General features: G+C 42.6%; 1 protein-coding gene across 2 annotated transcripts; it reads right to left on the reverse strand.

The window, feature by feature from the left end:
- Positions 1–3700: 3700 nt before the first annotated feature.
- On the reverse strand, positions 3701–60327 carry ST6GAL2 (ST6 beta-galactoside alpha-2,6-sialyltransferase 2). Of its 2 annotated transcripts, XM_053589891.1 has the most exons (7): positions 60307–60327; positions 38077–39052; positions 29931–30028; positions 28364–28465; positions 25659–25833; positions 8352–8655; positions 3701–7751 (listed from the first exon to the last, which is right to left on the reverse strand). In XM_053589891.1, the coding sequence occupies exons 2-6, from the start codon at positions 38993–38995 to the stop codon at positions 8384–8386; spliced, it is 1566 nt and encodes a 521-aa protein (XP_053445866.1). In that variant the 5' UTR covers positions 38996–39052; positions 60307–60327; the 3' UTR covers positions 3701–7751; positions 8352–8383. The 2 variants fall into 2 exon arrangements, with proteins under 2 accessions (XP_053445866.1, XP_053445865.1); XM_053589890.1 differs by having other exon boundaries at positions 3701–8655.
- Positions 60328–72089: the final 11762 nt, after the last annotated feature.

The following is a 72089-nucleotide window of genomic DNA, read 5'->3' on the forward strand; positions in this document are numbered from 1 at the left end:
CCTTCGTTCCTCCTACAATTATCCAATTATCTATAAATTTGGTTCTCCAAGGTCTTCAGGTGTTCTTGTCAATTTCTTATTCATCATGGGTCACCCAAGTTATCAGATGCACGCATTTTTCTTTACCTGTTAGCAATATTTGCTACCTGGTGTTTTCCTGGCAATTGTTTCGTGGTGTCTATTCAGTCTGGTGACGTTTGTGACATTTGCTGTGTGCTCTGTTCTGTAACTATCATTATGGTGTCCTAAGCTAGAAACTTCATTTAGTGGAAAACAGGTCATATTCGATCAGCTGAGTCACAAGGTCCCCAGAACTCATTGCTGCAGGATTAACTCTCCTATCTTGGAGGCCAGACTTTTCTCCTACTTCCCTGTAATCCTCTCTTTATCCCTTATCGCATTTCACCAGTCTTGAAAATCCAGTGTGTACTTTCCGCTTCACATCTCAATTCAGGACCAGCCATGTTTCAACCGTTCAAAACCCACATGTTGGTCACGGCTACTTGTGTCACAGTGCAGTCCTAGGTGATGCCTAAGACTCATGCTCAAGTTTAATTACAACTCCCTTGGCCGGGGATGAAAAGAGTGGTGCAGCTCACACTTAATGATGTCTTAGATTAGGTGAAATATCATAGTTTTTAATTCATGTTGAGAAGGGTATGCAAGATAGAAATTAAGTTTAGTTTTAAGGAAAATTAGCTATTATTTTTCACATTTACCCACTTAGCAGTTTAGAAGAGAGTTTTCTGAGAATGCGATTGCTTCCACATTATTTCTAAAGGAGTCCTGGAAGTCACCACGGCCACCAGCTCTTCATCTACTGGGCCCAGCACAGCTGCCCGGGCCTCTCCTCCCTAATCTCTTCATGCCAGAATTATTTTTAAAACCCCACAGATCTGTTGCAGTTTCACTCTTGTTTTTTTTTTCTCCACTCTTGGGACAATAAGGAAGTCCACAAAGACAGGAAAAGCCGTATTTTCTGAAGGCATGGACTTCTTTTACTTGATTATGGATCCGTTTCCCAGCAGCCTCCTCATTCTTCAAGTTCGGTCCTGCTCAGGGCTCCCGGTGCTCTGATTGAGTTAGGACAGTGGTCGGGCTACTTTCCCTGTCACTGGGCTTCTCTGGGCTGTGACAACTAGAGAAGCTGCCTTCTCACAACAATGTAACAATTGTACTTTACAGACACAAGTGGATCAGACAGATTTCAGTGCCTTGGGGGTTCAAAGGGCTGAACAAGTCTCCAGAAAAGTTCCTTGTTAGTCTTGGTAAATTTCAAGGCACAACTTCCCACCTTATTCAAAGTACAATTATCCTCCAAAGTTGGGCCCCTGGATTATTTGAGAGTGTAGTGTTTCTGAGTATTAGGAAGGTATATCAGGGTGGGAACTACTTTTAGCTAGTTAGCTATTTACTTTAAACTTAATTTTTATTACATCATAACTGTATACATTTATGGGGTATATTGTGATGATTTGATATACAATGTGGAATGTTTAAATCAAACTAATTAACATAACCATCACCTTATTTACTTTGTGGTAAGACATTTATAATATACTCTTAGTTGTTCTGAAATGTACCCTTGCATTGTGTCCATCAGGTAAGATCCTGTCCAATACCCTCCCTCCCTTCTCCCTCCTCTCTTCTCTTTCTTTCTGGACTATCTTTGTGTTTTATGTAAGTGTTTGTACATTGGTTTCATAATGGTATTAAGTACATTGGAAACTCTTTTCTCCATTCTTGAGATACTTTACTAAGAAGAATATGTTCCATCTCCATCCAGGTAAACACAAAAGATGTAAAGTCTCCCCCTTTCTTTATGTCTGCATAGTATTCATGGGAGCTGCTTTTAAAGCACCATCATGGCTCTCAGCATGGGCTTTGGTCAGACTAGGATTACAAACCTGGCTATGTCATTTCCTGGCCGTGTGATTGCAGGAGCCTGTATCTGTTGATAGTGTATCTACTTGAGAAGGTGGTCTCACGAGGATTGCATGCACCCCATTTACCACAAGGCTGGCCTACACAGCTCTCCACAGGTCGTGGCTCTGACTAAGGTCAGCAAACTTCTTCTGTAAAGGGCCAGATAAGACTTACTTGAGGCGTGGCAGGCTGCAAGGTCACTGTCTGAACACAGCCACAGACATGTAAATGACTGAGCCTGGCTGTGCTCCAAGAAAGCTTTGTTTATCAAAGTAGGCGGTGGGGCTGCGGTCTGCCAGGCCTTGTGGCAGGAGAGGAGGGCTAGGAGAGAGCTGGTTCATGGACCTTCCTGGCAGGTGTCCTGTGCACCAAGGATTCTTGACCATAGGTGCTTCCAGCTGGGCCAGCTGGGCATGCCTTTGTCACAGGGTAGCTTGTTTCTGAATTGACTTTGACATGCAAATTGAGTCAGAGCCACAGGAATCTATTTCTGCTTAGCTCACTTTAGCCTTCCTTTCCCTACCCTCTGCTCCCTCCCACCTCCTTCACCTAGTTCTGCTTTATCTCTCTGAGTGTTCCTATATTAAGTAATTCCTTTTCTTTTCCTCTTAATCCACTGAGCAGCATCCAGATCTCAAAGGATGCGCCAAGTTCCCTGTCTGGGCCCCTCAGAATCTCTGGGGTTTGCTCACCCCAGGCTGTCCTGGAAGCCTGAAGCATCAGGCCTTGGCTGTCCCCCACCCCCACCCCATAAAGTCTCCCCCTTCTTTTATGTCTGCATAGTATTCATGGGAGCTGCTTTTAAAACACTATCATGGCTCTCAGCATGGGCTTTGGTCAGACTAGGATTACAAACCTGGCTATGTCATTTCCTGGCTGTTTGATTGCAGGAGCCTATATCTTTTGATAGTATATCTACTTGAGAAGGTGGTCTCACGAGGATTGCATGCACCCCATTTACCTCAAGGCTGGCCTACACAGCTCTCCACAGGTCGTGGCTCTGACTAAGGTCAGCAAACTTCTTCTGTAATGGGCCAGACTATGGAGCCAGGCCCATGTTTTAATTACCTGGAAGAAAGCAGCCATCTTGTTAGGAAAGCAAAATAACCATGGTGCAAAGGTGGTGGGAGCCCTTTCCAATTCAGTGCAACTGTCCGAGGTGATAGACATCTCCCAAATTCCCCACCTGCTCACATCGTCCTCACATCAGGCTCCCTGAAGCCTCCCCTAATTCGAGAATTCCTCCCCTAATTGAAGAATTCCTTCACATTCTAACTAAATGCTGAGAATTTCTTTCCAGGAGCCCAATAAACTGATTTTTATGGTTAAGTATGAAAATACCAAAGTTAATTTGACATTGCGGTGGGTTTTAGGTGACTCAGCTGTTCCTAGACTTTCCTCTAATAACTTATTTATGTTTTCTAAGACTTAAAGCCCTGTCAAGCTGGGGAAGAGTCTCCCAAGGCTGTATGTTAATCACAATGTTGGGTTAGTAAGTCAACGTCAAGATTGTTAGCCTTTTCTTCTTGATTTTGCCAATTTCATTCTCCTGTATGCGGCAATTAGTCCCTGAAACCAAAAACTCCATCCACCTATGGTTTCAGGCCCAGCTGTGTCCGTAATTCCTAGGCTGAAGGCCTGCTGCTGTTATTTCTGTTGCCACTCAGTCTTCTAATGAGATTTCGGCTTTGTGCCATCTCGTCCCAGGGATGGTTCATTATTTTGCCATTTGCCTGCCTGCACGTGTAACTTCAACAAATTCAAGCAGAGAAACTTCTAGACAAATGAAAACAGGTTTTATTTACAAGAGCAAAATCTGTACATTGTGTACACATAAAAATATACAAAACCAAAATAGAAAATATCAAAGTGTTAAAATGTGTACAAACACCTTTTAAATGCAACTCCTGGAAAACTTCAAGCCTTAATTAGTTGGAAGAGTACACATTTCCTTTTAAAAATTATTATACAAAAACATACTCAAAGTGGTTAAAAAAGTTCACTGGTGTCCACTGGAAGAATTTCCAAAGTATTTCACCCAGAGTAAAACAGGATGTGTATTATAAATGTTAGATTTTTAACACTTTCTTTTGTTTGAAACCTACCTAGTAAGAAGATGTTTTTCCATAGAACCCATAAGTGTTTCTTCTAATCTTTGAAAGCCATGAGCGATGGATAAACTTCTCTTCAAGGTTCAGCATTCAATCAGGCTTCTGATCAGAATAAAATATGAAGGTAATGCTCCACCTTCATAGTGCCTTTTAAATATCTCTGTTAGACCTTTTTAATGTAGCCAAGATATGCAGAGTAAGAGTGGGGAGGCAGGATAGAGGGTTAATTTTGTTTAATAGAAGGACATAGAACATTTGCTTCCTTCTCTTAAAAAATTAGGGTTTACATAATTAAAATAAAATTTAGTGTAAAGATTTCAGTCAAAAAATTGATGAAAAAAGGCAATATAAAATCCACCATGTGTGTAGATAAGTATATATACAATTATGTAACTACACGTACACCTTTTATACTAAGAGTAAGAACTCCATCAAGGACTTTAATTCTTTAAATTCCATTAGCCCAAGCATATAGGAATATGTTGGACTATTTTTTTCTCCCTAAAAGACTTCATTCAATTTTTAAAACAAGAATTTACATTTTATTTCCTTGAACTGACAGAGAAATACCTTTCATTTACCAAGTGTGTGAATAATGCCCAAGGGACAGAAACATGCATAATAATCTCACAATGAAAATATTCAGAGTATAAAACACAAGTGTAAACTCAGGCATGTTTTATCTAAGCAATTAATTTCTAAATGGAGCTGCCTTGGTCAGTCACAGAATCACTTGGTAAGAGTTCTAAACTATCAGAAAATCCTAAATTGAAACAGATGCTATGATAGAATACATTTTTTAGGCTATTTGGCCTATGTATTCATTCCCATCTCTCTGATAATTCTCCTGGTCCCACTCTATACCTTTTCTCTGTCTCTTTCCTTAGCTAAGCAGAAATGGGCCAAATGTACCTTTGGCCACATGCATTGTGCATTGATCTGTAAGAAAAGCTGGAGAGAGGACTTTAATCGTGTCTTCTGTGAGTACAAAATTCTTCTATCACATACCATTACTCATCCTAGACTGATCCCACGTAATGCACCTGAACAGGACCCAATTAATTCAGTAGATGTCAGCGTCCCTACTCAGAAGGGTCAGCCAACAATACAACCTATCATCTGTTCTAGCAGAATGAACTGGCGCATAAGCACATATGACAGACAATGACACAGTGACTGTAATTCCCAATTTTGAAAAACGTAAGGGTTATTTTAGCATTGGTTTCATCCAGATGCTATGGCTGCACTGGCCAAAGCCTACTGGAGAGTTCTGGATCAATTACGTTTCTGGCCAAAAGACTGACAGGATGAGACACTGGGACATACTGTCCCTGAGGCAGGGCCCTCTGGGCTTGTGTCCAGGCAGAGGAGGAAAGGCCATGTAATCCACAGGCTTATAAAAGCCCTTTCCTCACCCATTTTAGCACATACCTCTAACACAACCTCTAACTGACCACCTGTTGGTCCTGAACACAAAGTAGCCTTGTAAGGATGGAATGGGGAGGTCAGCTGCCGGGACTAGCACAGGAATTCCATGGAATGCTGTGGCCCTAAAGGGTATGCTCTTGCCTGGTGAGACCAGCTGGAGAAACAAGCCAAGGAGAATCTCGATATAGTGGGATTGTCTTTCTGGGTCACCATTTGCTTCCTTATGATAACAACCACAACAAAAGATAGAGTGAAATGACCTTGAAATGCCAAGTAATGCGAAGTTAGTCCTGTCAGTGAACAAAGGAATGCCTACCGGCTTCGTGTTGCACCATGAGGACTGTATCAGCTTCCCTTTCCCCCAAAGGATGGAAGACTCTGAAAGGGACAGAGCCAAGGAGGAGGAATCCAGTGGGGTGACCTTTATTGTTAACTACTTCACAGAAGGGCTGTGGGGTTACTGGAGTTCAGCAAATGGTGCACGTAAGGATTGAATCAATGTCTTGGCAAAATATTGCCACTTTGGACCCAGTTGGCTAATCCTGGAAGCAGTCATCACATTAACTAGAACTGCCCAACCATGTTTAGGAGCTAAACCATTTAAACTTTTAAATGAAAGAGTGTCCGGCCAACACTATATTAATATGTATACCACATTTTCTGAATGTTTTAACAGACCCTGATTCTTAAGAGTCTTTAAGGCCATAATAAATTCAAACATTTTAATTAAATTTCCTTTATGCACTTCAATCTTTCTTGGACCCTCAGTGAAACTGAAAGTATTCTTTTATTCTTTTAAAAGTACATGTGTTACAATGAAATGCCATTTAAAAATCTTTGAAGTGTTTTCTGGGGCTTTTAAATTTGAATATTTACGTTGACCTCAATATATTATTCCCTAACCAATTTCTTATGGCACCAGTGGGGGATTGTCCAGGATAATAAGGATGCCTGTACATAAATCCACTTGGAAGACAATGGAACTTTAATCCTTGGGGGCATTGAAAGGAAAAGCCTGGAAGATCCAGAAAGATGGAAGGATTGTAGGAGGACTATTTATCCCACATCAGAGCTACCTCATCTGCGTTCCAGAGTTACTGAGCTTACCATACACATGTAAACACGTGGATGAGACAAAGCTCTTTTAAGAAATTAGAAAGGTACATAACCATGTTTGGAGCTTAAAAAGAAGCTCGACCAGGTCAGGCATAAGTTAAGGTACAGGACAAAGTTATCATGTAGACTTACTAATGGAACTCTCAAAATGGGCTTTTATTGGATATTGCCATGATTGAAACATTTTAATTACTCCCAATTCACTATTATAATTAGGTACGAGAGATGTCTGTTATCTACTTTGATTTTTGCTTAGTAGACTAAACCAAGCAGAAGCTGTGAGTCTCTGCAAACCATTATTGCTCAAAAAAGTGGTCCAGAGAACACTCTGGAAAAACAAACAATCCTGCAACAAATACAACTTTTCCACTAAACCCTCCTGACAGTCACTCGATTTCCAAGACAGAAGATATTTAATTAAGCTGCTATTGTCGTTGTCAACAAGTCGTTACACCACTGAGATATGTTTGGCTTATATCATGAAGTGATACCAGGTTTAATTAAGTTATACAAATGTTTCAGTTGCATGACATTCACAGCCCCCAAAATTCCAGTGTGCCAGTGACAAAAGTAGAGATTTTGTTAAAAATCCAAATATAGCTAATTTCATCCATTGGGATGAAAATTTCCCTCCAGCTGTCTTTTCCTCTGAAGCATATACACATTTTCCTTGTTAAAAAGCAATGCTTTCACACAATTTATTTCATTATATGGCTTTGTCAGGCTGCTGACATAAAACATATCTGTGAAAACGAGGACTGGTTTCCTAAATGTTTGTCTGTAGGAAGAGTTAGTGAAAATTCAGTCACTGTTGAGTTCCCAATAGCTGATAAAAACCTGCAAGAAATCCATATAAAAGGGAGAGGTGTTCATCCCCAGCAGCACTGGGTGATGGCTCTGAAGTTCTTTTAGTGTAGAAGGAGCAAGGTGTCCCCTGCCTTCTCCTGCAGGGCGTGTGCTACAGCAAGAGCTGTGGGGCAGACCTGCAGGTGAAGGGGTACAAGGCAGCCCCAGGGCCCCTCTGCGGCACCGTGGTCTCGAATTAGTCGCCAGTGGTGTTCCTCTCCGTCTGAGTGACACATATGCTCCTGGATATGTCATAGAATATTGCAGGGAAACAAAGGGTCTCCTCTGTCATGCAGTAAGGGATCTCACTTTTCCTTGGAGCCCCTGAAAGATGGATGTTTTATGGGTTTAGAAATCTGTCTTGGTACACAGACAGCAATGCGTTCCACACAATGGGAAGTGGAGGTGGGGAATGCAACAGTGGGAAATACCTGATGGGCTACAGCAGGGATTTTTTGCTGTTAAAATGAACACATCTGAGTGATACTTCAAAGGTTGATCATAAACTCTAGACTATTCAATGATGAATGTACGTATCGGTGACACACTAAGTGCTCTAGATAATGCACTTCAAGATGGATGTTTCCAGATAGAAAGCATTTCACAAGACCAGGAGTATCACCAAAGCCTGTAATTGAAACCACTCTGCTGAGGGCACCCATGGCATATGAAAAGGCTAACATTTTTGGAGGTATCATACCCATGGTTATACAGTTGTTTTCTTTCTCACTATCTTTTCTTGGCATCTTTCTTGAGTTTTTTTAATGCCATTTCTATATTCAAAGCAGTAATAAATACTCAATGGCTTAAGAAGAGAAGAATTCTTGAGACCATCACTAAATTACAGTTCAAAGACTCAAAACTACATCGTCTAAAATCTATCTTCAAGTATTCTTTTGTGACTGTGAAGTACGACAGTCGTACCTTATTGCACATTGATTCCCAAGTGACCCTTTTTAAGAATGTGGACTAGTTGGGCTGGGTGCAGGGCAGCGCACAGCCTGGAAGCCCGGCAGGACCACCTTGCCCTTGCGATGCAGGTCACCCTGGGTACCCATGTTCAGGCGCTGCACCAGGAGCTTCTCGTAGAGCAGTGGATGGTAGGCCCCAAGGGTGCAGGCAGCGTCGTAGTACAGCTCGTGGTAGTGGCAAAGCTCTGTCTGCCGGATGGACGGGATGTATTCATACACATGCACCTCTCTGCACATAGACATCATGATGAGGATTCCTGGCATTAAGAAAATGATAATAATTGGAACCCAATGAACAACTCCAAAGGTAAATGATCATTTTTCTGGGGTAGTGGCCATGGGGAATGACTGTGGCTGGAGACACATTCATTTGCACTCACTTTCTTGTCACCTTTACATTTGCAATGTTAGAACTTCCTTCCACTAAATGGAATGCATGAAATCCATAGGGTGTGGGGGCCTATTGGGATGCAATGGTCTATATTTTCATTGGTTCAGTTGCTTAATGTGGGCCTGGGAACAAAAGAAAGAAAAAGCCATTGAACTCACATGGGGACACACTCATGGGGACAGATTTGCCATCCCAAATCAGACTATCCTGCATCACATTTGACATACATATCCCATTTGGTTTGTAGTGGTAGGATGTTGTGTTCCAAAGAAACATACTATAAAAAGTTGATTATACAACAGTTGCTCGATTATAAACTGACTATATAACAGTTGCTTGAAAAGTTGTAAAATGGAACTGTACAATGGAATAGCTATTATAAAAATACTTTCATTGTTTGAATGGAACGAAATGGAGTTAGGGAGACATAGAGTTTAAGAATATTATTAACAACATTATTTTTTTTCTCACTTGAATGTCAGGATTGAAGTTTTAAATTATTTTTTAATGTTTCAAATAGCCACAATAGCTAATCATCATTGTATGAATCTTATCCTTGATCTAAGCTAATAGACTTTCTTTCTTTGCCTACCATCACCATCACTAACTTGAATGTTTTTTTAAAAAACATGCTATTCTTCCATTTTTCTGAAAGGGATAGCCATGTTATGAAAAAAACAAAAAGCCACACAGTTAATTCCTGTTACAGCCAGTATTTGTCTCCAGAAGAGTCACATTCCCCAATTGATTAACCATGTTTGCATCACAAAAATCTCAAAGCAGAGAAGTCCTGTATAAGAGACACTGAGAGGCAATAAAGTTGATGGACAAATCAAATCTTTTGTTGATACACAAACACTAAGAAAGTTTTCCACAACAAGACCTTTTCTACACACTGACCATCACAATGGACTGCCAGCAAAGTAAGCACTCAGAAAGTACAATGACAAAACCTAGCTTCCACAATGATGCAAAAGCTAAAACTAAGCAATGGACTTTCACAGAATAAGATGACTGGAACATCACCACACTTATCAATTCTTTCAATAAATGTTAATGTCTTAAATTCCCCATTGAAGAGGCATAGACTGGCTGATTGGATAAAAAATCACAAGCCATTTATTTACTATCCTCTGGAAATACACTTAGCCTCAAAGGACAAATTAAAACTCAGAGTTAAGGAATGGAAGACAAGTTTTCAGGCAAATGGAATTCAGAAGAAAATAGGAGTTAAATCTTATTTTCACATACAAATGGATTTAAAGCAACTACAGTAAAAAAAGACAACGATGGACACTTCATATTGATCAAAGGAACAATACAACAAGAAGATGTTTCAATTCTAAATATTTATGCACCCAACTTAAATGCTCCCAGATTTCTGAAAACAGAACTTAATTAGTCTGAGCAAAATGATAACCCATAACACCGTAATAGCAGGGGACTTTAACACTTCTCTTACAAAACTGGACAGATCCTCTAAATAGAAACTGAACAAAGACACAAGGGACATAAATGTGACCCTAGAACAACTGTGCTTGACAGACCTATATAGAACACTCTATCCCAAAGCTAAAGAACACACGTTCTTCTCATGGGCCCATGGAACATTCTCCAAACCTATTATATCTTAGGACACAAAACAAACCTCAATGGAATCAAAATAATTGAAATCTTACCTTACCACAAGGCTTTAAATGTGGAACTCAACTCCAACAAAAATGTTCAACCCCACATAAAGGCATGGAAATTAAACAACCTTATGTAGGAAGAGAAAAAAAAAAGAGAGAGAGAGAGAGAGAGAGGAGGGAAGGTACCTAATTTGGCCTGGGGGATCTGGAAAGACTGCCCATAGGAGGTGAAGCCTAAAGCTCAAGGGGCTTCCTGGTGGACAAGGGGTAGAATGAAACAGGAGAAAAGACAGCAATGGTCTACTGTTTAGAAGACTTTAGAATATTGTGGCAGAGAGTAATATACACTGCTAACAAAGAGGAGATTATGCAGTTCAAATTGTAAGAAGTTAAACTTGTTCTCAAGGGCAACAGTCAAAACTTCAAATGGCTGGTCAGTTCCTGTTGCTTTCCACCCAGGTCAACCAGTTTCCTCCCCAATTCCATGTCCGATCTCACCACCTGGTTGTCATGTCTCCTTAGGGCCTGGACTAAATCCACTGTGGCTCAGGTGGCACCAAATGAGAACAAGGAGGCAGGGTCTCCTGGACACTGGTGTGTGGGACAGATACCAGTGTGTGGGACAGGCACCAGCAGGGAACATGCAACCTCCCTCCTCCTGATTAGCGACTACTGCTCCATGAACATGTTCCTCCCCTGTACAAAGGCATCTGCATGGAACCGACTCTGTGAATGAGAAAGCCATCTGTCCAGGAGAATGAAATTCTTTGATCTCCAGTAACTTTAAATCTTAATTCTCTGGTGTGTATGTTCTCTGGAGGTGAAGTTTTCCCACAGCCTGTGTGCAGCTGAGAATGGCTTCGTGTCTTCCAAGGAGGGGGTGTGGACCAAGTTCCTATGCATTGCCCAGCACTGCCAGCTCCCCAACCCCGGGCCCAGCATTTGCTGCACTGGCTGTGCACACAGAAGCCCCTTGGAAGGGGTGCCCTTCACATTGCAGACATGATAGATCAACATTATTTATTACATTTTCCCTACACATGGCAGTGAGGTAGCCTCAGGCTGTCCTTTGCACAAAGGCATCTTGTGACTTGGCAGTGGAACTACATACCCCAAAGCCACAGGTCCCTGCCACCCAGAGCCAATAATATATCAGCATCAGTGGACTGGAGTCAACTGTGTCTGAGTTGTGACCTTTGCAACTTTGGCTCTTACGCTGGACTGGCTTTCAAAAGCCAATCTTCTACCTAGGAAAAGTGTGCCACCACACAGTGGCCTTCCCCTTAAAGCCCAAGTTCTCAAATTTCAGCATGAAAAGAATGACCCCTGCAGCTTGTTCAAATGCAGGTTCTTGGGATTTGCCCTCCTTCCCAGAAATGTGGTTTCCATTGCATTGTGCTGAGATCCTGGAATCTGAATTTTTATCAAGAATGTCTAAACTGTCTGTGGTGAAGGGCCATTTAGAAAAAAATTTATAATCTATCATAGACCAATACTTCTGCAAAATACAGTAACAATAAACTATTAGAAAAACGATCACCTGGGGCGGCACCTGTGGCTCAGTCGGTAAGGCGCCGGCCCCATATACCGAGGGTGACGGGTTCAAACCCGGCCCCAGCCAAACTGCAACCAAAAAATAGCCGGGCGTTGTGGCCGGCGCCTGTAGTCCCAGCTACTCGGGAGGCTGAGGCAAGAGAATCGCTTAAGCCCAGGAGTTGGAGGTTGCTGTGAGCTGTGTGAGGCCACGGCACTCTACTGAGGGCCATAAAGTGAGACTCTGTCTCCACAAAAAAAAAAAAAAAAAAAGAAAAACGATCACCTATTTGGATGCCACAGCTCTGGGACACTGCTATAAAGCATCTAAATACTTTCAATTTCTACACTAATCTAGTGGTGGACCAATAATAAACATTGCTAGACCAAGGTTGGAGATAACACACATGTGCTTCAACAGTCCCTGGTGATGGACCACCAAGCTGTCTCAGAGGAAGTGAGACATTCTGCAAGTTGACAGCTAATCCAGAATTGAACTTCTCCCCAAACCAAAGAAAGAAGAACCCAGAGGTTGTTTCCCTTCACATTCTTTCAGTCTTCTTGGTCTCAAAAAGCTAGCGGATGCTTTGAATCTGATTAATTTTTCTAGAAATATTTCCATGGAAAATTTTTCCTCTTGCAGCTAGTTAATTGTTATATCTTAAATCATGTATCTGCTAAATGTACAATATAGATTGTATCATAAGATAAAAAATTATGCTCTCAATAAATGTATACTTTTAGCATTTTCTTATATGAGCACTTTATATTTTAAAATAACTTCTAGAGCTTCAGAAATAATTTGTCAGTTTGCAAGAGTCCAAAGTGAAAAGCAATAGACGTTAATGAGTGGGTGCCTGTCTGCACTATCTGCATAGCTTCTTCTGATGTTTGCCTAACAGACAGATTTAGCAACAACGATTTCTGTATCTTCTTTGTAGTCTCATGTGAGTACGTGGCTTCCTGTAACTATGAACCACAGTCTCCCTAGTGGACTCTAAAGTTTAAATAATAGCAAAATCTGCTCTGAGACAGCTGCTATAGTGTGGACATGAGATTTGGTATAGAGGCAACTTCAAGGGGAAAGGAAAAAATTAATTTACAGTTCATTGGGTACATGTGACAGGTGGACAGGAGATTTATGGTATGAAAGGAAGAGAATATTCTTGAACATTTTAAATCTTTCTTAAGGCAGCATGATCAATGCATTTGTCATATGCATACTTTGCATTTTATTTTAGTAAAAAATAAAAACTTGAGTTCAGACTCAGTATAATACTGTATAATAAACAAATCATTATCATTTAATATGGTTAAATCTACACATCAGTTATCCCAAGAGCTGTTAATAGTCCTTAACTATATATAAAAACTTGAAGGGTAAATTTGAGGTATATAACAGTTCTTACACAGCTCTTATGATTATGTGTGTTGGGGAAGAGGGTATGTGGGGAGCAGATACTTTAGGCAGCGGGTGGAACAAAACTGGGGAGGAAGAGAGTCTTTAAGTGCTGTTGGAGGTGACTGACTCTTCAACTAAATCCAACGTTCATAATGCTGAGCACAGTACTAATCATTAGGGACTTACAAAAGCTTTCTTCCAAAAAAAGCTAAATTAAGCAAAACTAAAAATCTCATCTTTAAATTTAAAAACAGACAGAAAGCCCATGACCAGATCATTCTTAGGATGACTTGAAGAACGTATTCTAAATGTTGAACTGAGAAATATACACACTACCATCAGATCTCTTTTGCAACCTTCTGACACTGAGCCTTGTCCTCCATAATGACACAAATACCAACAGCACATGGCTTTCAGATGTGCCCCAAATACTCACCAATCAGGTATTGTGTCAGAAGTACACCCCCAGGAGCACACTCCTAGGTGCAGAGCCTTGGGAGGAAGACCCACCAAATGCAGTATATAGTTGTACTCAATGTCTAGGATTCATGATGAAGGAGACACAAAGCAAAATTAGCACCAGGAACAAGTGCACAAAGAAAGCCTGGGAATACCAGGAGCAAGCTTCCAGAGTTCTCTCTTAGGGGAGGCACACAGAAACTTAATTCCCCTAGCAATGAGCTGTTAATGGACCAAATGTGTCTCTCTGCCCCCAGGCACATGTTGAGACCCCAATCTTTAATGTGATGGTACGGAAGGTGAGCCTTTGGGGACATCATTTGGTTATGAGATTGGAAACCTTGTGAATGGGATTAAGGACTTTATAAGAAAAGATGCTGCAGAGATGATTTTTCTCTATATCACCACCATGGAAGGACAGAGCAAGAAGGCCGCCAGCCAGTCCTGAACCAGGAAGAGAGCCCTCACCAGGAGCCAAACTGGCCAACTAGTCTTCCACTTCCCAGCCTCCAGAACTATGAGAGATACATTTCTGGTGATTAGGCCACCTGGTCTATGGTATGTGACAGCAGCCAGAAATGACTAAGGTAACAACATGCGAAATGTTGTCAAGCAGAGAAGCTTGTTAGAGACTCTAGTGACTCAGTGCTTAGAGTTTTTATTGAGAGCTAGTATTGTAAGCAGTCTGTGCCTCGCATGTACCAAAATTCTGGGCTCCCAGAAGGAAAGCAAGTGTCAAATATAAATCATGTTTCTTGTAGAAACAGTACAGACCACTGAGCCACTCTTATCAGTTAGAAGGGTGGGAAACTTCCCAAATCCAAGTTCCCAGCCACCACAACTAAGGGCTAACCTTGGAAGCAGCCTTCTCAGGGTAAGTACTCAAGCCTGCCAGGCTGTCTTTTCTGCACAGATACCATCCAGGCATGAACCCAGAATATCACATCACTTCACAATCATTTCTCCATGCCAGACTGACATGAGAACTCACATCTGGTTTGCTAAAAATGTTATTGATTTTTTTTTTTTTCATTTCATCTCATGTCTGCTTGGGATTACCTAAAATGCAAGAAGAATACAAATAATCCAATGCTATGCAATTCAGTAAAGGATAACTTTTTAAAAAAAAATCACCTATGGTACTTTTACATTAAGTAATTTTTGCATATGGACTACCAAAAATTAACTACTTTCATCACTAATAAAAGTTTTATGGCTTTCCCACAAGAAGCTGGACTTTTTGATAGGCACGTGAATATTTAGACACTTTTAAATATATTTTTCTAAGCTAATCAAATGGACATTTGATCAGCTGTTTAAAATCTTTAAATAGAATTCAATTAATGTCAAGTTTCTTACATTGCCAGTTTTTACAAATGAGTCCATGTGAGGAATTCATTTGAAGAAAAAAAGTGTTAGTATTTTCCAGGCAATTATGACTCAAGAGGCAATCTTTTGCCAAACTGCATATTTTTAAATACTATATAATGTAAGATAATTATGAAAGCAATTAAAAATTGGTCTTCATAAAATGTCATATGATATGAGTCAGTGTAACAGGCAGAATGGACACTTATTTATTTGCTCTAAAACCTGGATAAGATGCAAACTTTAATTTATGCTTAGATTATCACAAATTCTAAATCAATGAGGCTTCCTTTATAAATCTTTCTTTTGCATGTAGAGATATATTTGATGTGTTGTCAGAGTCTAGTATAGTGTAATCTTTTAGCATTTAGCTTAATTGTATTTACACCAAAACTAGCTTCCTTTTCACCTGACAGAATATTTAAAATAACATCCAAAATCAGTAGGAATAACAGAATATGCTCCTTGATGACAATATCCTCTCATTAAATAGCAAGATGAGCTATGGATATAAAATAGAACATTATGCAAGCCACAAGAAAAAACCCACTAGCTAAAATCAATCATAAACACTTGACCATAATTCATATGTGAGGTAAAGTAGGAATTTGAGAATAGAACAGTGTAATACATTTTTCTGAATGAGGGGAAAGGCTGAGTTTATTAGATATGCCAGGCTAAGGGAAATCTAGCAGCTGCTTTGTGGTTTCTCTATGAATTCACTGGTAAAATGGAAAATTAGGAGAGCTACTCTTAAGATTTCTTAAAAACAGAAAATGGCTTTTTAAGTGGCATTTCCAGAAAATATTTTTAATTAAAAGATGGTTCAGAAACCTGAACTTGATGCAATTTAAGAAGCCTCTACACATTAGATAAAATAATATAATCCAAGAATACTACTAGAAGGCCTATTTTTAGCTCCCTTACATTGCATTATTTGCTGCTAACACCCATTCACAATTCATTGTTTACAGGTAAATGCAAAAAGTCATTTCTAAAAATACAAAACTGTGACGCATTTCACACATTACAAATACGGATGTCAAGTGGCTTACTATTTTATGTTAATGTTCTGAGTCTGAATGATATGTTGGAAAATTAGATGCTGAAATGCAATATAAAATGGAAAAGAAATGAAGTTATGCCCTGTTTTCAAGCCTATCATTCTTGCACATATATTAAATAGCCTGAAATTATAGCATGTGCATCTCTGAATTTCAGAAATGATAGCTATAGTATTATCCACAGTGGCTGCTTTTAACAAAAGGGAGGGTGGAGGTGTTGGTAGTTCCAGCTGTTGAAAGAACTGGCAATGGACCATGATACACAAGTTCCATGTCTGTGTGTGTGTTGGACTGGGCCACCAGCTGGAAGGCCTGCCAGTGCCCAGGCTGGAGAGGCTGGTGCTCCAGGGTTGCCTGGCTGCCCTGCTGCATGTAGGTGGCAAAGCGGTCCAGGTGATGTCACTCACCTTCTGTAAAAATATCTGTTGCTACAAGGGCAAAATGGAAGCTGTGGGATTCCAAGTAAATTATTCCTCATCCTCAGTCAGGCCACGGCACAGTAAAAATGACTTCCCTGCACCAAATAACAAGATAAAATCTCTAGTAGCCAACTAGGGATAAAAGAGAGAAATTTTCCTCACATATGAACAAGTAGCTCCCTATGGGCTGAGCTCAGTAAGGAACCTAATGAAATGAAGCTGTTCCAAAGAAAGGAGTCCTTATGCATCTTCTAAATTACCCAGATCAATGTTACATCCTTTTAATTAAAAAAAAAAAATACATGTACAGCCCAATAACACATGTAAAAATCGTTTACTGCTTCTCTGAAGAAGAGGTAAAAGTAATCCATCTCCTACACATCTACTGGCGTGCCTCTTTCTGTGAACTGTGAGGACAAACGTGGAGTCTAACAAGAAACTCAACCAGGTAATCCTTGGGAAAGCACTACGTCAGCTCTTACCAAAACGCATCAAAACGTTGTACCCTCTGCACTGGCACTAACACTCCTAGGAATTCATGTGAAAGAAATAGTTTAAAGGAAAGAAAAGTCTATATAGTCACATACAGAACATACCACAGTTTGTATTAGTACATGAATATGGTAATGAGTCTTTAACACGATTGTATAACATCCAATACTCTAAAACAACCAAAATATTCAACTAAAGAAAGGCATAAATTATGGTAAACCTCTGTGAAGCAATTATATGACCTCTGTATCAAAGAAAACATAAGTCTACTTTCACTATGATTAAAGATCTTAATGAAAAAATAGTTCTTTTCTATTTGGGAGTATGGACTTACTTGATCTAGTGTAAAGTTTTAGCTAAGGCATGTCACAGTAACAATAAATAGTAAATATTAGTTAGTGTGCTTAGGCAAATGATAATTCCAAGTTACAGATACTATTAGCATCTTCATTTTAGAGAAGAAAGAACTGGGGTTTAGATATGTTGAGTAATTCGCTCAAGGTCATACAGTTAGTTGAGTGGTGAGGTCCAGATTGGATTACGATCTCTGCAGAGCCCAACCTCTCAACTACTGTGCAGATGTAACGTGAAGTGCCCTCATGTGAGACCAGTTAAGTCAAAGATGAAAGTCTGTAAGATGACACACATCACAGCCTCCTATTCATTCTCTGGCTCATTCATTCAGCATTGAGGGAGGTTCCTTCATTACAAAATGTTATGTTCTAGAGATGGTCTAGATTTGGAAGTGTACACACTAAAATAAAATCAGTACAACAGTACCAGGAAGCAGGGAAGGGGGAAATTATTTGGTGTTTTAAAAAATGTTTAAACATTTGGTTATTTACCTTCTTTTTATAAGCCCTTCAAAGTTCTAGGACACATCTCTTAAAAAAGTTACAAAAGACAGAATCTTTCTCTTCCTTTATTGGGTTGGCGAATGAAAGCTTTGGGCATGTGATCTATGTGAGGATGAATAATACCTCTAACCCTCCCTAGCTTTGCATTTATTAACAAAATGGGATTTCTTAAAAAGCTAGTCAAGCTCTTACTGATTTCCAAGTAATGACCTTATTACCAAAAGTCAAAACATATTTGCAGTTATTTTTAAATGTTTTGAAAATGATTATCAATAAGTAATAGGCAACTCTGAATAAGGTGTTCATATTTAATTGCAGTAAAGAGTCAACTCTTCAATAATGACTCCTCAGAATATTTTGTGAGGTGGAGTTACTCAGTCATAATAGGAATCTATGTTAAAAATGAAGAAAACATGATTTTAAAATATTCATTTAGAAATTTGAGAGGACTAACTTCATATACATTATAGGTATTAAAACTGTACTAGGAATCTTATCAATATTAAATTAAGCTTGTATTGAAAGTATAGTTTCATTTAATGTTAAAATGTATATATCAATGTATACTTCAGTTACTATAAGGAAAACATATTAAGTTACTGTCTTTGATAAATTCTCTATATACATGAACTGCAAACTTCTGAAATCAGATGTTTTTCCAACGATACAATGATTTTTCCTAAAGAGCTTCTTGAAGTTTGCTTTAATGTCAGGACAATGTGTTCCTCAAATACTAAAACTCACTGTTCTTTCTCTTTAAGCAGAAAAGGAAGCCTTATTATTTGCAGACAAAAGAAGAATGTATTTAGTTGCAAACTAAGTATTTCTGTCCAAATCTGATTTTACCAGGAAATCTGATTTCCTTCTCTGTAGGAAATGAAAATACACAGATCCTGCAGTGGGGAAGAAAAGGCTCAGGCCTGCCCACAGGGTACTGGAATCCATGAAATTTCTGATGCTGCAATATCTCCAAGCTCACTAACCAAGGAACATTCTGGTGCACTAAACAGAAATAGCATCTAGATGTTTCTTCCCTTCAATATTTCTTGCTTCCCTTTTCCCAGCAGAAAACACACGCGCACGCACACCTCCTAACCCAACAAGGCAAGACACGTGATTTGTGAGCAACCAAGGAGGTTGTTGGTACAGGGCTAGGGGTTGCTAATGAAGGTGCAGAAAGGGTGTATGTTTCTTCTTTTTCTTTTTTTTCTTGAGACAAAGTGTCACTCTGTTGCCTTGGGTAGAGTGTCCTGGAATCATAGCTCACAGCAACCTCAAACTCCTAAGCTCAAGTGATCCTCCTGCCTCAGCCTCCCAAGTAGTTGGGACTGAAGGTACCCTCCACAATGCCTAGCTAGTTTTTCTATTTTTAGTAGAGATGGGATCTCACTCTTGCTCAGGCTGGTCTTGAACTCCTGAGCTCAAGCAATCCACCTTCCTTGGCCTCCCAGAGTACTAGGATTATAGACAAGAGCCAATGTTATGCTTTTCTAGAGAAAGTGATTGGCTGAATGTCTTATTCCATTCTGGTTGCTGCAACAAAAACCATAAAGAGGGTTACTTATAAACAGCAGAAATTTATTTCTCACAGTTCTAGAGGCTGGAAAGTCCAAGGTCAAGGCATCAGCTGATTCAGCATCCAGTGAGGGACCACTTCCTGGTTCACTGATGGCTGTTTTTGGTTTGTCCTTGTGGTAGAAGAGGCAAATGGGCTGTCGGGGATCTCCTCTATAAGGGCTCTAATCCTATCCATGACCTTATCACCTCCCAGTGGTCCTCCTACCTCTGAATCACCTTTGGGGTTAGAATGTCAACTTACGAATTTGTGGAAAAGAAACCTCCAATTCATTGCACCGAATCATCTGCCCAAATGTTACAGAGATGATGGTTTTCGGAAAAGACCGAGAGTCGCAACTTGGTTTGTTGGTTTCCAAATGTATGCCTCACTCATCAGTATGCCTAAAAATCTGGGTCCCAACTTTATAGAAGCAAACAAAAATGAACTTTTAAGGCCAATGTTTTCAGTCAGCTATTGCATACGTCATTTCACAAGAAGCTTTAAGGACATAAAATGAGTTTATTAGTAACGGGAGCCAATTTTATAGCAATGTCTTCCAGAGAAACAAAAAAAATAATGGTATATGTAGTTAAAAATCCAATAATGCTGAAATACAGGATTTAATGTTACAATATTTCAAAAGATATAAATAACTTTTATTTTTAGTAATAAGTTAAATTGCTTTAACTAAACACAAATAAAACAGTTATTTCACTGTGCTTCAACCTCGCAACAAGTACCATATTTTGCCCTGTGTAATGTTCTCCCATGTATAATGTGCAGCCACATTTCTGGCCAAAAATTTCAGGGAACACCCTTAAGAATGTAGCTGGCTCTCTGCCAGGAGAGACATGTCTGTGAAGGGCTGATGCTCCCCTGGCAAACATTCCTGTCATCACTCCACCCTCCTGTGGCTGCCCGCTCTGTGAAGGCTGCCCTTTCCCTCTCTCCCAGGAGCCCTTCTCTTCCTGCCACATGAGGGGCCCAGCTGAAATGGTCACATGTGTGGCTGACAAGGGAGGAGCTTCTGAGGCCGTTCAGCCAGCAGGCAGCCAGGTGGGTCCCGGGGGCTGCACAAGGCCCCCAGTCCCCTGTGCATGACTGGGCCTCGAGCCTTGGTTCTTGCCCCAGGTGACAGCAGCCCACCTCAGCAGCCCTGCCACCACTCCACTCTCCCCTGGTTGCAGTGTTCAGTGGAGTCCACTCTGGCCTGCTCCCACCACAGTCCAGGTCCTCCTAGACTAGAATCCCGTATGCCTGGTGAATCCAGGTAATAGGGAGGGTGCAGTGGCCTCAGGAGGCCCACTTGGCTCCCCCACTCTCGGGCTGTACTACCCATGTACAATGCACATGCTTATTTTCCCCTCAAACACATGGGCAAAAAGTGTGCATTATACATGGCAAAATGCAGAAAGTGATAAGTAGTTATTAAAGAATCTTGTGGACTTCCACTGAGCCAAATGCATATCCCTGTGTCAGTATCAATACAATCTCTATCAGTACAGAATCTGTACTGATTCTACTGATCTGTACTAGATTTCAAAAATTCTAACTTTTAAGATTCTAAAAGGCTAAAAGACGGGTCTCAAAGTTTAGTTCCCAGGACCAGCACTATCCACATCACTTGAAAATTTGTTAGAAATGCAAAACAAACTCCGATCACCTCCACCTATTAAGGAACTTGGGGGTGGGCAGCCGCCCTCCAATTTGGGTCTCAGTGATTCCCACCTGTTACTCTTGCCTTTGTGCAATTCCCTCCCGTAACAACGGTGCTGACTTGTGTACCAAATAAAATGTAGAAAATGTGATAGTTCATGACACCATAGAAACATGGGGCTTCCTCCTTGTACTCTCTCAGATTCTTTGTTCTCAGGAAGCCAGCTTCCACGTTGTGAGGGTGCCCAAGCAGCTCTGTGGTGAGGCTCATATGGTGAGGGACTGAGGCTTCCTGCCCACAGCCATTCGAGGGAGCCCTTGCAGAAATAGATCATCTGGCCTGATCTAGACGGCTCAACTGTAACTTCACGAGAAACCATTAGCCAGAATCATCAGGCCAATCTGCTCCCAGATTGCTGACCCACAGAAATTGAGTGAAATAATTAAAGTTCACTGTTCTTTTTAGTATCTAAGTTTTGCTTTTCAGCAAAGGATTATTAATATAGAAATCTTTTGGGTGACTCTTAGGCATGCTAAACTTTGAGAACCACTAAGCTAGAACATTCATTCAATAATAATTGAATAATTTTTTTTGTTTGTTTGTATGTACTATGTGTTAGGATAAGAGGAGGAATACAATGATGGGCCAGACACAGCCCACCTTTTGATGTGGCCTGATCTTTTCCTTCATTGTATTTACTACACTTTATATTTTATCTATGTCTGGATCCCTGCCACCAGCATTTGAGGTGTGATCCTTGCCTGGTTTCCTCACAACCATGTCCTGGGACCAGCCCTGTGCCTTGCACATAGAAGTTTATCATTCAATGGATAAGCCTTCCCTTCCTCATTCACCGACTTTATCCTATGTGATGAATTCAGGCCCTAATAACATGGCCTCGGAATAGAACCCATGGCACCACATTTAAGGAAATCAGGAACATTTGTCTGAGATTCTAACTGCCACAGGATCCATTTCCAAACAAAGAAATGTCTTTTGTGCTTAAAATAGTAAACCCCTAGAGTCTGTCTATTTCACATGTGCAGATTCCTAAACACGTGTAAGGAAAATTTATGCAGTGGGTTTAGAAATATAAGTAATTGCATGGGAGGCTATTTTTCACATATGAATGAACACATCAGTAAAGGTTTCAGCCAAAAAGATTGCGGAAGAAAGGCAATATAAAACCAGCCATGTGTGTAGTTATGTGCACCTATCCACTGAGCACATCAGTAAAAGAAATGATTCCGGGCTGCCCCACCTCTGGTGTAGCCCTGTGCGGATCAGAACAACAGGGGGCTGGGATGCTGCCAGGGAGCTCTTTTCTAATGATGACCACCTCACTGACCCATGACCTGAGGCACAGGACAGAAGGTGCAAACTAAAATGCTCTAATCCCCGGTAACGGCTCGGCTCATCAATGGGCTCTTCCATGCCGGAGCTGACCTTAGAGGTTAGAGTGTTTGGAAACGATGAGGTACTAAGACAACAAGTCAATACCTTTCAGCATGACCTTGGAACATGAAGGTGCATTTGGAAAACCTTTTTGATAACAGAAAGAAATACATTCATTGATTTTTTTTTTTTAATTCTTACAGCAGAAAGATTGAGATGTGGGTGACATAATTTTACTGCTATTTAAGGATATCAGATAAATTATAAAACAGACACTGGCTCTCATCTGATTTCTGATCATGATAAAAGAGAAGGTGTAAAGCCTGTAGTAGTACCTATTGTAGTAGCTTTGGGGATAGTCAAAGGCCCTGGTGTTCTGCTGAGCAGAGCTCAGCCAGGATGTACTTGCTGCCCATCCTTGGTGAGGGGTCTCACACACTTGACGATAGCGAGACACCAGAGCCACCAATGAATTTGAAGATGTCAGACCATGGCTGTGTTGCATCTTCTGTCCCCACCCACAGCTTGCTCAATGGGAACTCAGGGATTCCCATCCACTTGCTGTTCTTCATTCTTTTTTGATTAGCAAAACTGAACAGTGCTGTCCTACACAGCATCCTGGGACCAGGAAACCTCTCTATCTGCACTGTCCAATATGGTAGCTGTCACTACTCAGAGCTTTACATGGGGCTGGTGGACTGAAAGATGGAAGTTTTCTTCTTCTTCAATTCTAATTAATTGAAACTTAAGTAGTCACATGTGGCTAATAGCCACCATATTGGCCAGGACAGCACTAGGAAATAATAATAACGATTGCAAATTGGCTGGCTACCTCATTCTTGGAAAGGTTTTATTATTATTTCCATTTCTCATCTGAGGCTATTGAGGGTCAGAAGATTAAGTAACTTGCCCAAGGTCAGAAAGCTGGGAAGGGGCAGAGGAAAATTCAAACGCAAACCTGTGTAACCTCAGCCCATACTCCAGCAATGGCATCAAACCACATCTCCTTGCCTCCTGTCAAAGAATCTTTAAACACAATCATCGGCCTCTGAAATCTTCAGATTCTCAGTAAATTGCTTCAAAAGAAAGCCGTACACATGTGGCATAATTTTTTTTTTTTCCAACAAAAACACATGGGAACATACTTTTTTTCAGCTATGACTCTCTAACTTGAATTTTTAAACCACATGTCAATATTAAGTCTATCTGACAGGGCCCCTCATTGTGCTTTAAAACTTTCGCTGAAATCAAATATTAGCCACATGAATTCATGAGAAGGTGACAATATGAAAAAGATTTTATTAAACTCCTGCCACATCCTATTGTGTTCTCTGGGCATTACTCTATCTTGTTTACTCTTTGCTGACAAAGTAGATTATACTTTCTTTCCTAAATCAACAGGAACCTATGAAACAATACAAAAGATAAAGAACTTAGGATTTCAAAAGAGTCATTTGGAAAGAAAGAGTCTTAAAAGCATGACATTAAAAGGGAGGAAAAAACTTATGGTTAAGGAAAACAATACACAGTCCTAATATGAATTTTTCATGAGTTCTATGTGAAATATTTCACATTGTTACAATATCATAAGCCCACTTTAAAATCTGCAAGCCTTAATTCAGGATATTTACTGTGTGCTATATCCATAATCAAACCAGTGTTATCTCTCCAAATCCATCCTTTATGCACTGGGACTCACTGTGCAGCCCAAGGAAGGTACAGGGTTGCAAATTCATTGAAATTGGGGCAGAGAACATTATCATTTTTACCGATAAAACCAATATCCCTGGTTCTGCTGTGGCCTCTCATATTACCAAGGGGATCTAGGATTTTCTTTAATACTACCCTACTCAGGTGAAAGCAAAGAAATAATGAGATGATAAGCTGAAACATAGTTGAAGAAATGGGATAAACCCACAAAACTCTGAGGATCAAATCCTGCCTGGAAAAAAAAAGTAAGCCAGATGTGATTATCTTGTTACGTAAAATCTATCTTTGGGTGAGAGCTAGTGGACTCTCTGGTTTAAAGAGCTGAACACGTCTCATCAAAGCCTGGCCTACCAATAATCTTGCAACACAATGCACTACTCCAGGGTCACAAATTCAGCTCCTGGACCTGGCCCCACATAAGCAATATGAGCAGGAGCGGCTGGTGGCTTGAACACTACCACGTCCCCCTCACTTCCCCTTAAGAGGTGGGGTCCATGTCTCTCCCTGGCCAGCTCTGTGATAACTCAGACCAACAGAAGAGCATGTGTGAGGCTGTGCAGGTCTCCAGGGATCTGGCTTAAACAACTGGCAGCTTCTATTTCCCATCTTTTGGAGCACAACCCCTACCATGCCTAAGCTGCAATTTAAGAAGTCCAATTATCTTAAAACCACTGTGCAAGAGAGACCATGGACAGGCACACGGTCAACAGTCCCCATGGAGCCAGGCCTCTGTTATCCCTGCCAAGGGGCTGCATGTGCAAGTTAAGCCATCCCATGACATAGCTGAAAATCACTAAATGACCCCCACAGTGCCATGTGCAACAGAAAGAAAAATCACCCAGCCAGGCCTGCCCTGCCGCACAAAATCATGGGAAAAATAAAATAATGCTTGTTCCAATACCTTAAAATTTTGGAGTAATTTGTTATGTGAGTTTTTCTTTTTTCCTTAATTCATCTACTTTCCTTCCAAAACCACCTGGTAATTGTGTTTACTATACAGGTTGAGCATCCCTAATCTGAACATTCAAAATCTGAAATGCTCCAAGTTTTTTTAAGCATCCACATGAGATTTAAAGGAAACACTCACCGAAGCATTTCTGATTTTTGGGTTACTCAGCCAATTTGTCTACAGATATTTCTTTCTAAAGAAATTCTTATTTCTTTTGGATTCTTTCTAAATCCAAAAGAATCTGAAATTCAAACCATTTCTGGCCCCAGATAAGGGATACTCAGCCCGCACAAGATGACCACATATTTATTTATTAAATATTAGGCTTCACTCTGCCCGCCCGCCCAGTCATTACAATTTTTAACATACACCTACCAATGAAACCAGAAGATGGTGGATTGGGCTGAATCTTCTCCTTAGTGTTTTCCTGAATAATGTCCCAAAGCTGCCATATAAATTTGGGATGAAGAATGTAAAATGGCTGGTCTGGGTTTCTCTGACGATGCTGGATATATGGCGTGAACAGGTTGTAATCTGGCTTCTTGTACCACTAAGAAAACAAAAAATCAAAACAATCAAGTAGATAAAAGGAGACAGGGCAGTACCCAGGCAGGCTGGGGCTGTAGGGAGGGGAGCTCATGACTTGTTACCTCCTCACTGGGATGTGGGGTGACCACAGACGGAGCAGGGGGCCCACCCCAGCAGGGATAATGCTTTCTGCTTTAGTAAAATCAGGGAAATAGACTAGATCAGGGGTCTGCAGACTTCTTCTGCAAAGGGTCACAGAGCCTCTGTGGCCTTTCTCAGCTGCACCACAGGAGCACAAAAGCAGCCATAGACAACACATACTGACCAGGTGTGCCAGATTTGGCCACTGGCTATTGTATGCTGACTCCTGGGCCGGATTAGCATATTTCAAACTGAGTTCTCCAAGTTTCCATCTAGAGTAACAAAAAGTATGTCATTGCTGCTGGGGTCTGGGAAAGTGCCACCTGGCTTGGGGCCAGGAAGATTTAGAAGGATGGATTGACAAAGGAACTCTATAGGGTGACGAAAATGGTCACCCTTTTTACTGCAATGGTAGATGCATGAGCATATATATTTTTAAATAAGGCATCAAAATGTGCACTTTGATTTATTTTATGTAAATCATCATAGGAAAAAATCAGTAAGTTTGATTTTTAAAAAAGTCTTCAGGAATGTCTCTGGTGCTGCCACGACATGGGACTTGAAGGGGTGGAAGAGAAGAGGCTTAGCTCACAGTGATCCCTTCAAACAGATGCCATTGGTCTACAGTGGGTGTACATTAAGATTCCAAGTCATTTTCCTCTGATGAAAAAGGTTCTGTGGATTTAAAAACTGTGAGAATGACTATACTAGATCATCTTTAATAAACTAAGTCCCCAAGCCAGGTGGCATTGGCAAGGAAGCAAGAGGAATGAAATGTGGGACCAGAGCATAAATTGTTCCTTTGCCCTCTGACCTTCCAGGTCCTCCCAGGGCAGCACAGGCCCCATAGAATGGGGCCTTTGTGCTTGGATTTCAGGACTGTTCAGTGGGCCAATTCTATGCCCTGGGACTGGAGGCTTCCAAGAGAAGAAGGAGCAAAACCCCATAGCTAGAAGCTTCTGAGTCTGTTCATAAAGAACAAGAAAGCTGCCAGAGCTTAAAACCAGGGAAGCTTGGGCAGGAAGGAAGTTGAAAAGGTCAAACAGCCATCTGACGTGTGATTCTCAGTGGAGGGTACATGTGAAAATCAACTGGAGAGCTTTCTCAAAATATACACTGAAGCTATATTTTGCCTACATTTCTGGAAATGGGGCTTTAACAGGCAGATTTTGAAAAATATTCTCCAGCAGATTTTGATTTGCATCCCTGGTTATGAACCAGTCAGGAATTATGTTAGGTAAACCTCCAGCCTCAGTCTCAAGATGAACAGTGGCCAGACCCTCCTTCTGGAAGACCCCATTCTATCTTTTTTTTTTTTTTCTTTTTTGAGACAGAGTCTCAATTTGTTGCCCCTGGTAGAGTGCTGTGCTATCATAGCTCACAGCAACCTCAAATTCTTAGGCTCGAGCAATTCTCTTCCTCAGCCTCTCGAGTAGCTGGGACTACAGGCACCTGCCACAATGCCCAGCTACTTTTAGAGACGGGGTCTTGCTCTGGCTCAGAACTGGTCTCAAACTCATGAGCTCCAGCGATCAGCCCACGTTGGCCTCGGAGAGTGCTGGGATTACAGGCATGAGCCACCATGCCCGGCCAACCCCATTCTATCTTAGATAGCTATCTCGTGGAAATTTGGAGGAGCAAAGGAACAAGGACATGCCCCCCACATTTATCTTAAAGAGTTTTCATCATTCCACATTCACTTTAAAAAGGCTGCCTCCTGTCTGGTCGTGACAAAACAAGTCAAAGATGCTCATCTGCTTAACTGACAGCATCTCTTACTAGGCTCAATAAAACCCATCCTTCCCACTCCTCATTAAAAGAACAAAGTACACTGGCATTCTACATAAGGATTAATCAAAAGTAGCCAGATGTTTGTTTAGGCCGGCAATGATTTACCAGAATGTCCCAAATATAACCTGTTTTTATTTTGATAGCTAATAGTAAACTTGTTTCAGTTCTAGGGCATAAAATTAAAAAAATTTGGAAGCAGAAAGCCAATGAAAAACAGACTCAATAAAAGGCCCATTTAAATAACCAATGAGGGTAGATTCCCAATGTTTAGATTCTCTTCTAACCACTTCCAACTTATTTCAATAAGACTTGCAACTACTGGGAAAGTGATGTAACCCTATCACAATGGAACAGTTCTGAGTTTAATCAGTCCACACATTTAGATGGTCTACATTTTTTTCTCCTAATCCACCAGAACAAAAGCACTCTGGCATTAGATAGCTGATGCTCACCAAAGGTGCTACCACAACTGGGTATCAAAATGGTGCACACACACGTTACGAATGTTATATTTACTTTGTGCCCATGGACAGGTTCATTCTGTCACCTAGCTTAATTCCTGACTTGCTCCCATAATTAAACAACTGGCAACTGGGATGGACACCCAAGAAAATACTTACCAGGTTAAGATTTGAGGAGTAAGGAGCAGGGTCCCAGGCCACCAAAATGACATCTTTATACAATGGACTGTCAATGAAGTGGTGGTTGGGGTTGGTCAGAATCTGCAATCACACAGAGAAACCATCTTGAAACCAGTATCTGGTTCTTCAAAATTATATTTATAAAAAAAAGTGAAAATTAAAAAGAAGAATGAGAGCAAGAGAGAAATGGCTCAGATTTTGTATTTTCGTCTAGGGAAAGGAGAAAGGCTGGCTCTGTAGGCTGAAGCACCTCAAGAGTGTCTGGGGACAGGAGGTACAAGTTCCTCTGTTCTAGCCAGCACTGTGCTTGCACACAGCATGCGCAGGGACAGCCCCTGGGGGGTGTAACTCCCGAGCTGGTTCAGGCCCAGGTCCCCCCGTGGGACTTGGAGAGAGCTGGGGTGTGGGTGAAATGAGTTATTAGGCGCCTCCAGTCCTAATAACTCATTTGGCTGCAGTCCTCCCTCTGCAACCCTACTGGTTCTAGAGGAATCCTTCAATTTCACCTGCCAATCATCTTCTTAATTGTAATTTCAGGGAAAAAAACAACATATTGTTTTCCTCAGTTTTAAGACATGGTTTTTATCCTTTCTCATGACTTACTTTGTTCCTTTAGACATTTTAGGGTGGTACGTGTTTTAATTCGGTGGAATTTATTTCCACCTGAGAGGCTGTTATTAAGTGAATGGTGGGTCTCAGAGTGGACAGCATCTATGAATTAAGGAAATACAGTGATGGTTCCTTACCCCGCAGAGGTGCCTGGCCCACTGAACCATGCACAGGCTAATCTCTATGCTGGGCTGCGAGCAACTCATCAGAAATCACTCAGAGCCTCACTTTTTTTCCTTCATATTTTCGAAACTCTAGAGATTGTTGAGATTTGTTCTGAGAATAATTCTCCTATAAATCTGGAAGCCATTCATCTTAAGAACATGAAGAGAAGAGGTATTTTCATTGCTAATTCAATAATTTCTTTCCATTTTTAAATTTTCTAAACAACTGATCTCTCTCACTTCTACTCCTTCATGAGAGGGACCCACTTCCAACTCTCTTTGGAAGTGCTCTAAACTGTCTGTTTGTTTTTCCTAAGTAAAATTTCTCTTTGTGACACTGAAATGAAACGAAGTGAATTAAAATAAAATAAAATTTCCAAACAACCAACTGAAGTTTCAAAGATGTCCTATTGCCCCTCAGATTTTACCCTTTCACTTTTCTCTCCACTATTCCCTGCCTTCCTTATTGCCATGATTTTGCTATGTTTAACTTTTCTCATTTCACAAAAGGCAAAGTGCCAAACCCAGAGTTATAAATACATATGTATACTTTCATTTCTACTCTGTTTTTTCCTCTTAAACATATTCATTTCTTCCTATGCATATCGCATCTAAACTCCCATTCCTCTGCACTTTTCCTTATTAGAATGGATAATTACAAGACCCAGAGGAATAAGCAAGGACGGTGGCCATGGGTCACCAGGTCATTTCTCTTCACTTATTCCACTAAACCTAAGAAGTGTACATTTGTGAAAATACTCCATCCACCTTACCTGGGAATTAATGATGCGCACAGTGGTTTTATTTCCAACATCTTTCTCATAACCACGCGTAGGAGCAGAGTTAAATCTCAAAACTGCATCATGAGAATCTAAGGGCACATAAGTGACAAGCTTACTTTTTTTCTCTGTAGAATCACATAATCTAGGAAAAAATATTAAAGCAAATCTTTCAATACCTGAAGCTAATTAGACACCACCAATAAAGTTAAGATAGCTATACACGTGTTTTTCAAGTAATTTACTATTGATTTAGAGTGAAGTTTTGGCCAGGAAAATCTCCATTCAATCACAGGGGATGCCAAATCATGTAAGTTATAGTTAGACATTTTCTATCTTTTCACAGTCTTTGCAAGTGACAAGGTGTGTGCAGCCATTCTCTCAAAGGTTCCAAAATATTTTGAAGGTGACTCCCTTGGAGCAGGTGAAGACACTAGCAGAAAGGGGCTTGTCCTCTGTGGCTTCTTAAGGCTTGGAGAGCCCGAGGCTGGCCAGAGTAAGATCTGTATCTGATGCTGCCACCTTCATTGGGACCAACGTGCACTCTCACCCAGCAGAGCCACAGCTCCCAGTTCTGCCACACCACTTTCTGGTGCTGGACTACACTTAAAAAGCAAGCCAGCACTGACTTCCTGCAGCCTTATACACGCGGCCAGTGCCAGGACCCGAGTGAGAACACCGTTGGGGCGTCTGCGTCTGCAGTGACGGTCTGATGGCAGCACTCAGGAGAGTGAGAGAGGCCACCACCATCGTCAGCCGCCAGGGCTCTCATGCTCTGACAGCGCACGGTGGTCCACGGAGCTTGGAACTACAACATAAATCCGCATCTCACTTCACTCAACTTGACAGCCAGGCTTGCCCAAGTTCTCCGAATGCTGCCCTGAGAGGTCCCAGCAAAAACAGGCTGTCACATCACAGAGGCTGGGAAGGAAGGGAGGAGTGGGAGGCAGAGGAGAGGGGAGGAGTGTGAAAGAGGGACACGGTCCCTTTGCATAAGGCAGTCTATAAACGTGTGTCTTGAAATTCCCAGAAACCAGAGCCAATGAACACTAAAGGAATTTCTATGGGCCATCTTCAGCTTCAGACACCCCAGGCAAACTCCAAGTCAAACTTGGAACAAATGACAGCGCCTGTGGTGAGAGAGGGAGAGGACAGGTGGTACACTTCTCACATGCCCAAGAGCCATGAGGACACAAGCGTGCTACATGGATAGTAACCACATCCACACAGTCCTGAAGCAGCTCACCATGGGCCATGCTATCCCTCCTTGGGAGCTGTCTTCCTACTACTCAACCAGCAGGAATTTGCCAAGAGACCACCCTTAGAACAATGTTACAAGAGGTATCTTTCTGGGTAACAAGCTTTGAACTCAAAAGAATTCTGATTGCTGTTTTGAGCACCAAAAGTAACACACTTTTGGAACACAATGAATGCAAATGGGCACCTCGCTATGTCATCAAAAATCCTATAATGTTCTTTTAGGGAAAATTTTGCAGGAGTTGACAAGCTGTGACCTATAGGCCAAATGTGGCCTGATACTTATTTTATGAAATAAAGTTTACCTGCAGCAGACACACAACTTTCTGTGCAACCATCTATAATGGCAGAGCTGAGTTGTTGAGACAGAGATCGCCTGGCCCACAAAGGCTAAAATTTTTACCACCTGGCTCTTAAAAATAAGTTTGCCAAGCTCTAGATTCAAGGGAATCTATGCTTTCTATAAATGATGCCAAAATACCTGCATGTTTCCAATTAGAAGCCAGTGCTTTATTTCACAATTTAAGCCTTTGTTCATGCTTTTCTCTGGTAATGAATTCCTTTATTATTTCTTTCCATTGACAGTGTTTTTTTTTTTGTAAGAATTAGATTACCCAAAGCAGTAGACCTCATATTCTTACCACCTCTCTATACTCTTGTAAACTATTGATAACCTAAAGACCTCCTGTGTATATGGATTTTATCTATTGATACTCACCATAACAGAAAGTAAAATAGGAAAAAAAAATGCTTATTTATTAATTTATTTTAAAATAACATTTCTAAATGAAATAAAACCTGTATTTTCAAAGTCACAGTGAGAAGCCTGGCACTGTTTTAAATGTTTGCAAATCTCTTTTTTTTTTTTTTTTTTTTTGTAGAGACAGAGTCTCACTTTATAGCCCTTGGTAGAGTGCCGTGGCCTCACCCAGCTCACAGCAACCTCCAACTCCTGGGCCCAAGCGATTCTCTTGCCTCAGCCTCCTGAGTAGCTGGGACTACAGGTGCCCGCCACAACGCCCAGCTATTTTTTGGTTGCAGTTTTGGCCGGGGCCGGGTTTGAACCTGCCACCCTCGGCATATGGGGCCGGCGCCCCACCGACTGAGCGCAAATCTCTTTTAGGCTGGCTTTTTAGAAGACAGGTAGTTTCTCCTATCTGCTTCTGCATTCAATCTGTTGCAAAATGTTGTTTCAACTAAAGTATGTGAAGACTTGGACACATTTGTTGAAAGAGGGCTATTTTAAGAGCCTTTTCAGAGAACTGTGAATATTCTTCTTTGGTACTTCATCACAAGTGGATAAGTACTAGTTTCTTAAAGATTGATTTCAATGTGGAATCTGAAACATCTCGATGAACATTTTGTGCTCTATACATTAAAATCCATTGGTGCATTTTGCTCTTAAAATGCATTTTTCACCCAATCATAATTTTGTGATATCATACAAGGATCACTGGGAAATTATCAGGTCATTAAGTTAGGGAATTCTTTCAAATACAGACCTATTTCATTATAAATGATCAAAACACCACATTGGTTATTATCAACATGGATCTCATCAGTTTTTAAACCTGTAAACGTCCCAGAATGTGGTTGGAATGTTCAAATTTTATCACTGGCAACAAATACTGTCATTATTTTCCTAAAAGTGACAGGTTCACTTCATTCCTTTTTGAGAAAGTATCTGTCAAATATCCAACGCTGAATAATTAAAGTATGTCACTTTTTTATTTCAAGTAAAAGTTGCATTTCATGTCGAAAGTGGCTAGTTCAGCTCACAACATAATCGCACAAATGATTTTCCATCGTGCACTCATTTTGTGGAAGTGCCTTTCTCCTGTTTCTGTCATACCAAATCTGAAAAAAACACTCAGGGGTTGAAAATTTGGGTGCTGATTCTTTGATTTGTGTTACGAAGCAAGCAGTTTTATACATTATTGTTTTTGCATTGTCAGTGCAAATGGCACCAATTAAAAAGGAAAAGACCTCTGGGTATTTAAAAAATAGTTTATAGCTTGGGAATGCCCAAAAGGGTCTTGGCAACCCTATGGGTAGGTGGACTGCACTTTCACTCACTCAGGGAAACCCTCTGACAAGCCAGAAAGTAAGAGAAGAGGGCAGACAGTGATGTGGCAGCAGGTGGTCAGTCTCAAGGCTGGGGAGGAAGCGAGATGGCAGAACTCCTCAATCAGAGTCCCTTCCCATGGAACCATACTGTTGCCCTCAGACATAGCCACAGAGAAAGATAGGTGAGCAAGCAAAAACCCCAAAAAGGTAGATAAATTTCTATTCATTGAGTAGTAATTCCAAATTAATCACATTGTATCTTTGAAATTGTCCCAGCATTTAAATGCCCATTATCCTAGATGGAGCTGTGTTCTAAGTCTTCCAAGGGCTTCATGAGGGCAGAAATGCAATGTAGCCTAACTGTTTTGGAAGTGTTATTACTCTGGAGAATTAAAAGGACACCTTTGTAGAGGGAGCCAGGAGTCCTAAGCCTAGGGACAGCCCTCAGTGAGTCATCAGGTCTGGATGGGAGGCCAGAAGACGGTGAGACTATGTATTACACAGGCATGTTTTGTAACGTCTGCCTGGCCATGCATCTCCTTGATAATGAGCTTTAAGAATAGAAGAACAGATCAGACAGCAAGCACAAGGGGAATAAAGTCAAGCTTCATTTCTGGAGAAGGCATTTCCAGGCCAGACCATGCTGTGTTGACCTTGAAAAGACAGCCAGGCAAACAGGTCTAACTGAAAGAAAATTAAAACATGTCAAGGAGCTGCTCTAGTCACCAGGGGAATGGCCTTCCAGGGACCAGGACAAAACAATACTCTGTCTCTCCCAACCCCTACCACCCTGGGGCCCTATATGGCCTGAAGCCCTCACCTCTTGACTGAACTCTCTTGTCCTCAAACTCCAGCTCTGAAGCAACCTCTCTAAAGTGAAAATCTATAACACTTTTGCATCATGGGCACAGGGGTCAGAAATCCAGACTGAGGTTTGAATCCAGGCTTCATGTAAAATGGTAATAAACATGTCTAGCACTTACAGTTGTAAGTCTTACAACAGTTAGCTCGTGAAAAGCATTTTGAACAGGACATTGTTGGCAGTAAACACCATGTAAGCAATACCCATTATTACAGTGTCCTGTTCAAAATGCTTTTCACGAGCTAACTGTTGTAACTGTGAGTTGATCTGGTATCCCAGCTAGGTCTCTGTCTCCTCTTCCCACCAGCCCCTGCCTCCCTCTGGCTCTCACCACCTGCAACAGTGCTGTCTCTTACCTCCTAGAGATGCACTGCCTTCAGCCTGGACTCACCCTTCCACAGCCATGTTTTCTAACCTCCTCTCTCTGCTCAGCCACCAGCCTCAGGGCGTTAGGATTCCGCAGTCATTTCTGCCCTGTCCACCTGCAAATCTCTCTATCTTTCTCTACCCACACGACACTGGAGCTGTTTGTTCATGGTCCATTTTCCCCACTGCACTGTGCTGGTACTGGGGCGGGGCAGGGGGTGGGGGTGGGTCTGTGCCTTATTCATCTTTATGTCTAACAGAATCTGATCATCATGGGCACAGGGCTCAATAAATAATTGATGCTTGTTGAACGACTCTATAAACTGCTTTCTTGCTTTTTTAAGGAAAGGTGACAGGCCATGACAAACCATAAGCTCTCTCCAATAAGCACTATGTGTCCCACTCCCCCATTCACCCCATTCTCTTCCCTTCCATTTTCCACCCATTTGCCAGGATTTGAGTTTCAAGCACACAGATCTTGATTTCCCACATCACAGTTGTTACTGGTAGCTCAGAGTAGACCTTTCTCCTCTGCGTTTCCATGAAGTGCTAGTAGTGATCTCGCCGGCAAATTATTATTGCTTATATGGATGGGCGGAAACAGATCATCTCATGGCTCTAGGATCCATGTTTTCAAAACAGTTCAGTCTGCTGTTTCAATAGCGTATTTAAAGTGCAGGTGTTTACAACTGCTATCCTTTTCTAACTCAAAACAATTATGCTGTATGACTCAGTCTAACAGAAGGCTGCGCAAACAGGACTGCACTGCCAGAGGGAGAAACACCAGGGGGCGCTAAAGGGCAGTCAGTAAGCAAATTGAGGCTGGCTGCGTCTCCCTTAGAAGGGCCAGTTGCTGAGTATTGAGGGACACCAGCCTGGTGGGGGTCTATGCACAGCTTGAGGTGTGGCTGATAAGCACTGAGGATTGCAGGTAATTCCTATTTCTGTCCTCAATTTGTCATAAGAGCCTGACCTTGGGAAGTCTTTGATCTTCATGTAGTCAACTCGCAAATAGGTATTTCAAGGCCAACATGAATTTAGCTGCAGCACGCCCCAATATTCAAAGTTGCCTGAAGGAATCTGGTACACTAATTTGTTTTTATTCTGAGAGCTGTTAATAAACATGTAGATTTGCATGGGTATGTTCAAGTGTGTAGGAAAGACAGAGAGCAGCAGCTGGCATGTGGAGTGCCAACATTGTGAGAGGCCAGCTAATAAACACCAAAGATTTTTCCCTTTTACAAATTGAGTTATGCTCTGATTTTGTGTTCTTAAAACCTTAGGTACAAAATCTGATTCAAGGGATCCGAGACAAAACAAAAAAGAGTTTTTAAAAAAGTTTTCCAGACATGTTCTTCCATTGTGATTCCATGTCTAATCGTGCAGCCTCATAAAAGGGCAACAATAAAAATTAAACTTGGACACTAGAAACTACCAAATATATAACTGGCATTTCATGTTGCCCAGAAACCTGGACTTCCCAGTGATTTTCACATTCTTTTCCAAATTCTGAACAGAACTTATAAAACTCTGGTCGGGGATGATTATGTAGACTAGAGAGCGAGGAAATTCTCCCCAACATGCAAGAGCAATCCAAACACACATCTCTGAGGCAGAGGTATTTAAAACAAAACAAAATCAGAAACAAGTTACTGCCTACTTCACGCGAAATACTTAAATTCCTCCTCTACATTATTAATATTAGTCCTTAAAAGTGAGAGGGAACTGTGGTGTTATTTCACCACAGGGACCTCTAAACCACTGCTCTTTCTTTAATAAATTGCAGGCTGCTCTGCTCTGGCTTTGGCTACAAGCTTCTGTGACACATGGACTGCGTTATCATGAGCCTGTTATAATGTCAGCACAGGGACACAGGGACTCCAGACCTCAAGTCCAGACTTACTTTTAATTTTAAAAATATGTCCTACTTGGCTTCACTCCTAACGACATCTGAGCTGAGGTCTGGCTTTCTGAGACTCCCTACCGTGGCTCCACCCTCTTCCAAAACAGCTTTGAGACATCAGCTGCTCTTCAAGGGCATAGAACAATTATGCCTCTGCTCAAAACCAAAGCAAGGAGCAAGGATTATTCCTTTGTAAAGGAGCAATGCCCCTGGAGGGTCACTCACCTACTGCTCATGGCTAATACCATTTACTCTAAGAATTAGCCAGGGTTGTTTTACATTTGGACTTGAGGGTGAGGCCATATCTGATTCACATTTGCATTAAGGAGGCACACAGTAGGGACTAAACACATGTCTGTCATAGGAAGAATGAACCTAAAGGAACAAGGTGCTAGCCCACTGGTACAGCAGTGGAATTAGCCTGGGCAGGAGGTCCCAGGAGCAATGGGATCCACAATTCCTGCAGGAGAAAACAGGAACAAGGAAACCTGGTGTCTCTGGCAATGGGGGCAGGAAAGCTGGGACGGTGAAGACATGAATGTCATCCAGCAGAGCATGTGTGGACAGTTAAAGCTGGCTGCTCCAGGGCATAGCCTATGCTCTGGGGGAGGGGAACGTACCTGAATATACCCTGCCCCTTCCAATGAAAAGATATTAGAACTGATGTTTTACTTAAAAACTGAGAAGAAATTGCCTTGATTACTGTTATGTTCCAAATTAACTAGGCTATGTGGTACCCAGTTATTTGGTGGAACACCAATCTAGGTGCTGCTGTGAAGATGTTAGATGAGATTAACATTAAGTCACCAGAGTTTTGAGTACAGCAAATGACCCTCCACAGTGCAGATAGGCCTCATCCAAGGGGTCAAAAGCCTTAAGAACAAAGACTTAAGTTTTCTAAGGAAGAAAGAATTTTGTCTTAAGACTGCAATCCAGAAACCCTGGCCTGTACTTCCCACATGTTGGCCTGGGCTAGGATTTCAGCCTTCACAGCCCCCACAAACACAGGAGCCAAGTCCTTAAAATAAATCTTTCTTTCTGTCTCTGTATCCCTACCGGTCCCATTCTCTGGAGAACACTGGCTGATACAGGAGCTGTGAAATAAATGTGCTCCAGGGCTCTTCACGGAGATATGAAGACAGTATCTGGCAGGCAAGATAGAAGCCCAGGTTATGTATGTTATTTACCGTCTTGGAGAAGGTCCCTGCGGGGCACTGGCCTTGGAGAGACCAGATCTCATTCTCCAATGAGAAGGGAGTTCTCCGCAGCAGGTGGTCCCTACTCAGAGCCTTTTAGGCCCTGAAGAAACCCCAATAATCTTCCCACGACATGGTGGATTCTTCAGGCTCTCCGGGGCAGGCTGTGAGAGTCTATCGGTTTCTGTGGGAGGTGAAGTCCTAGTCAGGAGTAGGGAGAGAGGCTGTGGGGGCAAAGAGCATGCTCCCCTTTCCCTCCTCACTGGCACCTGCGAAGCGGAGGACACCCTTCCTGCTCTCCACTAATCTCTAAGACCTTACTTGAAGATTCGAGGCACATCTCTGCCGGGATCCCAGACTGCCTCAGTCTGTCCCAGCAAGGAAAAATCACCATCCGCGGGGACCAGAGTTTGTCTGACCAGTGACATCAGAGGCGCGCGCAGAAAAGGCCAGCCCCCCAGTGACCCGCGTCCCCACCATTAGACCCACCTATTTCCTCGCCCAAGGAGGAGTTAAGGATTGCTCCCGCAGACATGACCACGGCGCAGCTGCGCAGGCCATGGGGGTGCAGCTGGCCCAGGGGCACCGCGGGCACTAGCCGCCGCCAGCCAAGCGCGGAGAAAGGCGGCTCGGTGCCGTCCAGGGTGCGCGGGTGCGCGCGGCTCCGCAGCCGGCACAGCAGCTCCGCCCGGCTCCGCGCCGCCTCCCGCTTCCCGCGGAAGCGCACCCCGTGCTTGTTAGCGGCCAGGTAGTCCCTCATGGCCTTCTGCAGGCGTGGGTTCAGCATCTTGGAGGAGACGTTTCCCTTCCAGAGGCGGTACAGAAAGTCCCGGGACATGGAGGAGTACAGCTTGTCCCCGTCGTCGTCGCCCTCCGCCAGCACGTGGCTCCTCCTCTGTGTCCAGTGCCGCCTCTTCACCCGTCTTCTCTGGACCTGTCCGGCGGGCAGAGCCCCTTCCCTCTGGCCTGGCTCCCCCGGGGAAGGGAATCCCAGCGTCCCCGGAGTGTGGCTGTGCCACCTTGGCTGACCAGCAGCAAAAAAGTACTCGTCGTCCTGCGGGTAGAAAGCACTTTGAGATTTTCTCCCGACCTGGGAGGAAAAAAAGTCTTCATTTTCAAAGCCGTCTTGCGCCAGGGCCCATTTCTGAGGGTCTCTGGGTGCAGCGGGCAGCGTCTTGGCTGTGTCCATGCTCGCGGGCGAGGCGGGCTCGTGCAGGGCGCCCATGATGGCTCGCTGCTTCCCCTGCACCGGCAGGAGCCTCCTGGTCTCCAGGAAGGAGAAGGAGCTGGGCACAGGCTCAGCAGGGTTGCTGTCCGTGAAGTAGATGAAAATGACCAAAAAGAGGAGCCCCCAAGCGAATATTCCAAACAGCATTCGTTGTCTCCATTGCTTCAAGTGTGGTTTCATGGCAAGTCTCTGGAGTCAGTATTGTGTGACCTAAAGCAGGTGGGAGGCAGAACGAACCTGAAAAACAGCCAGATGGTACAGTTAGCCACCGTGGGAGATCTGCTCAGACACCGCTGGAAACATTGTATCTTCAACAGCATTTCCAGGGGACAGGGGCAGCATTAGAAGGAGCATCAGAAACCATAATCATCCTTGAGCGTAAACTAAATCCAGGTGTTGTATTTATCCCTCCCTCGCCTCCACCCACCTCTGCAAGACAGGAGTCTCACCATCTCAGCTGAGTGTCTAAGGAGAGAGGAGATGGGGTGAGCGTATATTTGTAAAAACCTCTCCAGGGGGACTCAGAATGTATCTGCCTCCCCCCCTTAAAAGACACTTAGCAAGGCCCTTGCCAGGAAGCTCCCTCCCTCTGGATCCAACTTTACAGAATTCCAACTTGGTAACGCAAAGTGGGAAAGTTAACCAGAGTTTGCTCTCTCTTATCTGCTTATCAGTCAGCAAAGGCTCAGAGCTCACAGATTTCACAGCCACACTGTCTGTGTGTTTCTAAGAGCTTACACCCATATCTTATTCTTCATTGTCTCCCTGGCATGGCAGGCTGCCTGCAACACGCCAGAAGTCCTCTGATGGCACTGAATGAAGCAATGCTTCGGTGACTGTGAATGCCAGGTGCCTGTTGATTTCAACAATGCCTCCAGGAAGGCCCTCCTCCTTCACCCTTGCCCTGAGCCACTGGTAAGAGGGAAGGAAGTATGGGCAAACTGTACACAGGGCAGGTGAGGGGAGGGCTTGTGGATACAGCAAAAGAGACAGTGAACCAATGTTATGCAATGTGGGTAGCACAGTGCTTAATATAAACAACAAAACATTAAGAAGCAATGCTCCTAATTTTCAGGAACTAAGACAAAACCCCAGAAAGGGAAAAAGGTAAGGTATGTTTGTGGAATAAGAATTAAGCTTGCTAGGGCTTCAAGCTGAACTCAAAGCCAAGCACAGGCAGATATTCAGTAAATACTGGTTGAATGCATGTGTGTGTTTTGGAGAGGGAGCTGTGTGTCTAGGCATATGCATGAGTATGTGTTTTGGGGTGGTAGTGTTGGAAGGACCGTTTGGGGAAGAAGTAACTGGAAAGCCGTGAGGGCCTTAGGTACCTGCTGGAAGGTCTGGGCCACATGCTATGTAAGAAATAGGGAGTGAGTGACATTCTTTGAGCAAGAGAGTGACACAGTGGTTCCGTGGGCCTTCAGGAGATTACTCTGTGGCAGGTAAGGCAGGAGGGCCTGCAGGGAGGCAGCATGGGGCATGAGGTCATTAGTAGAAATCAGTCACCAGAAAGTAGAGAAACTCTGACAGGAGGTGCTGCTAAGGGAAATCTATGACCCCCACTCTCCATCTCCAGCCTGAGCCATAGCAGGCTACTCAACTGTTGCTAAAATACAAAGGCAGGCAAGGTATGGCTATAATGTGATGGCTGGTATTTTTACTCAAACAGATAGGAACCCAAATACCTGTGTTAAATAAAAATGAGTGTTCCTACAGTCCCACTTGGGAATCGGTCAACTTGGGAAGTCATACAGTGTCTTCGATGGGAAAACGTGTGCCAAGTTAAGAAAACCACATTTCTTCTATGGCTCCATAGCAGATTAAAGGTGGACACCGATTCTTTGACCCTTCACCCAGGGTGAGGTAGCGTCTGTGTCTCCTCCCATTAAATAAAAAGAGACGATCTTATCTGTGGCTGCCTAGACTAGTAGGATGTGGTGGTGGTGATACCATGCCAGTTACTGGGCCTACATCTAGCAGCTTTCACTTCTTGCCTCTTAGAACACTCACTCCAGGGGAAGCTAGGAAGGAAGACACTTCCCTAAGTTTAGCCTACCATGCAGGGAAAAGCAAGCTAGTCATGTGGAAAGGTCACATAGAATGAAAGATGCCCAGGCAGCCCCAAGCTATTCCAGCAGAGGCAGCAAATGCGAGGAGAAAGAAGCCTTCCTAGGTGCTCAGCCCTGTTCAGCTTTCAGAGGACCCCATCCCAAGCCAGTAGTGGACTGGAACCCCAAGGAAGCCCTAAAGGACAGCCAGCCAAGCCCATCAACTCATGGAACCACCAGCAATAATGATACATTGTTGTTCTAAACATTGGGTTTTAAGGTGATTTGTTACATCAGAAGATCACTGGAACTGGCTGTAACTGAAAAGCCAAATAAGAAGTTCCAAAAATGCTTCAACAATGGCAGCATCCCAGCAGGATTCTACAAAAAGCAACCCTCGCTTACAAGTATAAATTGGGGCTTTTAAAAAAAGCATTTGCTTTATTTTATATTCACAAAAAGGCAAGGATATGGATTTCATAATCATAAATCAAACATACATATACAGAACGCACTTTAACCAAGCTGGAATCATTGATGCCAAGAAGTGAGCACAGAAGAAATAATATCAGCTGTCAACTTGCTGCATGCCAGACTATATTTAGCGCTTGTCCTGGATTATTTCACATGGTCTTCCCAGCATCTTATTAGATAGGAAATACTGCTATATCCATTTTCTGGATGAGGAAACCTGAGGCCCAGAGAGATTAAATAACTTCCCCCAAAGCACACAGATAGCAAGCAGCAGATATTCCATACAAAGCCATCTGTGTGACTCTTGGACTCACACTTCTAACACAGGTTCCGATTCCATCTGATCACACCAACTGAGGCTGTATTTTCCAAATTAGGGTCCTCAAACTATGTGGGGTGAATGATCATCTTTTCTCCAAGTTATCACTGTCTGATACTTTGTATTTCCACGCTTGAGTGTCTTAGCCTTGTCCAACTGCTAGATAAGTTTCTAAATTCTTGGTCTCAAGTTCTATACATACTTTCCTGGGACTTGGTAATGAACAGTTCATGGATATGCAGTCCAGACCCACACTTTGAGTAGTATTGATACAGGACAGGTGGCATCCCATCCAGCTCATGGGTGCTGAGGGGCAGACCTGCTGCCTCCAGCCTCCAGGCAGTGTTGGTGCAGTGGCAGGGAGCAGAGAACCAGTGGCCTGGAGGGTAGGCAGGGGGACCCAACAGGAGGCTCCAGTAGCAGGAGGGGTCAGACAACTGCTGGAGACACACCAGCACCTTAGATTTCTCTCCCCTTGCACTTGCAGCTGAACAGAACCCGCCCCCTCCACGGGCACCACCACCATTTCCTAGGCCTGGTCAAATTCATGTAAGTTTCCTAGGCCTGGGAATGAAAGGAATTGTAGCCATTCATTTGCTACCCAGTCTGCTAAATGTAACTAAAGAGAACCCAGGCAGGCTAAAGGTAGCTACAGAGGACCCCATGTGACTATGTATATACCCCAGGACAAAGAGCCTGGGGGGAGAGGGAGAGGGAGCCAGAGAGCTCTTTCTCTGACCTGGGTTCTTTCTGCCAGGAGCTTTGGTGTTTTGTATTCTTTTCTGTAAATAAATCCTGTCTTACCACTGATCTGTGGTCCGTGTATTCATTCTTCGAATCACAGAGACCAAGAACCCATGGAAGACAAAACTCTGGTATCAGTATCTTCTACATGAACTAACCTGCCCAGTCAGGGGACAGAGCTTCAAGCACTAATGAATGCCCAATATGAAGGTCTAGAAGAGGTTTCTAACAGAAATCTTGGGAAAACTACCCTTAATAACAGTTATTTTGTTTCTACCCAAAAGGGTACTATATAATTCTGATACTCACCACCAAGAGTTAGCACAGACCTCCTGGGTTAAGGGCTCAATCTTCACTTCAGATGCCAGCTGTGTGGGGTTCCCAAGCCACTCACACCAACTGTCCAGCTATCAATGCTCAGATTCCTTTTTTTTTTTTTTGAGACAGAGTCTCAAGCTGTTGCCCTGGGTAAAGTGCCGTGCTGTTGCAGCTCACAGCAACCTCATACTATTGGGCTTAAGCCATTCTCTTGCCTCAGCCTCCCAAGTAGCTGGAACCACAGGCGCCTGCCACAATGCCCAGCCATTTTTTTGGTTGTAGTTGTCATTGTTTGGAGGGCCTGGGCTGGATTTGAACCCACCAGTTCCGGTGTATGTGGCTGGCGCCCTAGCCACTTGAGCTACAGGTGCCAAGCCAATGTCCAGATTCCTATGACTCCCTTCAGGGTTGAGAATTTGCCAGAGTGACCAATGAAAGTTATTACGGTTATAGTTCTATTATAAAGGATATGGGAATGCAGTTTCTACACACTTTCCCTTGAAATCTGGCCGTGTCACCCTCCCTGCACATCATGAAGTTCACTAGCAAGAAAGCTCCACTGAGCCCTGGAGTCCAGAATTTTCATGAGGGTTCCATTAGGTAGGCATGATTGACGATACCATGGGCTATGTTTGAACTCAACCTGCAATCCTCTTCTCCCAGGAGGTTAGACTTGCAAAAAGTTCCAAGCCCATAATTTCACCTGGTTGGTCTTTCTGGTGACCAAGCCCAACCAGAAGCTATATTAGCATTACAAAGACAGTCCTATCACTCAGGAAATTCCAAGGGTTTTAGGAGCTGCTTGCCAGGAACCTGGTATAAAGCCCAGACAAATTCTTTATCATAGGACAAGAAGGCTGCAATAGCTAATTTAAAAGGCAGTCATTCTGCTTCTGGCTGGAAATTATCATTACCTGCTTTCCTTACACTGAGCAGCTCAGTGGGCAACTAAAGAATGGAAAACAGAGGTTTCTTATTTCAGGATTTGCTCAAGAGAAAAATTTGCTCAAGAGAAAACACAGAGGCAAAGGTGAGGTGAAGGAAGTTAAGAAATAGGCAGTAAAAAAAATGAAAACAAGATTTGAGCTGCTGAATCTTCCAGCCTCAGGGCTCAGGGCTGAGGCCACTGTCCCCACTCCAGATGAACTAATGTTGCCTTAGTTTGGCAGAGTCAAGAAGCTGCAGGAACTGAGAAGGGGAACCTGCTGAATGTCATGGCAGGATTCAGGTTATCAGACATAAACTTCATTATATGAAAATGCTTCCCTCGTAAGCCTTGTTTGTTGGGGGAGATGACAGACATGAAAGGGAGGGATAATAATGAGAGGATGTCCCAGGACTCAAAGAAAGTGAAGAAAGGCAGGGCTTGTCAGGTTGGTGGGGGCCGGGACCGAGATTATCTGGAAAGAGGCAGGATTTCTGAAGTCCTCTGAGTACCCAGAAGGAGCCAGTACCTCAAGGCAGAGTGCAGACTCTTCATGAGGTGGGGCTTCCTTACACAGCTCCTAGTGCACAGTAATAATAGAAAGAAGTGGGTTTGCTGCCTTGACACATGATTAGGCTCCAATTTTTAATAATCCCAAAGCCTTGACTACAGCTTCTGTAGCTGCAAATCTTCTGTAGCCAATTAAGGGAACATCTTCTAAAATGATTAAGGCTCAAGGCAATGTCAAATCCTGTGTTCGCAAAGCCCTACACAAATCACTAGTCCCAGTCATCAGCATATGTTTAACCAATCCAGGATGGAGAGAATGGGGGACATCACTCATGTTTAGCCCAAGCCAGGCATCCTAATAGAAAGAAAGGTTTGATTAAACAGAAAACAGTTCTTCTCTCTAATATTGTCCATCTCAAATACTATAATGATACAGCTTAAACCAAGTCATCTGTAATACTCAGTTGAATAGCCCATCATTAGCTAGTGTGATATAAATGACATCAGAAAAAAAAATAATAAAATAAACCGCATGGGTGGGGGTGGGGGGATCAGAGAGTCCAGTCAGGCAGATCAACTGTCCCCAGGTGCAATGGAAAAGTGCTCCCTAATCACACCTTCTCGTGTGCTTTGTCTGGGATAGTTCAAGTGATGAGGCTGTTGAGTTCTATCCAGTTTTCCCCTGGGCAGAGCACTGGTAAGATTATGCTCCTCCCAGAATCAGTGTGACTTTCTCTTCTTTTCCACAGGTTTCTAACAGTGCGATCTGGCAGTGCAAAGGTTGAAATTCCCAGGGGATATTCTCTGCCTATTTGACTAGTTAAAAGATTTTCTCTATTCCCACTTTTTCTCCCAATTCTGCTTCCTTTCTAGCCAATCCTCTGGGAGCTCCTATTTTTGCAGGCCAATATCAAAAGTGCCCCACTGCTGGAAATTCGACTGTATAACCCACTCAGGAAGGTTGGTGTCCACATCTCAGCTACTCATTCCCAAAGAAATGAGTCATATTTCCTCATGGATATTCAAACTAGTACAAGAGAGTGTTTAAAATGTTCCTTCAAAGTGTTCTGAGAGAAATCACATTTTCCAAAAGGCGCCCTTTCTCACAAGTTGTCGGAAGAAATTATGAAATGTAAACATTACCGCAGACAAACGTTAGGGTGCAGCTTAGGGTTAATACAGCTAACTTCTTATTTTCTTCAAGAGTGGAGAGAAGTTAATTCTAGGCCTTGCCACTTTAATGATGCCCCTCCTAAGCCCTGCAGTCCACAAGCTTTATTGCCAGTTTTCTTGAATGGAGAGTATTTTTTGCAACACCCTTTGATTGATAGATCTACCACAACTGCCAGCTGGCCAGGTTTTCTGTAGATCTGAGGAACAGGTTCTTTTTGTGTTTGGAAGAGTTGTCTGGACTGATCTGAAGTCTAAGTATTTATTTTAATGTTGAAATAATAAAGAAGATTTAGTGTGGGAGCTATAGTGCAACACTCATGTATCTTAATAGCCTTCAGGAGTCATTTTCTCTCAGAATCATTTTTCTAAAATTAGCCCTTGTCACATATCTGAGAAAACAGTCTGCAAGAAAGAGGAAGATGCCTCCCTGGCTGGAATTCTTTCATCTCTTAACTCATTTATTGGCTCCTTTTACTAAAGAGCTTTTTTCTTTTCTTTTCTCATTTTTTGAAAAGGTGAGAAAGTCTCCAGACTGCTAAATGCAGAATACTATGGATCCACTCCCCAGTCTGTCCTCACTGGAGTCCAAGCCCCTTCTTCAGCTAATGTCTAGAACAGTGATTTTCAACTGGTGTGCCGTGAGAGAAACTTAGGTGTGCCCAGAAAATTTTTGAAGATCATTAATTAAATTATTTTCAAAGGAAGTTCAAAGCACTGCAAGTATATACTTTTTTTCACACTTGTTTTTTTTGATCAACATAATTTAAGTGTGCCGTGGAAGTTTAAATGTAGGTTCAAGTGTGCCATGAAATAAAAAAGGTTGAAAAACACTGGTCTAGAACAGAATGAAAAAGGTCAGCCAGAGCAGCCCCTTTCTGCGCAGTGTATTCCAGGTGGGATGGCCAAGGTGTTGGTCCTGAAGGACAGTCCCCCTGCAGGCAGTGCCTTCAGCTTGTGACCGCGGCTGTCTGACTCCAAAAAGGGCCAGAAGAGGGCACTGGGAGGGCTGGCAGACCCAAATGACATCCTTGGCCAAGACCTAAGTTTAAGACACTGCCAGGGTTTCTGGTTAATGTGAAATTTGGATGTTTGAGCAATCCACAGTGAGGAAGCCTGTGAGCTCCTTGAACGTGGGACCACATTTCTTTTAGTCTTGTGTTCACACCCACCCAAGTGGGTGGCCCATGGAAGGTTCCCAGCAAATATTTCTGAAGTAAAAGAGATGAGTGCCTGGTATCAGTAAAGGAAGTGAGGGGTAAGTACGGCCCAGGGAGTGTTCACTCCGGAGGGAGGGTGTGCCTCTCCCTGTGCTGCACTACCTGCTAGGAGTGTCTCTGCTGGCAGGTGGCAGTGGAGTTAGGTTTGTGTTACCAGCAGCAGTTGTGGCCACGGGCAGGGAGCTGGTGGGTGCACCAGCAGGCAGCAGCACTGTGAGAGGCTACCATCAGCCAAATGCCTACCACTTGCCAGGCGCTGTGCTGAGCACTCCTCATCTCCTTTCAGTTCCTCATCTCAGTTTACTCTTGACAATGAAATCCTTAATAAACATTATTATTCTCCAAAGAATATGGAAAATTCTCAGAGAACTAGAAGTCGATCCATTTGATCCCACAATTCCATTACTAGGTATTTACCCAGAACAACAAAAATCATTTTACCACAGGCCATTTGCACTAGAATGTTTATTGCAATCACAAAGACATGGAAGCAACCCAAGTGCCCATCAACCCATGAATGGATTAACAAACTATGGTATGTGTATACCATGGACTACTATTCAGCCATAAAAAGATGGAGACTTTACATCTTTTGTGTTTACCTGGATGGAGGTGAAACACATTCCTCTTAGTAAAGTATCACAAGAATGGAAAAATAAGTTTCCAAGTATCCAGTGTACTCAGTACTAATATGAAACTAAACTGTACACTGTTTTAAATTGCACATGAACTTTATGGCCACCCTGTATAAACAACTACATGTCCACACAAAAGAAAAACACAAGTATAGTCTGGTGAGGGGAAGGGGAGGAGGGAGGGCAATTGGTGGGATCTTACCTAATGTGTACAATGTGAGGGTGGTCAGCACACCTCCTGGGTGAAGGGCTCAACTACAACTTGAACTTTACCTTAGAAATGAAAACAATGTAACCTAACATTTGAATTCTCCTATCAATCTGAAATAAAATAATTATTATTTTCATTAGACATAGAAGAAACTGAAGGTCCAAGTGGTCCTGTGTTTGGTTTATTGTCCCCCAAACCCTTGTCTTTTTTCACTAGATTATGAAGCCAGAAAAAATCATTCATGCTACTCAAGTACCAGCCATACAGTTTTAATAAGATTTTTTCTTTCTTCTCTCTGGCACAAAATACTATGCCTAATTTCAGTTCCACTCTCTAAATTTACTGGCCATGTATCCCCCTAATCTTTGTCTCTTTTTGGTAGAGTCACTGATTTCCCCTGTTGGGTTAGAATTCACCCCAACACATGCATGGTCTTGAGACACCCACCCAGCAGATTTTGCCTCCTTAGAACCGTCATGGCCGCCGATTCCCTAACATTTTCAGAGAGGCCACAGGCGTCCAGGCGCAGGATTGCAGGAGTTTGCTCTCTAAACAGGAAGAAAAAACCTGCCTGCTCTGTGGCTCAGTCCTAGCGCTACTGAATGTGTGAGGAGCAACATGGAATACAGTATTCCCGAGGGCTTCAAAGAGGAGGGGGTCTGAGCTGCACGCTGCAGGACACAGTGGTATAGTGGTGAACTGGTGATTTCTAGCCCCTGGGATGGCCAAACTCGGCTGGACAAGGGTGAGATAAGAGTGAGGTACTCTTACAAGACCATGACCTATCTCTTGGGGTTAGATAATTCCAACAGCACAGGGATTTTGCTTGAGAGGCAGGGCATATGGGAAATAGTTTAAAAGGCAAAGATTCACATATGTGAGCCACTCTGGGTAGCTTCCAGCTGGGGCAGGAGGAGGTGGAAGTGGTTCCAGACATCCACCATTGGCTGTGCAGAGACAACACAAGCTGCCTGCTAGTTAGGGGTCTGCCGGCTTCCTGAAATAGCATTCGTCAGCTTTGGAAACGGTGGCTCATTTGCAAATATTTACACTTGATCCCAATAATGTGCCAAGGCTTGTGACTGGAGCTGTGAATCAACTTGCTGCATACCTGCCACTGAGAGCGGAAAGGTTCATGTGCATTCCTAAATGTAAGTGGGCTTTGGGGTAAAGTGTAGGGGGATGGCAGGGAGCTCTTACACGAAGGCTTCTGTACCAGCAGAGGCCTCCATGTTAACAGCAAAAGCAAGTAGGTTTTATTCCATTATAGCCCAGAGAGGTCCAAGGCATCATGGCATGTGATGGCGACAGGGTGTGGTGAGCGTGGGCCACCATCTCTGAATGTTGGTGTTCTGAAGCGAGATAGATGATAGTCTATTATCATTATCCTGTTACGGTAGACCAGAAAGACTAGTGCTCAGGCAGCCTGTTCCTAGCTGTGTAGTTTTCTTATTTATTTATTTTTTCTCATCTAATATATGTTATTCTGTAACATATATTAGAATATTTTGTTTTCTTTTTGAGACAGAGTCTCACTCTATTACCCAGGCTAGAGTGCTGTGGTGTCAAACTCTTGGGCTCAAGTGATCCTCTTGCCTCAGCCTGCCAAATAGCTGGGACTACAGATGCCTGCCACCATTCCTGGCTAATTTTTCTATTTTAGTAGAGACAGGGTCTCACTCTGGCTCAGGCTGATCCTAAACTCCCGAGCTTAAGTAGCCCTCCTACCTCAGCCTCCCAGAGTGCTAGGATTACAGACATGAGCCACTGAGCCCACCTAGCTGTGCAATTTTAAATAAGCCTCAAGTTTCAATGAGTCTCGGTTTCATGAAATATGAATCATAACAAAGCCTAGATCACAGTTCTATGAGATGAATGGATAAGATGACATGTTTAGCACTGTGCCTGGCCCAAAGTGAGAATGCAATAAATATTATTTTTAGTCCAAGTTTTAAATTCTATAAAAATGGAAAAACTGTCATTGTGAGCATGGATTTCACTGTACTGGCCCCATGTGCACACACTTGACAGTTTAGTAGGCACCTCACTCTTTAAATGGTCCTAAACTGACATGTGGTGCCTTGGTTCAGATAAACACTAGTGTCTGAGTCAAGCTAATAAACACTAAGTAAGCTCTGCAGAAAGACACTTCTCTCATGCTTCAGTCCTCTAAGTAAACCTGTCATGAACCAGATGCCTGACAAGTACCTTGTAATGGGGTCACTGTGTTAATCAGCTAATGATAATTTATGCGGCTATAATCCAACAGTTATTTTATTAAGCCTAATGTAAGGTTGGTGTATATCACGTGATGCCTTGCCCTTGGAGAACTTAGTTCTTGGGAAGTTAAGATTTACATTCTTGAGTAACAAAAAGGGTAGGATAGATTCAATTCTACAATCTCTCAACAGACCGGACAATGAAACCTCTCACAGGAACTCAGAGAAGAAAGGGTGTTGAGGAGTGTCCTTTCAGAAGATTTCAAAGGCCCCATTTGCATTTGTTTCTCTCATTGGAAAGAGAGTGTTATGTGGCAAAAGCTCATCTTAAAAAAAAAAAGGAGAAGAAAAAAATAAAATAAATGTCTTATGTCCATGTGTAAATTCCAAGTGTTACAGCTGAGGGAGAAGGAGAAATAGAGCGGACAAAAGCAAACATGTGGAAGTGGGCCATTTATGTAAAATGTATAAACTCTGTCTAGTAGCTGCCTCTGAGGAGGGAGGACAAAGGTTTGGATGGGTGGGAGGGGGGAGCCTTGCGTTGTTACCAAAATAGTTCCCAACTCATAAAGAAAAAAATCGATGTGAAATATCGCAAAATACTAATACTAAACCTGGGTGTGTAGACTCCCTTAATAGATTTAGTTTCTCTATTATACCAAACATCTAAAGTATTTAGCTATTTTCAATAACACAAATTGGAAAAATAAAGGTGTAATAAAAGTTGCAAAAAGTTATGAAAATAAGAAAGAGAAATCATTGTGTTGATATACACACACATTCTCTATTTCTAAATCCCAGTAGGGAAAAATTCCTGCTAATCTAGTAACACAAAACATAAATCTACCATTTTACACTGGACTCTAGTTTTACCAGTTAGAGCTTTCACCTGCTAACATTATCAGGCAAGAGAACGGCTGAACACTCTTAAGAGTTCTGAAAGCTTTGAAGAGCACCAAATTCACTGTGGGAGACAGACTCTGGCTCCAACTCTGACTATCCACCTGAAGTTGCTGACAACTTTCTTTACTTCTGTGAACCTCAGCTTCATCTTCTGTAAAATGAAGATAATCCCAACCTCCTGGCCTTGTTACAGAATAACATATATTAGATGAGAAAATGAAAATGAAGTATCTGTTGTCATTCCCATAAATAATAGGTATTTTAAATATTGGCTCTGTTGGGTGCCTGCAGGCTGTGCTAAGCACTTCCATGTACCTTCCTGACTCCTGACTCCCTGGGTCGAGGCAGCCTCCCCTACTCTCCACTCTGTAACCCTTCCCTAGAAAAGGAGTCCCCAGGCTAAAGGAGAGGCACTGATCACATTGTGATTCTCTGGAGGCCCAAACTGTCCCTCAGGGGATTTGTCTAAGGTCTTGCCTTGGTGTCCAAGAGAAAAGGGAGGATGGGCAATATAACATGGTCCTCGCACGCAGGCCACAAGCTTTGATGGCTCTGTCTTAAAAAACGTGACATTTTAATCTCCAGCTGCCTGATACGCAGAGCCCCAGCTGCGGTGCTGAGAAGTGACTCTCCCAGCAATCGTACGCCCCACCGGGAAACCCCAGTCAAGCCCACCCCCTGGATGAGAAGCACGAGCACAGGAAGGGGCCTTTCAAAGGCACCGCTTGTTAGCACTGGGGGCAGCCAGGCAGTGAGGACAGTGATGACACTGGCTCTCCTTATCCCCTAATGTTGTTGAAAATAACCAAGGAAAAAGTGTATTAGCAAGATCATTTGTCAATGTTTAGATTTAATAATTTTGTCACAGGCATCTTGGTTAATTTCTTGTTTCATAAAATAAGTTTAAACGAAAAGATGATCCCGGGGTACACAAAAAAATCACCTTGGCAGATGGAGAGGTGTCAGTGAAAATCAGGGACAGGTGAACATCCCTCTGGGCAAGTAAACAGGGTAGTTATTTTCTTGGTAAGGCTAATTTAGAGGCTTCCATAGAGTAGCATTAGCACTACTGAAGTTTGGGCTTAAGGATGGAACTTTTAAGACCATAGTAAAAGGAAATGCCAAGTTGTTAATGACTTAACACCTTGCTCCTTACAATGGGGGATACTGTATCCCTAGAAGTCATGGGATTAAGCCAGCCAGGTCTTCCTGAAGTGGTGATTTTCACAGAAGACTTGCCATGAGAGAAACACATTAATTTGTATATTAAAACACATACACACATATTTTGGAGTCAAATGTGAAATCAACTGGAATGTTTCATGTAACACATGAGCCCTGAAAGAAATGTTTCAGTGTGGGGCTGTGAGTTCTGCCCCTGAGCCTCTGGAGTTCAGGGCTCCCCTCTGAGCCCAGGGAAGCCCTGTGGGAAGTGTGAGCAGTCTGACCTGAGGCAGCTGCTGGGTCAGACTCAGGAACTAGGACTCACAGCAGACTCAGAATAACCTGGACAGGCAGGTGTTTTCTCTCCACTATGCTGGTGCAGCCTTTATTTGTCAAAGCCAGTAAAAACGAGCCAGATTATGAAGTAATTAATTCCTGAGGTTTCTGGGAGGGCTAGCTGGTTCCCAGAAGGTCTTTTAATTTTCAACAAACTACAGTCCCACCAGCCCCTGAGTGACTATCCTATGTGAATAGCCACACAAACTTTATTTTACATGTGTGCATGTGAGCACAGAACTGAGGGTCCATGACACACCCACCCATTGCTTTATCCCTTCTACAGATACTGGAGCGGCTACTCTGTACCGGATTCTAGGTAGACAATGTGTAAAACAAATGTAACTTCTCCTCCCATGGAGCTGACAGCGATGTGGGAAAGACAGAAGTATACAAAGCTTGCAGGATACTGTGCAGTCTTAATTGATATTTTTTCCCCATTTCCTCTTACCCCATGACAGTCCTCCATTCACAGACATGTGAAAGCTGTGTTTCAAAGGGTGGAGAGGAAGGTTGACATTGGGGAAGAGTATTTGCCTAATCAGTTTTCTTTTGCGCAAGGGGAGATACAAATTATCTCTGGGCTGATGGAAAATGAGAGTTTGAGTTGAGGCAATGAGTTAGATACCAGTAAGGGTCAGTATCTCCCACACCTGCCAACCCCAAACCCACTGCGGTTACTGCCAAGAGGAAGAGGATAAGAGCCCTGTGTATATCTGGGAGCTGAATGAAGAAGGGATTGTGTCCCACTCTGCACCTTGAATCTCGGATGTGATGATGTTGCAAGAATTCCCCATCCCACTGTGATGACCATATGAGCTAGTCTTCTATGTCTAGAATGGTGCGGTAGAACAGCCGTATTCAGCCCCAGGTAGGGAGAACCTGTAGACCTAAAGGGATTTGCAGGCATAGGAGTGGGGGTTGTGGCAGCAGAGGACAGCACATACTATAACACACCATAGGGTAGGAGGCTAACCAGGTGGGAAGCCCGTCAGCAGTAAGAAGATGTCCACTAAAGATTAGACAACCCCTGATGTCATAAGGCTATCTAAGCCCCCCCCCCCCGGCATTAGAGGGGAAACAAAGACCCCAAATCACCTATGTTTACAATGTCAACTTTATTTAATCAACTAAAAGGATTGGCTGAATTGGCAATTAAATTTCCCAATACTGAGTGAAATGACATCTCTAAACATAGGTGAAGTTGAATTTAGATAAAGTTGAATTTCTTAAAAACTTATGTAGGTAGATGGAAAATACACACCTGCTACCTACTTGCACTGTGTCCTCTAAACACAGATGTCTCCAGGCTTGTTTACATCTGTACCCTTTGTTTCTCCCCTGACCTATGATTGGTATAACCACCTGCCTTTGTGGTATCTCTGCAAATGTTTTTCAGGAATTTCACACCTTAAGGAAACAAACAAAACATCTGCTATTCTCTCTTCATCCCTTAGTCTTCCCCACCCAGTAAAGAGCATGGTGGCCACTCACCCGGCTGCTCAGGTCTAAAACTTTGCTGTTGTTCTTGACTCCTTTTTCCACTTGCACCCATATCCAGTCCTGGCCTCCAGCACACCTGGCAGCGCTAAGCCCCAAACACCTGCTCTGACAACCCCTGCCTTCCCCACTGCCCTAGCCGCCTCTTACTGCGCTGGCACTGGGGTGAGAACTTGGACCTGGTTCCTTGCTGCTCACAGCAGTTAAGTGACGTGCCCGTAGTTCAGCGGTTAGGGCGAAGGCCACATACACCAGGGCTGGTGGGCTTTAACCCAGCCCAGGCCTGCTAAACAACGACAACAACAAAAAAAATAGCTGGGCATTGTGGCTGGTGCCTATAGTCCCAGCTCCTTGGGAGGCTGAGGCAAGAGAATTGCTTGAGCCCAAGAGTTTGAGGTTGCTGTGAGCTATGATGCCACGGCCTTGAGGCTAAGAGTTTGAGGCTGCTGTGAGCTGTGATGCCAGGGCACTCTACCTGGGGCAACATAATGAGACTGTGTCTCAAAAAAAAAAAAGACACTCCTGGAAGGAAATCTAATCCTGCAATTCCCGGTTCTCAGCCCACCACTGCTGACTCTAGGATTTTTGCACATGCCCTTCCCTCTGCCGGGGAAAATCCTCCTCTAGAAACCCACTTGGCCTCTCCTGGCTTTGTTGAAGTCTCAGCTCAAACGCCACCTCTCCAGAAAGGGTTTTCTCCAGCACTTTCTCATCCCATCCTCTCTACCCCTCTTGGCTGGCTTTCATTTTGATTTCTGGTACCTAAATCACCACAAGGCATGCCTGGGAAGGTCTTTGCGAGGCAGAAAAATTTAAGCTGGGTACAAATGGATGATGAGGAGTCAGGTACTTGGAAGTAGAGGGGGTGTTTTACTGGAAGAAATGAGAGCCGCAAAGGGCAAGGCAGCTGTGAACTGCATCTCGCATAGCAACCTGGGTGCAGGCAGGATGCACAGAGGATCCTCTTCAGATGTGGCAGGACACGGTCTACAAATAATCTACAAATACACTGTGATGCGGAAGGGCTGGTTTATACAGAATAGACTAACAACCTTCGAAAATATAATTTTACAAAACACACGTACGCATATTACAAATACACTTAATTATGACTATTAAGAGTCTATCATATGCGCTGACAATGTGCAAGATCAGCGGTTCTCAACCTGTGGGTCACGATCCCTTTAGGGGTCTCCCGCATATCAGATATTTACATTACGATTCATACCAGTAGCAAAATCACAGTTATGAAGTAGTAACGAAAATAATTTTATGGTTGGGGGGTCATCACAACATGAGGAACAGTATTCAAGGGTCACGGCATTAGGAAGGTTGAGAACCACTGTGCTAGACGGAGGGGACTAAAAACACAGTACAACCCAGTCTTTATCTTCCCTGATCTTATCATTTAGCAAAAATTACTGGTAACGTTGTCTTCATGGTACCTAAATCAGCCAAGAATATTGCATTCCTAAATGAAATAGATGTTTATTTATTCTTATTTCATGCTCTTATGTAAATATACAAACAGTATTACAATAAGGATATCTGCGTCTAATTTCCATGCTGAGTAAATGGCAGCTTCGTAGCAGAAAAGAAAGCACTTCTGCAACATTTATTCACTCAACAAACATCTCTTATAAGCTACACAGTCAGACATAAAATTATTAGTGATCATTCTGGATACGACATGCAGCTTAAATGAAATGCTAATATCCCTGCACCAAAGTCATAAAGTGTGCCGATCTCTATGCTGCCTCTCACTCCAGCGTGCATTTGCTCATTTTATTTCTGCTCTTGGCAAGATTTAAATAAAAGCTTTTTTTCCTTTGCTCTACAAATGTTTGCAGCAGCTATATTACACTGACTTAACACAGCATTAACTACAGTACAAATATATACTCCCTAGATTACTTTTGGAGAAAGGAAAATGTTTATGATCTCCATCACAGAAACACTGAATTCATCACTCTAAAATTTATTTAAAATGTCAGACAGGTTTGATAAAAATCTATATCTGGAATTCATTTCGGAACAGTGTAGGGTTATTACTTTGATTGCAAAGGAAAAAAAGATAGACCCTAAAAAAATGTTCTGGCTCTCAAGGCACGTAAAGTTCAAGTTCAGCCATGTATGGCTACTGCAGGTTTACACTGGATTCTGTGCTTTTAAAAAAAGCATTTCTGGCTTGGTTGCCCATTTCATTTAAGTAAAAAATTTAGTCCCAATTCTGCAATGAAACGAAATATCACTTCTAAGTGAAAACAACTGAGAAGCATGAGCTGAGAGGAATATAATTTTTATTATGCTTCATTTTATGACGCAGGCACTAAACTGAGGCAGGGCTTAGAAGAAACATTTCTAGACAAAGAAAGGATAGAGCAGCCAAGAAAAGTGACGAAATGCTTGCGAAATACAAATCATTGAACTGTTCTAACTCCAATTAACTTGATAAAATTATTCTATGTCTCCTAACCCCAAATAAATGAATACAGTAACAGAATCATGAGTTCATTCCTTACAATATAATTTTTGCTTTTCTCTTAGAAAGTCCAAGAACGTGGTATCAGTGGCCGTATTTTCTCCCTCCATTCTGGAGACCCAGAAGCTTACCATCCCACGAGTCAAAGCTGGGACAGACCTCACAAGAACTCTAACTTTCCCGTTTTAAAAATGAGGAGCCCATCGGTAGAGCGCTGAAGCAAGGTACCTGTGGTTACAAAGCTAGCTGGAGACAGACACAAAATGAGAATACAGACTGTGAAGCTCACGCTCACTCTCTTGTTCTCCCTGTCTTGTTTTCTGTCACTAAGTGATGGAAAGGGACTGAAATACTTACAACCCACAGAAATCTAGCCTATTCACAATATGCTTCTTGTCATTTAACGATACGGAATTGATTGGATCAGGGATTTTACTGCTTGAATATTTTATACTTCTGTAGCTGAACAGAATGTTGAGAAATTGAGAACAGGGGAACTTGAGAATAAAATTAGTGCACTGTCAAGTTTGCAGCATCATTCCAATGGGGTTCGAAATATTTTGGGGTGCCCAAGTGGCCCCGTGGCTAATCTCACAGTTTCTAAGGCTGGTTCCAGAGCCATGAGGTGGCCTTTTCACAACCCGTGGGCAGTAGCCACTGTGGGGCAGTGTGCACCCAAGGAAAACACACTGGCAAAACCTGACAAGTCTGGATCTGCCATCTGCTGAAGGCAGGACCTGGAGCCACTTCATTAAGTGCCATCTCAGGTCTCTCAACTGGGAAAGAAGAAGAGTAATTTACTGTTCTGAACACCTCACTGGGTAATGGTGGGGATCAACAGAGACTGGGTATAAAAGAGATACGGAGGTAGGAAGAGATATTATTATCATTATCGTGCAGGTCCCTTTCTCTCTTTAGGGAAGATACTAGAGAAGCTACAGAACAATAATATTTCTCAAAGTGTGGTGCACAGTACTGCCTCAGAGTCCCTACGGATGTGTGTTTAAAGTGCAACCTCCTGGGGTTACCCCAGACTTACTGAACCCATTATCTGAGGGGTGTGTCCCCTGAGCCTGCCTTGTCACACCTGCCCCTTGGATCCCAAGCCCCTGGAATGGCTGTGGTCTGGTGCCAGAGAAGGCAAAACAGGCAACTATATTCCACATGTGCCTCTCTTTGGGGATGGTCTGGCATTCTGAGCAGAGTTTCGCACAGAAACAATGTTAAGAACTGACTGGCATCACCAAACTACCCACAGATGCCTGTGCAACCAAATCGCATAATTCCCGTGACCTCTGCCAGAACCAGCCTCTCTCCCCACAGCACCGTAAACCCTGGAGACCACAAGCAAGGCCAGACACATGCCTACGGGCCTTTCCAAGGGCTGTTTTCTTAAGCTTCCCTCATGGCCCTTGGTCTTCTGCGCTCCTGGGGCAGTTCATACGGAATTAATTACTTCTCCCTGGGCAGCCCGGTTAAATGACCAGCGGCTGGCACATTTTACTCTCAACATCAGTTGTACAAACAAATGAAAGAAAGAAGGAATATAGCACTAATTATACTTGGGAAAACCAAAACCATAGCATTTAACAGTATTCCCTTTGCAAAACGTATTCAAATTTCCATTCAAAAAATCAAAAATAACAACCATTTGAGTCACAAATACATGGACTCAAATATATTTCCAACGTAAGTTTTTTCATTTATTAGACGTATCAACTTGAGCAAGCTATTAAACCACAGATCAGTTTCTTCAACTGCAAGGTTGAGGCCGTATCACAGAGGTTTTAACTGGGCTCTATACCAAAGACAATTATGTATTGCCAGGCACAGATGCTCAAAAAAATGTTTACTTCTTTCTCTCCTTTGGCCTTTCAACGCTCCCTAATGGCTTCTGTAATGGTCTGCAATAACCACAGCTTGTAACGAATCTGCCAAACCTGACCTCTACACTAAACTTGATTCCTACTCAGTAGTACACTGATAAATGTTTGACAATTGTCTCTCAGGTAGAGGGAGTGGAGAGAGAGCCCTGATTGCTTGCGTTTGCTTATTCTGTGGTATAAATATTTCCACCACGGCCAATTGCAAACTATTGGCAGGATAGAACTCAACAGAATTGAGAAAACAACTGTTTTTCCACCGTACAAATACACTGAAATTTCCAGGGTACAAATACACTGAAAGCACCGTGTTTCCACCGTATAAATACACTGACAGTAAATAACCTCAAGAACGTAGATAATACTTCAGTGAAGCAAAATAATTAGAAAGTGATGAGGTGCTGAGGATTTGCTACCTTTGTTTTCCACACTATTTAATGATTGGTGGGCAAAATGCCTGAAAACTTCCAAAACAGCTGCAGCACACCACTGCACCCCACCTCATCAGGAAAACCCTGAACTTACTGGAGTCTTAATTCCAGGCACTTCCGCCATCCTACAGAGTTTTATGTATGCAGGACCTTGAAACTGATTCAGAAAGTGAGGCCTTGGAGTTTCTACGGGGTGAAACATAGTTACAAAACAGTGCCCGTCTGGATAGTACTGACATTGTACACCTGCCTTAGTTCTTCCAGGCAAAAGCCCTGTCCAGAGAGAAGCAAAGCTGTACAGTGCCTAACACACACACCTGCACCCAGACAACAGGAATGGCGACAGAAAACTTCCTGTGCCTCTTCTCTCCATCACATCCTTACGACTCACATTTCTTTCTCCCTTAACTTTTACTTTGGGTCATCATTACAGGACTATGCCATGATATGACATCTTTTTGGATCCATGTCAGACATGTGACACTCTCCCTTTAGACACAAGGAAACAGAGGCGCAGAGGAGGAAAGCAAGTGGCCCACAGCTGAACAGATGAGAGCCCAGAATCCAGGCCTTAGATTTTTATGTAACAGCATTGCTTTTCAAAGCCTTTGAGGCACTATATTTTTTATTTGCTTATTCATTTCTACAGATACTGAGTCATTTCAAAAAACACAATAAAGAATGTTTGTGACTTTGTTTGTGACTTGTCTGCAGCCTGCTCAGTGCTGGAAGTGACATTTAATGGGTATGACTTACATTTGCATTGTCACAATAGAGCCATCATGTTTGAAGACCTGTTCAGTAGTAGAAGTGGTAGGAATTACTTTTATTAAAGGCTTCTTATGTACCAAGCATGATACTGCATAAATGATAAACATGGTATTATTTAAACAGAACCACCTATGAATTAGGCAATATTATGGCTTCAATTTCATGAGGAGGAAACTGGGCTGTGCCTGTGGCTCAGTGAGTAGGATGCCGGCCCCATAGACCCAGGATGGAGGGTTGGAACCTGGCCACGGCCTAACAGCAATTAAAAAAAAGAAGAAGAAGCAGCCTGCGATCATGATGAGGAAACTGAGGCTTCTTGAGGTTAAGGGCCCATTAGAGGTCAATAGGGTGACTTCGTAGGCATGTGACCCAGGCAGTCACATAAGACCCCACCCTTCAGAAGGGCCACACTTGTTTGAATGCTCTCCTATCACTGGCCCGAAAGTCTCATTAATTCTTTGACTTTGTGTTCTGTAAGTGAAGTCCAAGGTGGGGGGGAGAAAGTGACAGTGAAGCAATGTGTCACACAGTGTCCATCCTTCCTTGCCGCCCACTTATAGCATTGATAATGTCCCAGAAGTGAAAGGTTCTAGTGTGGCCAAGATGCACGGGAGTTTAGCAGGACTCAAAGGAGTACGAGGTGAACTTGGTACTTCTATGACAAGCATGGGACCCAGCAGACTTACGAGGTCATATTCTCTGTTAGAATCAGAACTGGCTTCAAAAGCAAAAAAGAAAGGTAATACATTCTAAGAAACAACTTCGGTCGACAACCCCATCGTGCCCCTTCTAATGTCCCTGTATGAGCCCATCACTGTGCTCAACATGATGACACGGAGAGCGCTGCCTTACTCATCAGTAAGCTGAGGGAAGACTGTGTTGGCAGAACTGCTGGTATCAGGAAGAGAAATACAAACAGAGGAGTTAGCTTTCAGCAGTGTTTCCAATGCTCTGCTCAGAAAGAAATGCACAAGCATGTGCGGGCTGCTAAACATAAATTGTGTAATTTCAGTGATTATATAAATGACTTAACCACTCTTATATTTGCATAGAAAACTGGCATTGCACAAGTTAAAGACAAACAGAAAAATTCATGCTAATAATTAAAATTTTAATTTTTCATTACATACCAAGTTAAAAATACCACGAAAATTCAAGAGAGGTAAGAAAAGGGAAAGAAGAAAGGGATGAGAAAGGAAGGAGGTAGAACATTTTCTTTTAGTACCTTTAAGGGCTCTTTCTTCCTGCTTTTTGAACAAAGGGCCCCAGCATTTTAGTTCGGCACAGGGACGGTCCCACAGCCAGCCCTGGTTGTCGCACCACCTGGAAGGGCAGCCAGTGTCTGAACCTACATTGACTCCAAAGCTCCTTTCTTTGACACCTCCCATTTAAAGCCACAGACTCTTCAGGTTCAGAAATGTTTGCCATAATTCCACTGTTGGCAGCCTGGACATGTGACGGTCACCTGCTGTTTCTCTTCCCCTTGCTCTGGTTAGTTTCCCCCCCTTTCTCTGAATCATTACACTGTACTTTCTCCATTCACCGAACAAGTATTCACTCTGTGCCAGGAACATTTCACTCGGCCACCCCACAGTGCAACAGCAAAGCTTACAATTACAGAGATAAAAAGGGCTAAGTCATTTCTAAGAACATTAACAAAAACAAAAGGATGACGAATTTGAGGTAACTTCGAAGTCTTTCTGCTTTTTTCCTTAATACTTAATCACCCCTCTAAGCAGAGGCTGTACTTCGTGGCCAGCCTAACCTTGCAGGGCCCTGCCCTGCTCAGGAAGGAGGGCCCAGGGTTAGCACTGGCAGCTAAGCCAGTGTTCGGTTTCAAAGAGGGTTTGTTCCGTAGAGCACCAAATGTGACCTGGAAGCAGCTGATTAAAATTTTGCCTGCTTGTGTCCCACAGAGGACTTCAAAGCAAGGAATTTCCATCCAAGACCTTTATGTTTTTTTCTTCCACAAGCCCCTCCCCCTTCAAAACACACATGCACACACACAACATTGTCTGGGGTGTAATTTAGATCAACCGTAAGTCACTTCAAAGAATAAGGTAGTATAGAAAAAGGTAATATCAGAGCAAAACAAGCAAGCGAAACACCCATGTCATTTTTACCAGGCCTGTTTAAGCAAGAGCCAAAAAAATTTGCTAGACGTGCAGCCAATTCCATTTCCTTTGACTCTTTTATTGTGGTCTAATAGTAACAGTCACAAGTGCTTCCCTTGAGCCCGGTTCAGGTGTGCTGGCTGGCACTTAAAATTATCATCTGTCAAAGACAACCACAGCAGCTACTCTCATTTTACAGAGGAAGAAACTGAAGCCGAGAATATGGTTAATTTTTTCGTGTGTTTTGCTAAAACACACGGGGGGTGGGGGGGAGAAAAGAAAAGAAAAAGAGCAAATCACACAAATCTCCCAGGGTGGGGGCCCAGGAATTTGAGACTAAGTCTATTGACTCTGAAGCCCCGTCCCCCTCAAATGCCTCCCACTACCGTTTGCAAAGTGCCTTCACGCCCAGCCAAGCTCAGTGCCATATGGATTTCAGATTAAATGTCAAATTTTGACCTCAGTTGTACTGAAAATAAACTTCTCATAGGTCATAAATTTTTAGAACCGGCCATAATAAACTAAATATCTGTGTACAAGTCCCCAAGCAAAGATAACTGCCCTGAAAGCCTCCAGCAGTGCTTCAATGATGCCTTTTGTTAACGCTGAAGACGCGACTGTCAGAGACAGAGAAGAAATGGGAGCCCAGAAGTGGAAGTCATCAAGGAGAGACTCCGAGATGGCCAAACTGTCACACATCTGGCAGCTGCTTCGAGTGTGGGGGCTAAAGGGACAAGTTCAGGAAGTCTACTTGTTTCTCTTCTTAGGAAGGAATTTCGAACCTCGGATTGTTCCCTTCTTCTCGAAATTTCCTCTCCTACATGTGTGAATTGTGGTGGGAGAGCATGAATCAGGGAGTGTAGTACAAAATCCCCACTTACTAGATGGGTTGCCATGGAAGGAGTGTCATTATATTCCGAAGTGTGTTGATGGTCAGGGACAAAGCAGGCCGGAGGCAAGCCATCGCGTGACTGTAACAAGCCAGTGTCCACCAGAAAAGAAGTTTGTTTTGTTCAACACATATCGATGAAAGGAATTTGCTAGTCACTGGGGATACGAAGGCAAATTCCATAAACTGTCATATACTGGGGGTGGGGGTAGGTTTAGAGGAGACTGGAGAGTGGTGACAGGAACATCCCACAGGTATAAGATAGGACTCCAGGGGAAGAAGTCCTGGGGGAAGCTGCAGACTCACCTGAATCCCCCACCTGGACATCAAGGCACCGTTCAAAGAGGCGTGACCAAGGGAAAAGGGGCTTGGGCCTCTGGCCGCTTCCTGTACACAGTTTGGCCTTTTATCTATCGTGAGGAATAACCAAACTGGGGCTACTACGTAGCAAATAGAAGCACATCTCCTCTCATCCTCTTCCCTTTCCCCCCTCAAATAACAACTGCCCTTTGAACTCACTGATAACCACTCCTATCCTAGGAGGCTGTGCTGTGGAGATGGGGAGGAAGGACCAACCCCTTCTGCTCAGGTTTCCCCATCAGGGAGAGGACAGACTGACCGTTTTAAAAGTACAGAGGCCCCTTCCAGCTGCCTGGGGCTCTTGGGGTGTCAGTGGGCCCTTCAAAGGAGTCAGTCACACCTTCCAGGACATGAAAGAACCCTGGGGAGGGAAGAAAGGATTTGTTTTTTTCTCAGCTCTGTTCATTAACTTGACCTACAGGGAGGCTCACACTTTGCTAAGCAGGGGTACAAAGCTGAAGTTTAAGCCAAGCCAAGTCCAAAGGAACCCCTGCTGGCTGCTATTTCTCACACCTGCCCAGGCGGTCAGGTCTCCCACTGTCCTCTCTGCACCTTGTCCAGTCCCTTCCGGAGAGACAGCAGGCTATCCAGGAGGCACTTGACCTTTGAGCCTGGAAGCAAGCTAACCCCTTATTTATTTATTATCGAAGGCTGGGATAAGGCCACTTTCCATTTCATGTGGTGTGGCTGACAGACATAGCCAGGAAGGTCTACCTGCAAAATGGCCTGTGAGGGGAGGGTGGAGAACCAGGTCTGCACAGGCAGTCCACCGAGGGAAGGAGACACACTCATCACTGCCCAGGAATCCCTCCAATCCGACTCAGTGAGATTTCCCACCTTTCCCTGGGCAGAGAGGGAGCACTAAGGCATTATGTACACTGCCCAGCATGAGACTGAGAGCTCTTCCTTTCCGAAAAGAAATACAGTTATTTTGGTGCATAAACTGAATGTTTAATAGTAGTTCACTAAGAGAGTACAAAATGAAATTATCTCTAATCATTATACCTCAGATATTTAGGAAATGTAAGGAAGTTAAACCCAGGACACTTCTTATTAGATTCATATTATTTATTTCCCATAAAATTGTGCTCACTTTCACTGCCTGAGAATAAACCTTTTTGAGAAATAGAAAGTAGTTGGGGAAAAAGAAAAATCCAACAAAGAAACAAGGAAAAAACAAAACCTGTTATGGAAGTTGTGCCCAAGCCAAGTTCATCTCCTCCCCAAAAGTTTATAGGATCCTTTTTAATCCAGTCCCAATACACAATGATAACATGTTTCCTGAAGAGTGCAACATTTTTCAGGCTGACAGGTTGGTTTTAGCACAGGATGAGGAATTCCTGCCTGACCCCAACCTTCCGGAACCCAATCTTTTCCGACCACATCCAGTTATCAAAAACCTTGTCCAGGAAAACAACATAATTAAAATGTACAGAGAAAGCAACTGGAAACATAAACCCTTTTCAGCCGGCAGAGCACGACTCACAAGGAAAATGCCAAAGGCTTGAGGTGTGCAGGTAGTAACTGAGGTCATTAAAAGAAGCAAAATAATTTTTGCAGATTAGCAAATTTTAAAACAGTCACATGCCGCAATGAGAGAGGTTTGTGCTGAGAAATGTGTTGCTAGGCCATTGTATTGTTGTGGAAGACCAGAACGTGTGCTCATGCTAACCTGCCTGGTCCCACCCACTATACAACTAGGTCCTAATGGGACAACCAGGTTCCTAAGCCATACAGCATTCACGTGCTGAGGACTGCAGGCAACTGGAACACAATGGCAAGTATTTGTGTATCTCAACGTAATAAAAGTACAGTAAAATTACAGTACAGAAGATTAAAAATAATACACTTGTATGGGGCACTTAAACGGAGCTTATAGGTTCATTCATTCAGAAGTTGTTCTGAGTGAGTCAGCTGGTGAGTAGTGAGTGTGAAGGCCAAGGACATTAAACTACTGTAGGCTTTATACACACTGAACACTGAGGCTGCACTGAATTTTAAAAACACGGTTTCTTTCTTCAATAACAAATGAATCATAGCTTCCTGTAACGTTTTTACTTGATAAATTTCTTTAACCTTTTTGACTCTTTTTTAAAAAATTTATTTCAAATTAATATGAGGGGACAAATTTTTTGGTTACATTTTTCTCACTCCCAAGGTCAATGTCAAGCTGTAGGAGAGGCTCCCCCCCCCCCGGGAGGGTGTGCTGAATACCTTCACATCGTGCACATTAGGTGAGATCCCACCAAATTCCCTCCCTTCTCCTCCTAATCACTCTTCCACTTCACCCACAACTTCTCCCTCCTGCTAGACTACATTTGTGTTTTATAATTCATACGAGTGTGTGAAAGTGTTTATATATTGGTTTCATAACAGTATTGACTCTTTATTAATAACAGTTAGCCTAAAACACACATTGTACAACCGTACACAAACACACACATAAGCCTGGGCCTAAACAAGTCAGGATCATCAATATCACTGTCTTCACCTCCACACCTGGTCTGGCTGGAAGGTCTTCAGGGGCACTAACACGCATGGCTCTGTCATCTCCTGTAGTAACAATACCTTTTCCTGGATACCTGCCTGACACTGTTTTACGGCTGTTTTTTCATAAGTAGAAGGATTATACTGTAAAATAATGATAAAAGGAATAGTACAGTAACTACACAAACCAGTAGCCATCACTTATTGCCATTATCAAGCATTGCGACCACTACATAACTGTATGTGCTAAACTTTCATATGACAGCACAGCTGGGTTCACAAATATATACGAGTAATGCACTTAGCTACAACAAACCTAGGCGACAGGAACTTCTCAGCTCTATTATAATCCTAGGAGACCTTTGTCATATACGTGGTCTATTGTTGACCAATGTCATTTTGTGGCATATGACTACATATTACTGGAAATAACAGCAATACCCCAATGCCCTGGGACCCAACCTGAGTTCCTAACAAAAAACCAAGTTTCTAACTGAAAAGAGCATCCTTTGCCTATAGCATGAATCCATGAATCCTGGGACAGACATGATTCTCTCTCTGCTTGTGTTGCGGAAATCAGCCACAGCCCGGGGCCATGGTGGGGTCACCAAACAGAAGAACAGAAAGACTGCCACAGTCAGCATGACAATTGCCTACAGTCAACACCCATGAAGCCATTAAAATCCACTTAATGTGTTTATGAAAGTGATTTAAAATGATTTTCATGAATGTGAGGAAATCCACACTTGGGCTGGGCTCTTCTCCCTCCCCAAAGGACCCTCGTGTCTAATGTGTGTGTCAATGGGGGCAGTGAGATACTTTACTCAAATGCTCCATGTACTTTTTTGTCATTACTTTAAGCTCTGTGTGTTTTCATTAAACTCCTGCAATGTTCAATTTACCACTGAAAATTGCTCCATGTCCCTAACTTCAACCACTGGCAATATTTTTTATTTCATTTCCAGTATGGGTTCAGGGTGAGGAAAAGGGTCTCTTTAATTAACTGACATGTGCCAGGCTTGCCTCTAGTTTTAACTTGACCTTTTGGGAAACTATAGAATTTCATAAAACAAAATTCTCTTAGAACAGATAATTGGGAAGAGAAATGCACAGGGCTTAATACTCAGGAGGATGTGAGTCTGGCAATTCCACGTAAGTGCTAATGACCCTAAAATGTCCACCAACCCTTGTCTCTGTCCACAGAAGGATACTTCAGCCCTGTGGCTGTGTCCTATAGGAGCAATGGCAGAATGGGGTTCCAGCCATGGGTCTGATACACATGAGCAGGGGACAGCACAGCACCTTCCTCAGGCTTCAGGCTAAAGGTGGGCATTCACTTCCCCACCTGCAGCAGGTGGACTAAACTCAGAGTCAAGGTGCTGCATTTATTATTCTTCATGGGCAGCTAATATTGTCTACTCCCCCCAGTGTAGAAGTATCTTTTCCAAATTTTAATATCTATTCATAGATAATTCTTGGGCAGGCAGAAAAAAAATGGAGCACAGTAACAAAGGGCTGCTGAGCACATTCATTCTGGAACGGTCTTATTATCCTACCAGGTGCTGAAAATGTATGTAGTTCTAATTGTTAGGATTTTATACAACATTTATGAATCCAAGACAAAGTGCTTTCGTGAATTCTCCACGGACAGATCTACCCAATTTATTTACTAATTATTTACCAATTACACATGTCCCTCAGTTCTGAGTGCTTTGCTGAAGAAAGGAACAAAGATATTCAACCATATTTGTAATCATTTTGAAAAGAAATGCAAATCTCAGGTATTCTCTGTGAGATTCAAAAGTGGTGCAAAAATGATAAAGTTGAAAGGTTTCACTTTGATTTCCTGATGTTGCTGCTAAATGTGTGTTCTCCCAGGTGATTGGCTGCAACTCTAAAGTGTGAGATAGTATGTGTGCAGAACAGGCTGCGAGCCAATTGTCCTGCCTGTAGGGAATGTTCTGTTTATAAGTGGATTGCTAGAGTTTGGGGAGCTTTCTTCATGGGGATTCAACTTGAAGAGAGAGGGGGAAAAATTCTGCTCACTTCTCTTTATTTTCAGAAGTCACAGTTGAACAGTGAATGGCTATTATTTTGACCTAACAGGACTCTTAGCTCCATTCATTCAACTAAGATTTATGAAGCACCTGCTAGGCTCAGCGCCCCCATGTGCTATGTAGCTGGGACAGACACAGAGCTCCAAAGCTGCCTTCAAGGAACTTAGTGGGAAGGAGCCAGAGAAGAGTAAACAGCAAGAGAGGGATGATGCTGTAGTGCAGATAGGCACTGTTAGCTCACCTCATGTGTGTACCAGGGAAGGCTTTTGCAAAAATGATTCATAACAGGAGTTGGTGGGTTGGAGGTAAGGAGGTGGGCAGAGGAAGGGAGAAAGTGCCAGGTCCTTGCCAACCTGGTCAGAGGAGAGAGCCTGCAAGTGGATGTGGCTAAAAGGGGAGTAGGAAAGTAGAGCCCGTGAGCTGGGGCCTGATCCAGGAGCATATTTTGTGCTAACATAGCAGACCACGTCCTGGGTGCAACAGGGGAGGCCTGAGGCATGTAAGGAGGAGAGAAGGCCACAGGATCGAGCAGAGGGTTTGGAAAGATGCCTCTCTGCTAAAGGGAGAACAGATGGTTATGCAGGAACAGGACCAGAGTGGATGGAGACATCTGCAAAATGAGTTCCTAATATAAAATACTCCTTTTGCTACCAACAGTGCAGGGCTTCCATTCAATTTTTTCTTTAAAGAATATGATAAACATTGGAAACTGAAACCCAAGAAACTCTTTGCCCTCCAGAAACTGTAAATGTCACTGTTTCCATAAAGGAAAAAACTCTGGACAAGCACATGAAGCACAATCACGTATTTTCAAGCCACTTAAATAATACCTGCCCAAGGGCACGCTGCACACAAGCCCGCAGTTGCAGCAGTAGGTAGCAGAGACAACTTCCTCTGCAGGAAACAGAAACCGAGTCGTGAGAACCTTAATGCTGTATAAGCTTTGCTTGCCAAATGCACTGCTCCACACCAAATGGTGCCATTTGCATCTGGCTTTGGATTTAAATTAACTTCTTTGACTTTAGCTGACTGTATAGGATATAATCTGCATGCAGCTGAACTTGATTAAGCAATCTGCCTGTTAGCCTTTTCACTTTTAAAATCACATTTCTGTTTCTTATTCTCTTCCTTTCGACTACATTTTGAGACATCCTTCTACCTTTTTTTATATCCCTCTGAACTTTCATTTTTGGAATAGTGGAAACCTCTCCCGGAGTTGATCAGCACACACAAGTACCAGCAAGTATCTAAGGGGAGGTGGCACAGGCCTGAGTTTTTAGATTTTTATTTTCTACTTCTAATTGTACTGTAGAATTTCCTTTGGAGGACACAAATTCCAAAGAGTCTATACAATTGTACTCTTCCATGCCCAATTAATTTACTTCTGAACTAATTCGTTAAAACAATCTCCTAAAGGAGTCTAACTATAATATATAACTATAATATATATATATATATATATAGCTTCTAGAACTATCCATCTGTCTGTGTCCACTTGCAATACTAAATTATTCCAAGTTTACAATTCAAAGGCTACAAGTTAATTGTCAAATAAAATGAAAATCATTTAATAAAGACAATTTTATTCTCATAGTGTGTTTTTCCACATAAATGTTATATGTTCAGCATTATTTTTAATTAACATTAAAGCATAGCATACTGGCTTTTAGTATATTTTAAAATTTAAGTTTGCTTCTCTGGTTATAGTTAACTGAAAGGAAAACCTATAACATCGGATAAGTGGCAAAACTAAGGTCTTATTAGCAACTCCAGGGTAGTTAATAACAAAATATACTTCATACAGCATGCAAGTTTTAATGCTGAACAAATAGTGAACTTTTCTATTTTAATAGCACAACCAATACTTTGTTCCTGGTTAATTCTGCCTTAATTCCTAAAAAATATGCTAAATGGCTTAAAAGTTATTTTATTTAAACTTTAATGTAAGCATGTGACACAAAAGCAATTTATTCTGTTATGAAAGAGAATAGTTGTTATTCTCTGATGGACAGTTACCAAAAGCAGGTACAGGAGTCTTGGAGGGTGCGGCTGCTGATATTTCCAGCTGGGGGTTATGCAGGTATAGTTGTTTTAGGAAAATTCATCAAATTGCACACACGCTTTTGTGCACAGTGAGCATTGGCAGAGGATTTAATGATTAACTTTTCCACATGGGAACCCCTTGGTCAAGGTTTAGAGGTGAAGAAAACAAGACAGGTAAAGAAACTGCTTAAAGCCAGGGCAAACCTGAGCTTTGGGGAGTGTAGGAGTCCCAGCTTCCTCCCCATTCATGTGGCTCCAAGGAGCACGTTTCTGGGAAAGCACGTTTAGAGAGGAAGAAGAGGGAGAAGGAAGAGTTCATCAGTCTCTATGGAGGTTAAAAGAAGAAATGAATAAACAGAAAACAAGTGTCAGCTGGAGGGTAGTGGGGATGACATGTTTCTCTGTACCCTTCTCCCAAATTGTATTTGACATCATCCATTTCTGGTTTGAAGATTAAGAGAGAAATTCATCCTCTGGGTCAGTGTTTACTGCCTACAATGCTACGCAGAGATGTTTCAGGAAATCTCTTATTGCCTATTTGATTTGTAAACTGGAGATTTAGCTAAGTTTGCTCCTCGTATGCCTTCTGTATGCCCCAGAAGGTGGTCTGGGTTCATTATCCCACAGGCTGATGAAATCTGGTATGTAGGCATCCATGGGGCTGACAAGGTCATCTGTGGAAGACACGAGGGCCTAAAATCTTCAGACTGTTGTGCTCAAGGGCATTACTCACCCCAAGCATGTGGGTGATTAGCATATACTTGTGGCTGTGAGCTTCCCATGTTTAATGTTAATATCTACCTGCCATTCCACCATCACAAGCAATGGGCCCCACGACTCAGTCTCTGTTTTTCCCTCTACCCTAGAGATGCTCAGTACCAAATGGAGAAAATTTTATTTTCAAGAATACAGTTGAACATACCAAGGGGTTTAACTTCATCTTTGAAAAAAAAAAGTTTGCTTAGCACCAACACTGGATAAACAAGACTGTATAAATACCTACGTCATCAATCTTTATTTTCTACCCACAATACATAAAAGAATAAAAAGCAAATAAAAATGCACATAACTCCCTCCCTTCAGTTCTGTTCTACACGTCCCTCTCCCTACATACACCACTGACTTGTTACTTGAGAGAAAAAATATGGGGGGGTCATAGAAAATATATACCGAGGAAGCAAATCGATCAACATCGGTATGCCTGTCAGTTCAGGATGGAATAATCTAAGCCATGGCCTTTGACCAAGGTCCTACCGTCTGAGTTGGGCAGGGACCTGGAGGATGGCGCTGCTGGTATCTGGCTGCATGTTGCACCCCACACACTGGACATTCATGGGCTGCTTACACACCATCTAGGCACAATGCAGGCAATTCCCAGACCAAATGTGTAAGCCATTCACAATCAGTCCTCTATCTATGCGGACTAGCAAACCTTGGATGCCATCAAGCATGGATTTTAAATATTTGAGAAAAATAAATAAATAAAAAATAACAATACAACAGTAAAAATAATGCAAGTTAGGCCAGGTGCACTGGCTCATACTTGTAATCCTAGTACTTTGGGAAGCCAAGGTGGGAGGATTACTTGAGGCCAGGAGTTTGACACCAGACTGGGCAACATAGTGAGACCCTATCTCCACACACACACAAAATTTTTTTTAATTATCTAACTATGGTGGTAGGACTACTAAGGAAGCTGAGGCAAGAGGATCATTTGAGCCCAAGACTTTGAGGTTGCAGGGAGTTATAATGATGTCACTGCACTCTAGCATAGGTGACAGAGTGGGATTCTGTCTCAAATAAAAAAAAATCATAAGAGTGCAAATTTTAAAAGGTATACAGTACAACAACTATGTACATAGCATGCATACTGTATTAAGTATTATAAATAATCTGGAGCTGATTTAAAAGTTTACAGGAAGATGTGTGGAGGTTACATGTAGATACTCTGTCATTTTATATCAGGGACTTGGGCATGTAGATTTTGATTTCCTGAGGGAGATCTTGGAATCAATCCCCAGAGAATTCCAAGAGACAACTATATTTCTACATTATAAACTCACTTATTGTTTTCAACACAGTGTGGTAGGTGCAAGAGTGTTCTAGGCTGGGCACAAGGATATTTGAAGTAAGGCGAGCTAGTTTAGTTTTGTCAGTAAAACATGCACCAGTTTCCATATTACAATTTAGGATTCTTTTAACCACTCCTTCACAGGCACGTTGTTCAATAGTCTAATGCTTTCCTTTACCTACTTCTGATTCTACATCTAAGACTGTGCTTAGCAGTTATGAGACAATATTGGAAAAATTCAAACCAAAAAATAATAATATCCTGCCTATTTCTGTGTACATATCCAACAGTAGTACATAGGATATTTACTAGGACGTGATTATAGCATGGTGTGACGTGTTTTAATTCCATGGTACAAAGTAGAGAGTGAGACAAGAGGAAAGTATAAAAATGTATGGATTTAACTTACAGAAGCAGTCACATTATTTGAAAGCCAATCCCTATAGACATTTTCCTATTTCTTTCAAGTCCGTTTTTCAAACTCTCCCACATCAAGTGGTTAACAAAATAACCTACTTAATGGCACCCCCGAATATTGTTATAACATACCAAGTATTGAGCCAGGTAAATTGCTTAATTAGTTTAACTCTCCCAGCTATTAATTTTGAACATCAGGCAAAAGAATATGTTTTAACTATACAATGACTCAAAGGGAGACCACCTTTTGAAAAGTGGAAACTACAGACCTACTTATACATTGCATACATACTACATATATTTATTAACCTATTTCTAAAAGAAAACCATGTTGTTCTTGCCCATTTCCGATTCATTTATAAATTATTTAAAATTACCTAGGGAATTAGAAAGTCTAGTATTGTTTTAAAAAAATGAAACTCAGGCTTTTTGTCCTAATTCTTTTGCCTAATGTCTACAGTGGTTAAATAGGACACTGTAATTCAGGGCAACTCCAAATATTCATCTGCTATCCTGGAGAGAGACTGAGTCACCTGTAATACTTGGTCAACTTCAGATCGACCTAAAAGA

The sequence above is a fragment of the Nycticebus coucang genome, chromosome 4 (assembly GCF_027406575.1).
Source record: "Nycticebus coucang isolate mNycCou1 chromosome 4, mNycCou1.pri, whole genome shotgun sequence".
Taxonomy (NCBI): domain Eukaryota; kingdom Metazoa; phylum Chordata; class Mammalia; order Primates; family Lorisidae; genus Nycticebus; species Nycticebus coucang.

Bases quoted from the DNA above. Each gene is read 5' to 3' on its own strand.
- ST6GAL2 (XM_053589891.1), bottom strand. From the start codon at position 38,995: ATGAAACCACACTTGAAGCAATGGAGACAACGAATGCTGTTTGGAATA. The intron at 30,029-38,076 runs GTGGGTCTAATG...ATGTGCCCTTAG, and splicing joins CTCCTTGGGCGAGGAAATAG to ATTCTCATGATGCAGTTTTG. The intron at 25,834-28,363 runs GTAAGTATTTTC...TTGTTTTCTTAG, and splicing joins ACTCCTCAAATCTTAACCTG to TGGTACAAGAAGCCAGATTA.